Source organism: Anomaloglossus baeobatrachus, chromosome 6 (genome assembly GCF_048569485.1).
Source record: "Anomaloglossus baeobatrachus isolate aAnoBae1 chromosome 6, aAnoBae1.hap1, whole genome shotgun sequence".
Lineage (NCBI taxonomy): Eukaryota > Metazoa > Chordata > Amphibia > Anura > Aromobatidae > Anomaloglossus > Anomaloglossus baeobatrachus.
The window spans coordinates 538,445,850-538,517,938 of NC_134358.1; the positions used below are offsets into that span (position 1 = coordinate 538,445,850).

General features: G+C 46.5%; 1 protein-coding gene across 1 annotated transcript; it reads right to left on the reverse strand.

Annotated features, from left to right (window-relative positions):
- Positions 1 to 34,094: 34,094 nt before the first annotated feature.
- VIM (vimentin) lies at positions 34,095 to 58,565 on the reverse strand. Its single transcript, XM_075315597.1, has 9 exons — positions 57,929 to 58,565; positions 55,951 to 56,011; positions 49,002 to 49,097; positions 47,147 to 47,308; positions 45,843 to 45,968; positions 43,985 to 44,205; positions 43,846 to 43,889; positions 37,546 to 37,631; positions 34,095 to 34,569 (listed from the first exon to the last, which is right to left on the reverse strand). The coding sequence occupies exons 1-9, from the start codon at positions 58,486 to 58,488 to the stop codon at positions 34,525 to 34,527; spliced, it is 1,401 nt and encodes a 466-aa protein (XP_075171712.1). The 5' UTR covers positions 58,489 to 58,565; the 3' UTR covers positions 34,095 to 34,524.
- Between the last annotated feature and the right edge of the window lie 13,524 nt (positions 58,566 to 72,089).

The window sequence follows — 72,089 nt, forward strand, 5'->3', positions numbered from 1 at the left end:
CTACTATTTTGGATTCATTTAAAGGGAATCTGTCAGCAACTTTTTGCTACCTCATCCTAGAGCAGCCTGATGTCAGCAAAGAGATCATGAATCCAACAATGTATCACTTAGATTACTGGCTGCAACCATTCTGACGCAATCTGAAGTTTTAGCTTTCCCCGCCTACACCAGGCTCTCTATAGGGATTGTACATTGACAGTGAAGTGCCAATTAGAGGAGGGGGTGTGCTGGACTGCCCTGCATCTGCCAGCTAGACCTGGCAATGATAATCACCAAGTCATATAGCCTTTAGTTTAAGTAAACAACAGCATGGAGCCTGATAAGAGAAGCACAGTTGATTGTTGTTTTTAAACTCCTACAGCATGCTGGCTTCAGCTTACATAGAAAAAACCCGCTGACAGATACCCTTTAACACTAGAACTACTGGACTCGTGACACCTATATAGAAATACATAGTGCAAAGTAGTCAAAATGACTACCTCAGTAGTTCTAGTGTTAAAGTATATGGATTTTTTTGTTACTTAAACACCTTTATTTTGAACTAAAAAAAATGTTTACTATTGTGTCTCTCTAAAAATGTGTCACCTTTTGGCTTTGTAATTCTTTTATCTGTATTTTTTGTTTAGCTCCTCTTCGATATAATTTATGACCACATCAAAGTTTAACTTTAATAGCTATCTGAAATCTATTTGATTAGCTAAACTTTGATGTGATCTATAGTTATAAATCAGCCAAGAGAAACTAAGAAGGAAGCAGGTTGTGTACATACCACTGGTGCAACCTGTTGCAAAGGTGGTCAGTAGATAAGGGGGTCTCTAACCTTATGCCGGCGTCACACGGGGCAATATCTCGTGCGATCGCATGAGCGATCGCACCTGCCCCCGTCGTTTGTGCATCACGGGCAATGGCGCACAAAGTCGTTAACCCCCGTCACACGTACTTACGTCCCGCATGACTTCGCTGTGGGCGGCGAACATCCTCTTCCTGAAGGGGGAGGCACGTTCGGCGTCACAGCGACGTCACACAGTGGCCGCCCAATAGAAGCGGAGGGGCGGAGATGAGCGGGACGTAACATCCCGCCCACCTCCTTCCTTCCGCATTGCCGCAGGGTAAGCTGTGTTTGTCGACGACGAACTACCGGCGCACAGAAGGAGGACCGACATTTTGAAAATGAACGACGTGTCAACGAGCAACGATAAGGTGAGTATTTTTGCTCGTTCACAGTCGTTCGGAGGTGTCACACGGTACGATATGTCATACGATGCCGGATGTGCGTCACTAACGACGTGACCCCGCCGACATATTGCACGATATATTGTACCGTGTGTCGCCGGCATTAGTAGCTATTTAAAATCTATTAGGCTGCAGGTAAATGTCTGAGCTAATGCATTTTATGGCTAACAATTGTTTGCGAATTGTTAGAGACATAAAGGGTGCTATATACTAAATGCAAAATGACAGGGGCTCCAAGCTGTCTGTGTCCACCTCTGTATGGAAGATTCTCCCAGTCAGAATGAGCTCCCTGATGGATTATCAGTTAATTCCTGCAGACTGGTGAGCAGGTCCTAAGTGCTCTGGTTGCTGATTGCCATGTGCAGCTGTCTCTTCCCTATATTAAGCATGGCTTCCTTCCCGTATATGCCGATGATAGCCTTTGCGTCTGTTTAAGTTGATTTGTGCTGTGTTTCTGAGTGGTGTGAGCATCCCCCTGTTGTGTGTTGCTTCCTCCCCTTTTGCGTTGCCCCCAGTACATATATCGTCTCTCTTGTGTGTTTTGAGTGCTGTGTGTATGAGTTTCTATTCTTCCTTGTCCGTGTCGTTTTGTGGGGTTTTGTTGAGTAAGATCAGGGTCTGGACAAGAGTTAGGGTCACGCTGGGGGCTCGAACCTGGTTACCATCAAGCCTACCTTTGAGATAAGGGACAGCGCAGTGTCACGAGTCTTATGGCCAGTCTACGGGCCCCTGTCCTGTCTCCATATACCCCGTAACACCGTTCAGGCTTTCATCTGTGAAAATGGATGCAGTTTTCTAGTCAGATGTTTTTAAACATTGTGACAATTTTTTATCCAAACTCTATACCACTGCCTCGAGTCAAGAAATTATACTAAGATTATTCTCATGTCTGAAAATCTTCACTCTCTTATTAAAGATTGATATGAAGAAAAGATCTTAGATGTTTTAAAGATATTTTAATGCACTTTTTTTCCCCAAGGCATTTCATTTTAAATTTTTAAAATTGATGTGTGACTGATTTTATATTTGTTTGATGAATTTGTTTTTATTCTTAAAGGAACTTTGTAGTATTTATTCTTTTTTTAAGGCAATTTTGAAAATTTGATCCAATGTTACAGTATATGTCAAATTTATAAAAAGCACACTCCAAAAAGTTTACTTTAAAATTTACTTAAAAATGCCCCTGATCATATATTTTCTTGTTAGTTTTCATATTAGAGAATAAAAATGTTTTAAAGGGAACCTGTCACCACTTTTTTGGCCTATAAGCTGCGGCCACCACCACTGGGCTCTTATATACAGCATTCTAACATGCTGTATATAAGAGCCCAGGCCGCTGTGACAACATAAAAAACACTTTATAATACTCACCTAACGGTTGCGCAGTTGGCCATATGGGAGTTTCCGTTGTCCGGTGCTGGCACTGCCTCTTTCGGCCATCTTCGTCCTCTTTCTGAAGCCTGGGTGCATGACGCGGCTACGTCATACACACTCGCCGGTCCTGTGCAGGCAAACTACAATACTTTGATCTGCCCTGCTCAGGACCTGAATGCCGACGAGTGTGGATGACGTTGGACGCGTCATGCACAGCGGCTTCAGAAGATGGAGGATAAAGATGGCCGAAAGAGGCGGCACCGGACAACGGAGACGCCCATATGGCCAACCGCGCGACTGTTAGGTAAGCATTATAAAGTGTTTTTTATGTTGTCACAGCGGCCTGGGCTCTTATATACAGCATGTCAGATGATGCTGTATATAAGAGCCTGGTGGTGGTGGCTGCAGCTTATAGGGCAAAAAAGTGGTGACAGGTTCCTTTTAATGTTCTCCGGGAACTTTTGAGCGCCTGACAGTAGATTGCAATACTCATCAGCTTCCACTGGGTGGCAGCAGCATTTCACTCATATTTTTGTTTTTCTTAGTACCTTGTGTCAATGGTTATACAGAGTATAGATATTTAGAAACATTAGAAGTCAGATGATGACGGCCGTTCCAAGGGCTACCCGGTGTGTATGGGCATGGCACCATAACTTATGGGAGTTCTAATAAACATGTAATTGTCCTTCTACTGTTTCCCTTCTCTTCTGATGATTTCTGCCACCCTATTTCCTCCGTCCTTGGGATTGTTAATAAGGCACTATAGGATATTGGCATTTGTATACCATATGGCAATACCAACAGACGGTAGCACACCAACCAATCAAAGACCTGCTCTGGTTGGTGCAGTAGTCTCTAAAAAAACAATCCTTTGACAATCTACCATATCTTAAAGACGATGTCCTATTTGGTAATTATTGTTATTGTTATTATTTTAATATTCCCATATTTGTGCAGCACAGACAGATGATGTTGGTGCAGCGGGGCGGTCTTGTTAGAGCAAAGGCAGCTGAACCATAGGAGATGAGTAGTAGTTCACTAAGAAGTTGTACACTTCATGTAGGGAGACTGGTGAGTCAAGAAAGAAACACAGCAGGGTAAGCTTAGCATCCCCTGAGGAATGAGTAAGTATAATAGCAGAGCCCAGTGATGTAGCAGAGCTGGGTGTGGCAGGAAGCTTAAGGGAAAGAAGAGCAGCAGAGTTGAGCAATTTAACAGAGCCAATCAAGGCATCAGAGTTGGGTATGTCAAGTGACTTAGAGAAGGTAGCCTAGTAATATGGTAGATTTAAGTAGGTCAGGAAAGTCAAGGTGGCAATGTAGAAGAGGCCGGCATTGATGTAGTTGAATTGAGAAGATCGGGTGACTCATTGTGGTGGTGTAGCAGATTTTAGTAGTTCAGAAGACTTACTATGTCTATGTAGCAGAACCCAGCATTATAACAGAGTTGATAGACTTACTATGGCTATGTAGCAGAGCCCAGCATTATAACAAAGTTGATAGACTTACTATGGCTATGTAGCAGAGCCCAGCATTAAAATAGAGTTGATAGACTTACTATGGCTAAGTAGCAGAGCCCAGCATTAAAATACAGTTGATAGACTTACTATGGCTAAGTAGCAGAGACCAGCATTAAAATACAGTTGATAGACTTACTATGGCTAAGTAGCAGAGACCAGCATTACAACAGAGTTGATAGTCTTACTATGGCTAAGTAGCAGAGCCCAGCATTAAAATACAGTTGATAGACTTACTATGGCTAAGTAGCAGAGACCAGCATTAAAATACAGTTGATAGACTTACTATGGCTAAGTAGCAGAGACCAGCATTACAACAGAGTTGATAGTCTTACTATGGATCTGTAGCAGAGCCCAGCATTATAACAAAGTTGATAGACTTACTATGGCTAAGTAGCAGAGACCAGCATTACAACAGAGTTGATAGTCTTGCTATGGATCTGTAGCAGAGCCCAGCATTATAATAGAGTTAATAGACTTACTATGGCTATGTAACAGAGCCCAGCATTGTAACATAGTTGATAGGTGACTTACTATGGCTATGTAGCAGAGCCCAGCATTGTAACATAGTTGATAGAAGACTTACTATGGCTATGTAGCAGAGCCTAGCATTGTAACAGAGTTGATAGGAGACTTACTATGGCAAACTAGTAGAGCCTAGCATTGTAACAGAGTTGGGTTGGTAAGGAGACTCACAATGGAAATATAGTAGAGCCAAGTGCTGTCGCCGAGTGGTAGCAGTGCAAAGTAATAGCATAAATGCTAACTACCCGACTATTCATGTAGTAACCAGCTGCCATTAAGGCAAGAGAGCATGATGTCCCCGGAGTGCTCCAAATTACCAGCGTAGATCTGAATGGGACAAATGAGCACAGATAGGGCAGTACCATAAGGAACAAAATGGGGGTCAGGTTGATGGTAGCGCTGTAGAAGTGTGATATGCCATTGCTGCAGCCCTATGAATAGCAGTTTGGCATAGCAGAGATTATCACAATGTGTCAGTTAGGCTCACGGTAAGGCCCGTTTCACACGTCAGTGAAAAACACTGACGTTTTTCACTGCCGTGTAAAACACGCACATGTCCCTCCGTGTGCTGTCTAAGTGCAATCCGGGCTCCGTTCTCTGTGGCCCGTGATTGCACTTAGAGATTAACTCACCTGTGCCCGCTCCCGCTCTCCATGGTGCTGATCGCTCCCGCGGTGCAGCATCCGGCCGGCGGTGACCCCCACAGCAGCTGCTTCCGGGTCGGCTGTGTCGCGCATCATGAATATGCGCGACAATAATGAGCCGGCTTAGAAGCAGCAGGCTGCACGGGCTGCAGAGGACATCGCTGGACCCCGGGTGAGTAAAAATCATTTTTATTTTAGAAGCACGTTTTTTTCTGGCACGTGTTTCACGGATCACACCACTGCATGGTCCGTGGAACATCAGTGATGCCAGAAAAAATGGACATGTCTCCGTGCGGCAATCATGCACACGCGGGTACGCCGCACGGAGACACGTGCAGTGAAAAATCACTGACGTGTGAGCAGACCCATTCATTATAATGCGTCTGCGTATGTCCGTGATTCTGGTACGTTTAAAAAAAAGCACAAACGTACCAGAATCACTGACGTGTGAAAGGGGCCTAAGGGGGAGATCCAGAGAGTCAAAGCAAGATTTTTAATTCACTCCAATGCATTCTGGAGCTGAACTGACGCCTTTCTCCAGGTAAAACAATTTGGTTGTTTTTTTTTTTTACCTTGAAAAAGGAGTCAGTTCACCTCTGAAACACATTGGAATGAATAAAAAAATCTTGCTTTGACTCTGAGGATCTCCTCCATTCCATAAGCATAGCCGGCACATCGTGATAATCTCCACTATGCCAAACTGCCATGTTAACGGGGTATTCCCATCTCCAAGATCCTATCTTAATATGTAGTAGGTGTAATAATAATAATAATAATAATAGTAGCAAATATCTCCAATTAGAAATGTAGTATATAGTTCTCCTGATTCACTGACGCCTTACCTCATGTGCAGGGCATTGCAGGATATTAGGTATCCATGGTTACAACTACTAGCAACTAAACAACTGTCAATGCCCTGCACATGAGGTAAGAGACATGGCTATATCAGGAGAACTATACTACATTTCTAATTGGAGGTATTTGCTATTATTATTATTATTATTATTATTATTATTATTATTACACCTACTACATATTGAGATAGGATCTTGGAGATGGAAATAACCCTTTAAACTCATATGCAAAAGAACCAAGGAAGTTATACATGGCAGGAGGGAGACAAGGAGCCCAATACCGTAGCCGGTAGAGATGAGTAACACTCAGACTACATAGAGGTTTTTTGTTGTCTGTTACCATGGAAACATTTAGAACAATGATTTAACTATGGGGAAGCTGGCGGCGGCTGAGGTCTCAGGTGCTATGAGACATATGGGGCACCATAATAAGGGGGCAGAGGATGAGACAGATTGTTCGATGGGGGAATTAGTTCAATGAGATCTATTTTTGTTGTCTAACCAATTTATATAAAATGTACATGGAGGCCACCAAATCCACAGATCTTAAAGAGTCATTGTGGTTACACCACGGTCCTGGCTGGGAAATGATCAGACGGGTGAAGTTGATCCTTCAACTTAAGAAACTAAATGCAGAGATAAGCAGCAGAGACGTGGCGGAGGGTTCTGGAGGTTTGCCACTTTCTTTTTATCATCCAGTAACAGATGGAGGATGGCAAAGCAATAAATTCTTGGCAAAGCAAATAATAAATAGGGGAAATAGATCTTAGCCTGAACACCCTACTCGCAGCATGAAACCGCTATATGAAAGATGCAGAACATGAAGCTCCTGGGCTTTGGATCCCTATGCAAAATATTTAACAGTGCCCCCCAACCCCCTCCTACCACCGGGTCATTACACACAAAGTGATCTATTCCTATATATTATATAGAGTCATTACACACAGTGATCTATTCCTATATATTATATAGAGTCATTACACACAGTGATCTATTCCTATATATTATATAGAGTCATTACACACAGAGTGATCTATTCCTATATATTATATAGAGTCATTACACACAGAGGGATCTATTCCTATATATTATATGGAGTCATTACACACAAAGTGATCTATTCCTATATATTATATAGAGTCATTACACACAGTGATCTATTCCTATATATTATATAGAGTCATTACACACAGTGATCTATTCCTATATATTATATAGAGTCATTACACACAGAGTGATCTATTTCTATATATTATATAGTCATTACACACAGAGTGATCTATTCCTATATATTATATAGAGTCATTACACACAGTGATCTATTCCTATATATTATATAGAGTCATTACACACAGAGTGATCTATTTCTATATATTATATAGTCATTACACACAGAGTGATCTATTCCTATATATTATATAGAGTCATTACACACAGAGGGATCTATTCATATATTATATAGAGTCATTACACACAAAGTGATCTATTCCTATATATTATATAGAGTCATTACACACAAAGTGATCTATTCCTATATATTATATAGAGTCATTACACACAGAGGGATCTATTCATATATTATATAGAGTCATTACACACAGAGGGGTCTATTCCTATATATTATATAGTCATTACACACAGAGGGATCTATTCCTATATATTATATAGTCATTACACACAGAGGGATCTATTCCTATATATTATTTAGAGTCATTACACACAGAGGAATCTATTCCTATATATTATATAGAGTCATTACGCACAGAGGGATCTATTCCTGTATATTATATAGAGTCATTACACACAGAGGGATCTATTCCTATATATTATATAGAGTCATTACACACAGAGTGATCTATTTCTATATATTATATAGTCATTACACACAGAGTGATCTATTCCTATATATTATATAGAGTCATTACACACAGTGATCTATTCCTATATATTATATAGAGTCATTACACACAGAGTGATCTATTTCTATATATTATATAGTCATTACACACAGAGTGATCTATTCCTATATATTATATAGAGTCATTACACACAGAGGGATCTATTCATATATTATATAGAGTCATTACACACAAAGTGATCTATTCCTATATATTATATAGAGTCATTACACACAAAGTGATCTATTCCTATATATTATATAGAGTCATTACACACAGAGGGATCTATTCATATATTATATAGAGTCATTACACACAGAGGGGTCTATTCCTATATATTATATAGTCATTACACACAGAGGGATCTATTCCTATATATTATATAGTCATTACACACAGAGGGATCTATTCCTATATATTATTTAGAGTCATTACACACAGAGGAATCTATTCCTATATATTATATAGAGTCATTACGCACAGAGGGATCTATTCCTGTATATTATATAGAGTCATTACACACAGAGGGATCTATTCCTATATATTATATAGAGTCATTACACACAGAAGGATCTATTCCTATATATTATATAGAGTCATTACACACAGAGGGATCTATTTCTATATGTTACATAGAGTCATTACACAGAGGGATCTATTTCTATATATTATTTAGTCATTACACACAGAGGGATCTATTCCTATATATTATATAGAGTCATTACACACAGAGGGATCTATTCCTATATATTATATAGAGTCAGTACACACAGAGGGATCTATTCCTATATATTATATAGCATCATTACACACAGAGGGATCTATTCCTATATATTATATAGCGTCATTATACACAGAGGGATCTACTCCTATATATTATATAGAGTCATTACACACAGAGGGATCTATTCCTATATATTATATAGCGTCATTACACACAGAGGGATCTACTCCTATATATTATATAGAGTCATTACACACAGAGGGCTCTATTCCTATATATTATATAGCGTCATTACACACAGAGGGATCTACTCCTATATATTATATAGAGTCATTACACACAGAGGGATCTATTTTTATATATTATATAGCCATTACACACAGAGTGATCTATTCCTATGTATTATATAGTCATTACATACGGAGGGATCTATTCCTATGTATTATATAGAGTCATTACACACAGAGGGATCTATTCATATATATTGTATAGAGTCATTACAGACGTAGGGATCTATTTTAAGTGTTTAGTTATGTTAATGTTGATGATTATGACTTACAGTTAATGAAAACCCAAAGTCAAATCTCAGAAAATTAGAATATTATATAAGACTAAGTGAAAAAATGATTTTAAACTCAGAAATGTTGGCGTCTACTGAAACGTCTGTACAGTAAATGCCTCAATACTTGGTTGCATGTATTACTGCATCAATGCGGCAATGTGGCAGGAGGCGATCAGCCTGTGGCACTGCTGAGGTGTTATGGAAGTCCAGGTTGCTTTGATAGCAGCCTTCAGCTCGTCTGCATTGTTGGCTCTGGTGTCTCTCATAGATTCTCTATGGGGTTTAGGTCAGGGGGGTTTGCTGGCCAATCAAGCACAGTGATACTGTGATTAGTAAACCAGGTATTGGTACTTTTGGCAGTGTGGACAGGGGCCACGTCCTGCTGGAAAATGACATTTCCATCTCCACAAAGCTTGTCGGTAGAGGGAAGCATGAAGTGCTCTACAATTTCCTGGTAGACGGCTGCGCTGACTTTGTTGTTGATAAAACACAGTGGAACTACACCAGCAGATGACATGGCTCCCCAAACCATCACTGATTGTGGAGACTTCACACTAGACCTCAGCAGCTTGGATTGTGGCCTCCACTCTTCCTCCAGACTCTGGGACCGCGATTTCCAAATGAAATGCAAAATTTACTTTAATCTGAAAACAACACCTTGGACCACTGAGAACAGTCCAGGTCTTTTTCTCCTTGGCCCAGGTAAGAGACTTCTGGTGTTGTCTATTGGTCATGAGTGGTGACACAAGGAATGTGACACTTGTAGCCCATGTCCTGGATACATCTGTGTGTGGTGGCTCTTGAAGCACTAACTCCAGCAGCGTCCACTCCTTGTGAATCTCCCCCAAATTTTTGAATGGCCTTTTTTTAACAAACCTATCAAAGCTGTGGTTATCCCAGTTGCTTGTGCTCCTTTTTCTACCACACTTTTTCCTTCCACTCAACGTTCCATTAATATGCTTGGATACAGCACTCTGTGATCAGCCAGCTTCTTTAGCAATGACCTTTTGTGGCTTACCCTCCTTGTGGAGTGTGTCAGTGACTGCCTTCTGGACATCTGTCAAGTCAGCAGTCTTCCCCTGATTGTGTAGCCTACTGAACCAAACTAAGGGACCATTTTAAACACTTAGGAAGCCTTTGCAGGTGTTTTATTGGTAATTATTCTAATTTTCTGAGATGACTTTTTGGTTTAATTGGCTGTAAGCCATAATCATCAGCATTAACAGAAATAAACACTTGAAATAGATCCCTCTGTGTGTAATGACTCTATATAATATATAGGAATAGATCCCTCTGTGTGTAATGACTCTATATAATATATAGGAATAGATCCCTCTGTGTGTAGTTGTCGCGGGCGGGGAGGAGGGTGTCAGCACTGCGCTCACCCCTCTGCTCGGGTCCGGCGGCTGCTGCTCAGTGGTGGCTCGAGCGGTGGGCCGGATCCCCGGGGTTCTCGAGCGGCGCTCCTCGCCCGTGAGTGAAAGGGGATTGTGTTTTGGGATATAGTTTATTGTCCGTGACGCCACCCATGGTTGTGGTGATTTGTTGACACCACCGCTGCTCTGTATGGGGATCCCGGAAGTGATGGCGTGAAGCAGCAAGTTGTTGTGTTGCCCCTCCGTGGGTAGGGGTTGGTGATCCCGGGGCCCAGTGATGAGGTGGGAGATGCAGGGACTGGTGGGCGCAGGGACGCGGGGGCAGCACTGTGCCTTGCGGCACTGTGGTACTCACTCAGCCTGAGACGGTGACACAGTTCTCGGTAAAACACACGGCTGGAAAGACGGTTCCCATGGACGGCTGCACTTGCTTTCCCCAGAAGGTGACGGTGACGGTCCCTCTGTCCTGCACCTATGTTGTTGATGGTTGCGATGGGTTCCCACCGGTAACCCGCTCCCCTGCTTGGATATGGGCCGGAGGAGCCCTACTTTGCCCGCAGGCGCTGGCCCTGAGAAACTGGTGCCTTGGCGGTGGCGGTGTCTCTCTATCACGGTTGGACTGTTGCCTTCAATCGGGACTTGGTTGTTTGGAGACAGACGTCCCCTTCACTGACGGATTTGGCAAATTATGGCGACTCCTAGCCTTGCCGGGGTCCGAGAGGCCCCTGCCCTGGTGCTAACTGTTCTTCGTATACTGCTCCAGACCGCCGGGTCACCACCCATCCGCGGTCCTTCCAGCAACCTCCGAGCAGTCACCCCTGCGGACACTCACTGCCATCTGCTGACCTTGCTGTCACGGTCCGGGCACACAGCCGGACCAACTTCAGGCTTTACAAACTGTCACTTTTCACTTTACTTCAGCTTCACTTCTCAGCTCCTCTACCACTTCACTTCCTTCTACTTTCACTTCCTTCACTTGACTACTTGTTTAGGCTACTTTCACACATCCGGTTTGAGCACTGCGGCTCAATCCGGCTGTGAAAACTATGCAACGGATGCGGCGAAAACACCGCATCCGTTGCATAAGTTTTTACATGCGGCCCGTCCGTTTTTTTCCGGTTGCGGCATGCTACTGAGCATGCGCAGTGGAAAAAAAACGCATGCGGAACCGGATGCGTTTTTTTCCGCATCGCGCCGCATCCGGCCTCCATAGGTATGCATTGAAAAATGCGCCGCAGCGGCCGGATGCGGCGCGATGCGGTGTTTGTTGCCGGAGCAAAAAACGTTGCAGGGAACGTTCGATCCGGCCGCAGCATCGGCTAAATCTGCCGCATGCGGCAAAAAACGGACCGAACGCAAGCCCCTGCGGCACAATACGGCACTAATGTAAGTCTATGCAAAAAAAAAACACAACCGGCGTTACAAAAGCCGGTTGCGGTTTTTCTGCAGAACGCCGTATTGTGCCGCAGAGCAAAAATCCGGATGTGTGAAAGTAGCCTTACTCCTTCACCTCCTAAACTGAACTGAACTGCCTGATTCTTCCCGCCTCCAGAGCTGTGAACTCCTCGGTGGGCGGAGCCAACCGCCTGGCCCACCCCCTGGTGTGAACACCAGCTCCTGGAGGAAGGCAACAAGGATTTTAGGGTTAGCTGATGTGCCTAACTGGGGTGTAGGGTGTGGTGGTGTGATGACCTGTGACCCCTGGCTTGCCCAGGGCGTCACATAATGACTCTATATAATATATAGGAATAGATCCCTCTGTGTGTAATGACTCTATATAATATATGATCCTTCTGTGTGTAATGACTCTGTATAATATATAGGAATAGATCCCTCTGAGTGTAATGACTATATATAATATATAGGAATATATCCTTCTGTGTGTAATGACTATATATAATATATAGGAATAGATCCTTCTGTGTGTAATGACTCTATATAATATATAGGAATAGATCCCTCTGTGTGTAATGACTATATATAATATATAGGAATAGATCCTTCTGTGTGTAATTACTCTATATAATATATAGGAATAGATCCCTCTGTGTGTAATGACTCTATATAATATATAGGAATAGATCCCTCTGTGTGTAATGACTCTATATAATATATAGGAATAGATCACTCTTTGTGTAATGACTCTATATAATATATAGGAATAGATCCCTCTGTGTGTAATGACTCTATATAATATATAGGAATAGATCCTTCTGTGTGTAATGACTCTATATAATATGTGTTTCTCTTTTAGTATTGAATTACTGAAATAAATTAACTTTTTTTATCATATTCTAATTTATTGAGATGCACTTCTATGTAAGATATTTGTGTAAGAGAAGCACCTGATGTTGATATGCTCTCTGTGGCTAGGGCCAAGTACTACTGTTGGAGCCCCAAGCATTCGATGTGTTCCTGTGTGGCGCCCCTGACCTGGTCAGGCACCACTGAGTACTGCACCCATGCTGGGGACAGTACAAAACAGGTAATCCAGAAGGCTGACCGAGGTGTGACTACACAGGCGCATAGTGATCAGGTCTCACACATTTACCTTTGAGAGGACCCCTGGGGATCCCAGGAGGGGGCGAAGCCTCCATCTCCACTCGAGGGGTGTGGTAGAGAGCCTGGTTGCTAGGTGACGTAGGCAAGAACAGGAGAGGAGGGAAGAGTGAGCCGAAAACAGTTGAGTGGTGAAGTTCAGGGAGAGCAGAAGCAGACCCTGTAGCTCTACACAATTCTGACAACGTACGCGCAGTGACTACCGACGGGGGAGATCGGTCACCTGGTAGTGCTGCCCGAAATCCACCCACGACTAAAGAGAGAGCAACGGAGTGGAGAGTAAGGAGACTGTCAGGGAGATACCAGGCCCAAACGGGTAGCAGGTCCCAGTGCAGGGATAGATCCACCTGTCCTTTGCCAAACCTGCATGAGGGGGCACTTTACACCCCCAAGACAACACCACAGAGTCCGCAGCCACGTAGCAAAGTGAGGGCCCATAGCTCACAGGAGGCAAGCAGCCGGAGTGACCTGGTCCAGGCTACAAGCAAACGGGCCAAAAAGAAGGGGAGAGAGGCACCAGCAACTTCCCTGGGCGACCCCAGCAGGGCTTCAAGCAGGGGTTACCCCAAAACACAACGGGCTAAGGAAGGCGAGTTGGTAGTCACCCTCACAAGTCAGCCTGAAGGACACCTGGTTCCAGCCTGGTTCATCCCAGCTACGCCCGGGTTACTCACCCTGCCACCATCAGTGAGTAAAACCCCAGAAAGACATCCTGCTTGTGCGTGTGAGTCATTCTGCGACTTGTAGTTCCACACACCTACACGGGACCCTGGGGCATGCCTCACTCTCAGGAGGCTATTACAACTGACTGCACCCACTATCAGCCCCAGGCACCCCTAACCTGCAGTGGCGGTCTCCACTGACCGCAAGTCTGAGAGTGGCGTCACGACAATCAAAATAGAGGATTTCCTACCTGTGACAAGATCCAGCCGCGTGGAGTCCCTGAAGGTAATGCACAGCTGCACCGACACCGAGCCTCGGGGCCCCACACCTGCATGAGGCTCTCTTTTTAATATGTTGCAGGTAACTGGTTTGAAGGACTTACTGCCACTTCCAGACACAAACAGGACGTGCCTGCAGTTGCGCTGCCCCCTCACATTCTCAGACTGGTACATATAGGCTTACATCCAGGCTCTACCAGGCCACCCAGCCAGTCATTCTAGAGGACTCACTAATTATTTTCCTTCTGACTTCTCTCAACATTTAGCAGGGACAGCACTACACCCACAGGATTCCTCTCCACAAGTGACTGGTCACATCTGTCTCTGGATTCAGAGCTTCTCTACCTCATGAATGTGACTGCTCTCAGCATCTGCTGTTTACAGGTGGTCCTCTGTATTCTCCATCTTTCAATTGTTCTTTTGGTTGCCTCACACATTGGCCCCAAGTCATACTGTTCTGCAGGTGGTGCTTCCTCTGGCATTTCACTTTACAAACACTTCCAATCTCCAAGTGTATTTTCCCTTAACTAGCAGCTGTTTTTTTTTACACCTGGAGAAGCCATGATGTCAACCTCTCCAACAGAGGCTTAACAAAGCTTCCAACAATGGTCATTATCTTGGCGATGATTGACGTCTTCAGGGCGGGGGCCTTCAATGCCCAGCAACCCCTTACATATCCTCTGTAAATGACCCCGAATGGCAAGACGATTCCAACTAAGTGAAGGGTTGGTCAGTGGTTCAGCTAAGGCCAGAGGTCGTAGTCGCGTCCCCGACCGGCTCGCTTCATAAAACAGGGGTTGTGTATATGATGGTTGCTACAGAGTACCAACAGCTTCCAGGAGCACCAGCACTTCCCGCTACAGGTTTGGGCATACTATTCAGCCTGATCCCCACTTCAAGAGTCCCTCAGCACTAGATTCACAGTGGTGGTCCCTAGAACTTGACCCCACGCTTCGCGTCCGTGTCTGTCACGCCAGCCCACTTGCCACAGAGACGCCCTTCTCTTGGTCCAGGAACCGATTTCGCTCCCCCACTCTGTCTGAATAGCCTCCTTCTTTCTCTCCTTCCCCACTACTCCCTCCTAAACTCCTTCTCCTTCTTTTTCTACCCGGGCTTATCTCCCTCCCCTGGACTGAACTAGGGGGTAAAGTGCCATCTTGTAGTGGATGGCAAAACTATGCCACAACCCACGACATTACATATATTCCACTGTATTCTCACCATACCAGAATACAGGTTTTCTGGGAGGTTAGTAGGGCTCCTGCCAACCCCCCTAACTAAATATGCTATCCAGTCTCATGTTCTCTGTCTGCACCAATACCGCACATTATAATAATAATAATAATTTATTAATTTTATATAGCGCTATTAATTACACAGCTCTTTACATACATCAGCAATACTGTCCCCACTGGGGCTCACAATCTAAGGTATTCACATTGATCCCAATAACTCAAGAACTTCGCATGGAGCAATTAACCAGGGATCATGTTGTGGACAAAGTTTGCAGCCAAAAACAATACACATATGACATCTTCCCATGAATAAGCCGCTGTAACCCACGTGAAACGTACGTCGGGTCCTGTACACGGAGATTTATCTCTAACCTGCAAATTTTCCAGCACTGGCACTTTAGTAGGTATTAACCTTTCCTCTGGGTTCTAAATAATACTATAGCCAATTCACCATATGACTCTTTATGGCTTCCAGCATTGGAATGTGTACTTATAATGGATATCCCATTCGAGGTATAGTGTATCTTTAGCGCTGGGTAAGTGCAATATCCCCTGTGCTTTCTCTGCTTGTGTCTCCTCATTTTAAGGCTTTTCACTATTATAATTAATGTGATCTGTAACACTTTTGTACAATTTATGTTGTATTTGTTTTGTTTTTTTGTCTATATCGTCTCATTTTTCATGATAATAAAGGATTAGCCACAAATTGTACCCATTAAAACTCCTTTTACTCTTTCTTGTTAGTACAATTTGAAGTGGGTCGGGGGCCTATGTTTTTTATATCATGCATGGTAGACCCCATTTGATAATAACTGAGCCATAGGTTTTTTTGTCTAACATATGATATAAAGGCATTAGATTAGCACACTAATTATATCGTGAAGACTAAAAGGTGCAAAACGGCCAACAAGGGTTAACACAAACTTGGCGGAACAAAGAAATTCATTTCCATGGTGGGTGAACAGGACCAACATTATGGCAACACATTTGGTAAGAGGGTGATGAGAGTTTGCTTCCATCCTCTCATGGACACCTTTAGGCTTCTAGACAATACAGCCGGATACAGTAACTGAGAAGAACCTTCTTGACGGAGGCAAAGGAAAGACTGAGGAAACAATACAGTCTGTAGTAGTGAAAATGGGTAGAACGTAGTGGCTGCCTAAGTGTAGGAGAACGAGATCTTACACGCAAGGCGGGGGAGACATTCTACTATGGTGTGCCCTGTCTGGCACGAGTCACTCACCAGCCGTGCCGCACAGATTATTCTTCCTGTGCAGATCTCTGATATGCAATAGGAAGTCACATATGAGCAACCGGTGACTAATTGCATTTGTCTTCCCGGCAGTTGGTACAGCGAGCAGAATAGGACCTTGGCATGAGTGAAATATACACTTCATCAAGGACATTTAGCTGTTTGATGTGACACCATGGTTGCTTTTTACGAGTGCACTACGGCTGGGACGTTTACATCAGCAAAATGACTAGAATTATTGTACTCGCACTATGACTGGCACTGAGGGATTATGGCTGACACGAATATACTGCCAGTGTGGCTGAAATTAATACGGTTGGTACTTTTATATTGCCTCAATGACCAGAACATGACTGGTAGCGGCCTTAATCAGCTGTTTTGTGACCGGTCCGGCTAGCATATGCCCTCCTGACCCAGCCCGCCCCCGCTGTAACCCACACGAAACGTACGTCGGGTCCTGATTTATCTCCAACCTGCACCTTTTCCAGCACTGGCACTTTAGTAAGTATTAACCTTTTCCTCTGGGTTCTAAATAATACTATAGCCAATACAGCGTATGAGCCTTCATGGCTTCCAGCTTTGGAATGTATACTTATAATGGATATCCCATTCGAGGTATAGTGTATCTTTAGTGCTGGCTAAGAACAATATCCCCTGTGCTTTCTCTGCTTGTGTCTCCTCGTTTTAAGGCTTTCACCATTATAGTTCTTGCTAGGAATGATGAAAGGGAAAGCGCACACACCGTAGACAGCCGGGGCCGGACACACACACCGTGAGCCCACCCAGCTCACAGGCCCCATAGCAGTGGCATGACCTGCCTCTATTGGCGGTACGCCACTGACTCGTACTACTTAACATACCCCATGGCTTTACTATTGTGTGTGTCACATAGTTGGTGCTATTATATGGATATTATTACTTCTATTATATTATGCTCACTAATGCTACTACTGTTATATCAGGAATGAGAGACGGAAATCAAGATTTCAGTTCTTTTACAGTAACCATCACATCGTCCAGAACTAGAAAGAAGAAGACTGAGTATCAACATTTTCATCATCTTCTGACTTCTAGATCCCGAAAAGTCTGGACACCTCATCTATTAATATATTCAAGCTGGAGCCAAGGCCAGCAAAGTCTTCTTCAACATTCATCTTAATGGGGTTATTCTTATTTCCTTCAAGAGCGAACAGCTCCCCGGATCCTTGACTTCCTGCTTTTTAGAGAGGTGTGTACCGCCCTGAGAGGGGCCCGGCCGCTCCGCGGCTCGGGGCGAGCCGCTCGAGGTCCGGGCTCGGGTTGTCGGTGGCACGAGCGCCTCCGGACCGGGGGCCACGTCGCTCTGTTAAGGGGAGGCAGTGGGGTGGTGGTGTGGGACGAGGTTCGCAGCCCGGGAGTCGCGTTGTCGTCTGACGGGTCGTGACGCCACCCACGGGTCGTGGTAATGGGATGCACCACCGCTGCGGCTGGAGTGAAGGGGGCTCGTCCGGGATCGGTGTTGTGGCCGCAGCCTAGATGTTAGCCCCTCCGTGGGTAGGGGCGGTGTGTCCCGGGGCCCGGTGGGGGCTGGCGACGGTGTTGTTGTCGGAGTGCAGGGTGCCGTGCTGCGGTGCAGTGTCGTGCCCGGATGGCACTGGTGTACTCACGATTAATTCACGCTCAGAGTCACTGGTAAACCAAAGTTTGGGTCTGGTCGGGTCCTGCAGCCAGCTGCTTGTGTCCCTTGTGAGGCTGATGGTGGCCCCTTTCCCTTGCACCTCTTGTTTGACTGTTGGCTCCCCTGCCTGGACAGTGGTAGCCCGCTCCCCGGCGTTTAGCTGCCGGAGGAGCCCTTGGTTGCCCGCAGGCGCTGGCCCATCGGATGTTTGGCCCTTGGTGGTGGCTCTCACCCGGTATCGATGGGCTTTTGTCTTCTTTCGGGACTTTGGGTGAGGAGGAACCCGTGAGGTCCAGACTGCAATCAGTTAATTTGCCTAAACTCAGTGGCTTCTAAGCTAGGATGGGGTCTGAGTACCCGGTTTCTGGTGCTCCGGTCAACGGTTGACTCCCCGGTTCAGGGCCGGCGGACTCCAACCCTGGCCCGGTCTCTACGGTTCCACCGGTTGCTGTACCGGTACTCCTGCAGGCGGCCACCACCGTCTGCCTGCCTGACGTTACGGGGATCCCAGGCTCCAACCCGGGTCCCTGACAGCTCTGCTCCTCTACACCTCCTGTCACTGTCCAAACTCCTGACTAAACTGTTTGTATTTACTGCCTCAGGACAGTAGTCTCCTGGGTGGGCGTGTCTTTCCACCTGACTCCACCCACCTGGTGTGCCCTACTAGCCCTGAGGAAGGCATCAGGTCTGCCTTTCGGGTGACTGATGTGTCCTCACAATGGATGGGGGTGTGTGTGTAATGTGGTAGGTGTTGTTACCTGTGACCCCTGGGGTCCAGGGCGTCACAGGTGCGCTCCTGCTTGATTGACAGTTCGGACCAGAAACATCATCTGGTGGTTGTGAATGAACTGTGAGCTCCTGAGGCTAATATATGATATATAACATCTGAGGAGCACACAGGGTGCTGAATCTGGTGGGATCGGGAGTTTACAGTGTGCTCCAGCAATCCAGCCAGCTTCAGAGCAGCACGTGCAAATTCAACTGAAAAGAGCTTGTAAGCACTGCGCATGATGAAACACTTTTTTTTACCAATTAAAGTGGCCCTTTTACAGGATTTTAAAAAAAATTCAATTGATATTGCTCCATCTTATCTTTTTCATCTTTGCCCCACAATAATAAGGTTTAAATTTTCCCTTCAACAGACCGGGCGTGTACAACGAAATTTCTCTGTGTTTTTATTGGCCAAAATCAGAGGAGAAAAAGTGAACGCCTGCAGGATGTGTGTGCGTCCAATTGGTTGAAAGCAAAATGTGTATCTTTATTCACGGGGGCATCACTTTGGAATGGAGGGACATAGATGGAAAATTAAAACTGAATAGGTGTAGAGATGGCGAGCGGGAGGGACCCACTGGACACGGGCTTACCCTGATGTGGGAGGGGATTAACTAAGTGCCTAACAGGTATTCGCGAGCTTCTGATGGTGAGAATGGGCTTGGCTGCCGGTAGACGTCAGGTACCACTGCCAGGGCAGTTGATCTCCAGGGCAGGAATGAGCTCAGATACGGATGGCAGAGTCACTGGTAGAGACAGGTGCAGACAGGACGGTTGGTGCAGGCAGGTACGGAGACAGGTACGGGTTAGTTGGCACAGGTGAAGGTAATGGAGACATGATACACGTGCACAGGCACCGAGAGCAGGAGGCAGGAGGAGAGCACGTGGCAAGTAGCTTGGAATCAAGGGAGTGCGTGGTCCGGCCGTACAGGTAAGAGAGTTGGCATCCCTGCTAGAGGACAAAGGCATGACCATGCAGGGATGCCAGTGCTACACTGAATTAGCGGAGCAGCGCCAATTGGAGCAGATCATGATATTAAAAAATCCATTGATGGGTCTTTAAAAACTTGAGAATAACCCTTTAATGCTACCTATTCCTAGGCGAAATTACTAAGTCAGCAACTACTCCTCACGGATATCATATCCAACCTCGTGGTGCCGCCATTATGAAACTTGAGAAATGATCCCCTCCCCGCAAAATTGTTACAACTTTTGGAACCCATTAGCGGCTGTACTCGGAATGATGTTTAATAAGATTAGTAGACAGTAAATGTATATATACTGTATATATCTTTTTACCTCCTATGATATAAGGACTGCTCTGCTTTCATTTTAAAGAGCACTATAAGAAATTAAACCCATGTTGTAATTAGTTCCAATGGGCAAGCAAGACATGTTTTCTTTTAGAAAGTTTCATAAATCTCCCGCTTTTTTGTATTTGTCATCATATTTTAGATACAGTAATGACTCCATGTGATATTCACCTACGTTGCAAATAAAAGTTCAGGAACTCTGAAGCACAAGTCTTTACATCTGGGAAATCTGACCACGATAGTAAAAAAAAGTGGCTCCTGTGGACGTTTGAATTTGTTAAGGCAAGAATTCAATACAGTTTTAAGATATTATAAGTTGCCCCTCAATGACCCCAGGTAACAATATCTTCAATGTAGACGTAACCACGTAAGTGGTGGACAATGGCTATCCTACTCCTGAAGACATCATTCGCATCATTGTAGTGTAATGTGAATAATGTCCTGCATCTTTTGTACATGTTGTGTGATGTGAACTGTAATGTATTATAATATAATGTGATGTTTGCTTGTATAAGGTATAGTCAGTAACAGTGTTATAGGTAGAAATGTTAAGTTCACGTAGGATGATTTGGAAGAGAGCTCTTCCCAGCAATAGATCGAAGGGTCAGAAGTAGTTAACTGTTAGGACTAGCCCATCCTGGGAGGGGTCTAGTTAAAGGGAAAGTGACTGTTCATTCTGAAGTAGTTAGTACAGTGAAGAACTTGTGAGCAAATGGGACAGTGGTGTAGTTGGTCAGTCATGAAGGTCGCATACTGTGGGTGGTTTGTGACAGTGACGGAGGGGAGACAGAAGACAAGATAGCGTGAACCTCAAGTGTGAACAGAGATACAAGGGGTTACCAGCATTGAGACTAGAGTCCGATCTTCAAATGGAGTGGCTGCAGATGTTAGGAGCCAGACGGATCTATAACAGACAGGCCCCATAATCATCAAAGTACCAGCTGATCTCTAATTGTGTAGGACTCTACTCCTTAACCAGCAAGGTACCAGATGGACATTAACCAGTGTGTGAACATAGTCAACCAACCAAGCGGTTTCCTGCTAAACATCCGCGAGTGTAAAGCTCTGCTCTTGTCATTATAGGAACCCTAAGGTAACTGGGCGTGGGACCGCAGGAAGGGAGGGTGACTGTCACAGTGTGTGATGTAACGCTAGACTGGGTTGTGCAGAGGACCAGTTAGATCTATAGCAACTCAGAGGGAAGTGGCACTGTGTCTGATAATGTTGTGTAAAACTGTGATGTGTTGGAAGATATGCGCCCGCTATCTGGAACATAAAGTTGTGACAGAGAATTAACCGTACAGTAAAGAGTTCTAGCTTAAAGTTGGTCTCCTTGTGCATCATCATCCGGTCCTGGCCAGCCAACACCATCTGCAGTATGTGGCCTTACTGGGTTTCCAGCCCACACGGCCAAAGTCCCCACACCCAGCCAGGACCAGGTATTTCATGTAGGGTACCAAGGCATCTGGAGCCAATCCTTCACCCACAAGTGCCCTCTGTGCCACTCTACATAGAATAGGTCATTTTAACTCATAGCCACATTCAGAATACAGTACATCACTAAAGGCAGATCAAATCTGTGCCATGTGTGAAGGCGGGACTATCTGACCCATCAGCATGAAGATTCTGGTAATACTGTAGTGCATGTGATTGGCTGTCTCGTAGCGCCTTCCTACAGTACAGTGTGGTACTACATGCCCTTCCTCTGGCATGTACCTGTGCCTGGATGAGTTGCTCCTTTGCCTCCAGGCGGCTACATATTATTTTCCTCGTACGCAGTGTCTGCATAGGAGTGTCGGAGTCATGTTTTTCACATACACAAAATTGAGTTGATGCTGTCGTGGCCTGGATCCGTGTTGAGTTTGATGTATAATGATGTTTATGTTGTAGGAACCGGGCTGGGCCTACGCCCAATGTAACCTGGGGTGCCATTTCGGCAAAGTGAAAGTTGGGCATGTTGTTTGTTGATCATGGTTTATTTTGCAAGCTGATGCCCAATTCTCACTGTGGATATTGTAATCAAGGCAAATACTCTTGGGACTGTCTGGGGGGATTGTGGCACAAAAGCGGGGAGAACCTGGCAGGAGGTCGTATAAGAACTGGAGGGGGGGAGAGAAATCTTTCGCCACCATAACAAGTCATGAATAGTTAGTAAAAGTCAGTGTAGAGGTGAGGACCAAAGATTTTGGAAGAAGAAGAAGAAGGGGGATTATATAGATGTTTTAGTCCATGCTGAAGTACTGATATGGGGAAGGAGAAAGTGTTATATGTAGAAATCTCGGAACCAGGTCAACTGTATGAGAGCCAAAGTCTTGCAGCTGGCAAATAGGCTGTAGGAGACATCCAAGAAGAAGGCATATCATAATGGCACAAGACCGGTTGTAACCTCACCAGGCTGCCCCTCCTTAGAAATGTTCAGGAGCCCGACCTTTACATAGAAAGTGATCTACATCTTCCAGGAGCCATTCCTCACTTTTATATTGGAGGATATGATTTATCTGTATTAGTTATTACACTATTTGTCTTTTATATTACTTGTCACATTTTAGAACCGAATACTTGTTTTCCGTAGTTTGAGGTTACAATGGTTGATCTGGAACCAATTATTATTGTAACTTGAGAGACCCCTGTACTGCATTCTTCAGAAAGTAAACCCGTATTAGCACAATGTAGCTGATTTCTTATGGGAAAATTTCCACAGTGGCTAAATGGACAACTTGTGATGCAGTCATGTGGCCTCCTTAGATATTTATGGTCTTGTCTCCCCTTTAGCTTGTAGCAACACATACCATGTACATAAAGAAGATTGTGTAGGATATCTAACCACATACAGTAAATGGCACCAGTGACATAAAGTCATAGCGCCCGATTCATTATTTGCAAGGGGGGAGGTGACGTTTCTTGTCATTTTGTCGTGTGGTTTTCACTGCTATTTCCTATGCCGAATTCATCAAAGTGAAGCACGCCAGTCATGATTTTTCTGCAAAGTCCAATATTGTCTTTTTTTCTGTCTTTAACTGTTTTTGTGCCTGTGAGGAGCAGGCTGTGGCCTAAAAACTATTGGACCACTGGACGTAGAGCGAAGCCCACAGCTCTAAGGGATTCAGACTTTTTACAGCACGCTGGTTATGTTGATTGCTGGTTATGTCGATCTAATTGTTGTGTTTTATTAGAGATTGCTTGCTCCTCAGTTTAAGGTACACAATTTGAAGGGGGAAGGAGTTCTAAATGTGTGTAGTCTAGGTAGCCTCCATAAACTCTAATGTAATCAGGTCTGCAGTAGGAATCATTGTCCGGCATCTGGTGGGGGATTGTGTGTCTATTGTTGCCCTCTAAACCGGGCTTCCCTAATACGTGATCCTGCAGACTTGCAAGAGACTGCCCTCCTTCATACTTGGAGTTGCAAATCACAAATGTTTAAGGGGGTGGAATGTGATCTCCTCTCCTCATCCAGGAGGCTGATCCCAAAAAAGTTGTAGGAAAGCAAAGAGACACATGTTTGGGTGTAGTTGGTGGTGTGAGGTCGAGGGGTTAAGATCTGTTGCTGCGGCCAGGTCCTGGTGCTCATGGATGAACTATAGAGATTGGAGCTGGATACACATGCTACGGTTGTGATATCTGTCATCTGGATTTGAGGAACTATCCTAAGGATTATTGTTGCTGACTGGAACTGGATACAAGTGTTGTGATATCCGTCATCTGAAGGAGCATACTACAAAAAGCTCCAGCACAGTAATTAGTGCTTTTTGTAGTATTTTCTGGACATTTTTTCTGAGCACCTAATTATATTCATAGTTGAGCTGGGTCTAACTTCTTCTCTATCTGGAGGAGCATAGGCTGTGACTGCAGACCATACCTGGCCCAGTTTGTACTGGGGTATCGCATTGTGGCCATCTACCCGGAGTTGCTGTAAAACCGTGTACGGAAAAATTAAAAATTGTTGCATCGTTAACCTGCCTAGGCGATTAATACAACCCACAACTTCAGATCCTCACAGCGCATTTTTAATGGGAAAAGTTGCATGTTTCGCAAAATATGTGCCAAAATAAACTGCTATACATAAAATCAGTCCAAGGGAAAGATTTGATCAGAGTTGTCCCAAATTTTGCCACTGTTTAAAAAAAAAAGGTCACAATTGATGAAATAGTCGAAAACAATTTTATGTTGACATAAAAATCTAATATATAAAGCTCAGTTTATGCATGTGTGTGTGTGTGTGTGTGTGTGTGTGTGTGTCTGTGTGTGTGTGTCTGTGTGTGTGTGTCTGTGTGTGTGTGTGTGTGTGTGTGTGTATGTGTGTATGTCCGCTAAAGGAATCCGCACCGTCGCATTTACAATCACGAAATTTTGCACAGACGCCTCATGTGACTCAGGGAGTGTCATAGACTATGTTTGGGCGGGAAAATTTAACCCCGTACTTTCCAGTTACTCTACAAAAATCCTGCCTCCATTAATCTGAATGGAGGTGGGAGCTCCTGGCTCTAAATAGCAACTGTCAGTGGTTGCTATAGGAACAAAATAAACTGTTAGTATAAGAAGCTTATGTGTGAGGTAATAAGATGTCGGTAGAGAAAGACAGAGACAGCCCGGCAAAGAGACAGCCCAACAAAGAGACAGCCTGGGAAAGAGACAGCCCGGGAAAGAGACAATCCGGCAAAGAGACAGCCAGGGAAAGAGACAGCCGGGCAAAGAGACAGCCGGGCAAAGAGACAGCCCGGGAAAGAGACAGCCCGGGAAAGAGACAATCCGGCAAAGAGACAGCCAGGCAAAGAGACAGCCCGGCAAAGAGACAGCCCGGCAAAGAGACAGCCCGGGAAAGAGACAGCCGGACAAAGAGACAGCCGGACAAAGAGACAGCCGGACAAAGAGACAGCCGGGCAAAGAGACAGCCCGGGAAAAAGACAGCCGGGCAAAGAGACAGCCGGGCAAAAAGACAGCCGGACAAAGAGACAGACGGGAAAGAGACAGCCCGGGAAAGAGACAGCCCGGGAAAGAGACAGCCCGGGAAAGAGACAGCCCGGCAAAGAGACAGCCCGGGAAAGAGACAGCCGGGCAAAGAGACAGACCAGGAAAGAGACAGACCTAGAAACAGACAGGCGGGCAAAGAGACAGGCGGGCAAAGAGACAGGTGGGCAAAAAGACAGCCGGGCAAAAAGACAGCCAGGCAAAGAGACAGACGGGCAAAGAGACAGACGGGCAAAGAGACAGCCGGACAAAGACAGCCAGACAAAGAGACAGATGGGCAAAGAGACAGACAAATACAGAGATTGAGATAGATAGACTGATGCAAATACAGACAGAGAGATAGAAACAGACAGACAGGGAAAGAGACAGACAATGAGACAGACATCGACACACAGACAGAGACTGGGAGAGAGACAGAGAGACAGTTACTATCCCGGGCAACGCCGGGTACTACAGCTAGTAACTAACTAAAATACAAAATACTATTTGAAATAAAGGCGCAAATTGTTTGGTGCATCTGTCGAAAATACAAAAAAATTCACTATCTAAGAGGTATTCATGCAAAAAAATAGGTGGAAATGCAATGATGAATCGGAGTCATAGGCAAATATTCCAGAAAATATCCCTAAGTGAAGAGACGTCTATGCAGTTACATCACTAAAATAACACAACCTGCCATGGAAAGATCGTGGGAAGGAAAATCTGCCATTGTCACATACAGGGGTGCTGGTTAATATGATGGGACATCACGGTTTCCTGGACAGGATCCAACAGTATCTCATTTTTACATAGACTGAAAAAAAGACGCAGGTCCATCAAATTCCACCTTCTCTTATTCTGTGTACGGTGATGTCCAACTTCAAGGCAGACAGAGAATTGAAGTTTTGCACAGCTATATACTCTCACAGTCTGTATAATATACCCCTATATAACATCTGGTAATACGACTCTGTGTATTCCCAACTGGAACCCATTACCCAGACACATATTTCCATCCTTCCACATGTGCAGCTTGTTTTCATTAGGAAAATGTATAGAAACAGTGGAAAGTGTAGAAAACCATTTTAGCGAAACTACGTATTCAAATTACGGAATATTCTGCTGTGAACTCAACAGTGGAACATGCTGTAATACAAATGGATAATATCACTCCTGTCTCGTTGAACGAGTAAGGCCCCCTTCACACGTCTGTGCATTAAACCCACGTGTGTGACGGTCCGTGGTGCAGGTGCGTATGGCCGTCAGCATGTCACTGTGTGTATGTTTTCTATGTGCTGTTCGTGTGCTATCTGTGTGACATCCGGATAGCACGCAGACAGCATGAACTTGTATACTTACCTGTCTCCGGCGCTGCTGTCACATTTGCTTCCTGGTCTGCAGTCAGTGCAGTGAATATTCATGAGGCATAATGAGTGGGACCTGGAAGCAACAGCAGCGCTTCAGACAGGTAAGAATAATAAATCCATTTAATTTCAGTGAATGGGTGTCCTCTGGTACATGTCACACTGATGTCACACGGATCACATCAGTGTGCGGTCCATGTGACATCCGTGCTGCTTGCCAAAACATGTCACCGTGTGGAGTACACGGACACACGTGTGTCCAGATGGACACACCGTCCATGTCAAAACACGAATTTCTGAGCAAACTGTCATGATTCCGATGTGCAGAACATTCTGTATCGTTCTGCTATGTTCTCCTGCAGAGTCGGTATATTTTGCCTATGGTGCAGAGCGTTTTGCAGGATGAATGCTCTGCTGGTTGTTTCTCACCACTGGGTTTCACGCTGGTCCTGGGAGGTGCTCACACAGATACTTTTCATTCCTGGTGATTGCTCTGCTTCTTTAGGGAGCATGTTAGCTCAGGACGCCACCAGTCATACTTCCTAATTTTCAGTTGTGCTGTCGGCTACCGTGGGGCTCAGTGTTCAGATCTTGGTCTCTTGACTCCAGACTGCTGTTTTCCCATCTCTGCCTGTCCTCTCCTGTTTCTGTTGTGACTTCCCGGCTTCTGACCTTAGACTTCCTCCTGACCACGTCCCTGCCTGCTCCCTGTATCTTGTACATACTCTCCTGGAACCCTAACCTTCGGCTTGTACTTTGATGTCGTTTCTCTGCCCCACCCCCCCCATGTACTGTCGTGCCCTCCTGGTTTATGATCTCAGCCTGTCTGACTACCTCTCCATTTACTGCATACAAGTAGTGTCTAGCACCATCTTGCGACAGTCATCACAGAAACCCATTGATTTTTAATGAGTCCACGTATGTCCACCATGTCTCTGGTACATATGGAAACAGACACCACACTTACCGGAAACAAGAACGTGTGAAGGAGGCCTAAAACTGTTAGGGCTTCATTGTCTCTTTTTCATCGTTTGCCGGATTCAGATGGACATTTTTCAAGGTCTGTGTAAAGACCTTGATCCCCGGACTGAGCTGAGGTTTTTAGCTTGGCTTAAGATACTCGCAGTCGTTCCAAGCATTTCCAGCATTTACAAGGAATTCCGGGGGCTGCATGAGACCGTCTATCGAGAATTCTTCAGAAGACACAGAGCTCAAAAGTTACATCAGAATAATGATAAGTTCTTCAAGGATTTCATCGAGGACACAACGAAGGTGGAGAAAAAAACACCCATTCAATTTTTGTTGTTTGCAATTGTTTTCATGCTTTTGACCACGTGATGTAAATAATGTTATTTTTTTTATAGATTGTTGTGATTATAGCCATACTAAATTTCTATACTATTTTATATATATTATTAATTTTGGACAGTAAAAGAATTTTTTAAAGAACGAATCATCATATTATTTTCTTGGAAGACATCTTTAAAAAAAAAATCCACAAATGGCCAAACCCTTCTTAATCAATTCAGGACCCTAAATTAAATACTTGCTGTGTCCCATTGAGGCTTCAGCCAACGAACAGCCAATCATCAGCTGCACCTTTATTGTTTCATCAGAGCAGAAGAGCTCATTGCCTACAGACGGCATGTGACACAAGTCATGTAAATCTCCGGGATCGACTAAGCTAAGGTTGTCCGGTAATGGACAACCACTTAAAGGAGTGGTCCACTACTAGGACAACCCCTTCTGATACCACATGCTTCCCCCGGTAAAGTAAAAAAGGCTATACTCACCTCTGCAACCGGCGCACCTCCCGCGGTGCCGAGACTCACGTTCATGAGCCTAACATGACATCACTCGAGCCCCTCGCCCAATCAGCGCTGGCTTCTCTCTCCCCGCCGTCAAAGACAGGAACTCTCAACAGGAAATGAGCAGCAGCCACAGCACTCACTTCCTGTTGCTTGCTCCTATGTCTAAAGGTGGGGAGAGAGAAGCCAGCGATGATTGGGCTAGAGGCTTGCGTGATGTCATGTGATCCCCGGGAACGTGAGTCCGCTGAGGTGAGTATAGGTTTTTGTATTTTACCTGGGGGAAACTTTGCGAATCTGAAGGGGTTGTCGTACTAGTGGAAAACCCCTTTAAATTAACAAGGATTTTCAACCTTTAACCTCTTGAATACACGTACACCCATCAGTAGAGATGATAAAACTTATTCAATGGACCTAGGTCCAGCTGCCCGATGGCGTAACACTAATAGACCTCCAGCCCCCCTTGACTTTCAACTGTATCCCTATCCTGGATGCTAATGTACCGCCCCACGGGCTTGGCAGCGACCACCGAGCCGCTCGGATCCGTGCTTGTACGGTGGGTGGTGGCTTGAGCTTCTCACGGACCCGGGGGTCACGTCGCTCTGCAAGGGGGTTGGCGCTACACGCAGTCTGTAGGGGTGTAAGTTCGTGACGCCACCCACGGGTTGTGGTGAATAGATGGACACCACCGCTGCCGTTAACTAGGCCTCCCGGGGACGGTGTTGTGCAGCTTGGTGTTGACCCCTTCGTGGGTAGGGGAGTGATGGTCCCGGGGGCCCGAGGGAGGTGCGGAGGTGTGGAAGCGAGTGCAGGCGTATGCTGGCGCAGTGTGCGGCCCGAAGGCACTGTTGTACTCACTATGACACAATACACTGGAGTCTCTGGTAAACCAAACGGGATGATGAATGGGATCCGCAGCCGGCTGCAGCTTCTCCCTGCACGGGTTGGTGGTTTCCGCCTTTCTCCTGCACCTTTTTATATGAATGTTTGACTCCTGTGCCTAAGCAACGGTAGTCCGCTCCCCGGCTTGCTGGTTGTCGGAAGAGCCCTGTTTGCCCGCAGACGCTGGCCCTTTGGGTCTCTGTGCCTTGGCGGTGGCTTTACCCTGTATGGTTGGGCTGTTGTCTTCTAACGGGTCTTGTGTGGGATAGGTCCTTAAGTCCAGTCCTCAATCAGTTGATTTGACTCTGCCCTCTCGGTTGTACTGGGTCTGAGTACCCCTCCTGATGCTCTGGTTTCCAATCGGTTCCCCGGTTCGGTACCGGCGGGCCACCGTCCGACCCCGGTCCCTACGGTTGCACCGGCTGTAATCCCAGCTCCTGCAGGCGGCCACCACCATCTGCCTCCTTGCCAAAGGTGACTGGGCTCCGACCCAGCCACCTGAATAGACTATTGGCAGGCTTGGTCACAGGTCTGCCCTTGAACGCAACTCTCTCCTTCACTGTCAAGACTACTCTCTCGAACTAGACCTTCTCTGTCTTTTCCCGCCTCCAGGCTTGTGAACTCCTCGGTAGGTGGAGCCAACCGCCTGGCTCCGCCCCCTGGTGTGGACATCAAACCTGGAGAGTGGTGACAAGGGTTTCTTGGTTGGCTGCTGTCACCTTTTCAGGGAGGGGGTGTGTGTGTGCATGGGACTACCTGGGACGACCTGACTAGTCCAGGGCGTCACACTAATACAGTTGAAAGATATGATGGAAAAGGGCCCCTGGACTAGTCAGGTCGTCACAGGGTACTGCACACTCTTTATTTCCCAGTGCAGGACTCAACCCCCCCTGGTTCTGGGTTCCGAACTTGCAGTACTGCCTCCATCAGCATCCACAAATCCCAATCACACTTTGCACCACACCTGTCAGGCACACCAGTGGGCTGCTAAGCTGGAATAGGGCAGCCCACCTTGGGGTCAGGCAGGGAGGTGGGAGGTGACAAGTCAGTTGAATGGTAGCCCTCGAGCAGTAGGGAGCTTGGGGAAGCTGGGAGTTGGAGCTCCCAGGGGAAAAGTAGATTGGGTTGCAGACAGTGGTCTGGACCTGTAGGAGTCGGAGACCCGGTCGCGGATTATTGGGACTGGGTGCCTGGCTGAGTCTAGGAGGGCGGTCGGCAGCTGCAGTACAATAGCCGGTCTGGGACCAAAGGCACGTCGGGATACACGGACCCTAGGTCGGGAAGAGGCTTTAAGCAACCCGGCAAATAACCTGCGGAGGACAGGGCCTTTATGGACTGCCCCCACACAGCTCAGAGATTGGGGGCACTAGCGCAACGAGGGGGATAGGGCTTTCCAACCATAGCAGCCCACTGAAATCCCAAGCGTGAGCTCCTGAGAGCAAGCTCTTTTACTACCCATAGTAGGGAGCAGTGCCTGGAAAGCTCCAAGCTTACGGGTCACTTGGACACTACTAAAATTCTGTGCATAGAGGCAGGATCCGGACCATCAGGCAGTGCTGAAGGGGACGGAACCCAGACGAGCTCCCTTAAGAGGGCAGCGGCACCCAGAGACTTGGTTTACTACGTTGTGAGTGTCTGCTTTCCTTCTGAGTGAGTACCTGATCGCCCCTTGTCCCAGTAAGCCTGCGCTCCCCTGCAATCCATCCCACCATCCAGGGTCCCGGGGCCTTCCCTACCCGTGGGGGGGAAACGTCATCTAGCTGCCCCGTTCCATCAACCCCGGTACTCCCATCGGCAGCGGCAGTACTCCCTATTACCGCACACCACGGCTGGCAATGTGACGCCCTGGGCAAGCCAGGGGTCACAGGTCACAACACCACACGCACCCCACATTCCCTGCAGGTACACCAAAGTCAAAACACAAATCCTTGTTGCCTTCCTCCAGGAGCTGGTGTCCACACCAGGGGGTGGGCCAGGCAGTTGGCTCCACCCACCGAGGAGTTCACAGCTCTGGAGGCGGGAAAACCAGGCAGTTAGCTCAGAGAGAGCTTGAGTGAGGAGCTAAGATTAGGTGTGAAGTTTAAAGTGTGAGGAGTAAACAGTGAAGGAGAAGAAGGAAAGTAAGAGTAGTGAAAAGAGAAAGTGACAGCAAGAAGCCTGAAGTTGGTCCGGGTGTGTGCCCCGGACTGAGACAGCAAGGTTGGCAGACGGCGGTGACCGTCTGCAGGAGAGATTGCTCGGAGGTTGCCGAAAGGACCGTGGGCGGGTGGTGACCCGGCGGTACCGGAGCGGTATACAAAGAACAGTCAGCACCAGGGCAGGGGCCTTTCGGATCCCGGCAAGGCTAGGAGTCGCCATAATTTGCCAAATCCGTCAGTGAAGGGGACCATTAGGTCTCCCAACAACCAAGTCCCGATTGAAGGCAACCGTCCAACCGTTAAGGGGAGACACCGCCACCGCCAAGGCACCAGTTTCCCAGGGCCAGCACCTGCGGGCAAGAGAGGGGCTCCTCCGGCTCATATCCAGGTCGGGGAGCGGGTTACCGGTGGGAATCCATCGCTACCAACAAACAACACATAGGTGCAGGAAAGAGACTATCACCGCTAACTGCAGGGAACATCAGCACCGTGGCCGTCCGAGGGACCCGTCCAACCAGCCGTTTGTTTACCGAGAACTGTGTCGTGTTTACTGGCTGAGTGAGTACCTCCGTGCCGTGCGGCACAGCGCTGCCCCTGCACCTCCACAGGCCCCATAACCCGCCTGTCCACCATACCAACCCCATCACTGGGCCCCGGGAGCACCAAGACCCCTACCCACGGAGGGGCAAATCAATAACTGGCTGCTCAACACCATCACTCCCGGGCTCCCCAAGCAGAGCAGCAGTGGTGTCCCCACAATCACCACAACCGTGGGTGGCGTCACGGACAATAAACAATCCCAACAACCCAACCCCTTTCACTCACGGGCGAGGAGCGCCGCTCGAGTCCCTGGGATCCGGCCCATCGCTCGAGCCACCGAGCAGCAGCAGGCCGAAGCAGCAGCGGCAGCCGGACCCGAGCAGTGGGAGAGCGCAGCGCCCCCTCCTCCACCCGCGACAGCATCACAAGCTATCTAATCCCCTGTAAATAGCCCCCCTTTTACATTTAAGAGTGACCCTGAGCCCCCGGGTCCGGAGACCCTTGAGCCACGAGTAGCGACACCCAGATTCAAGCGGTTCGACCACTGCTGGGGAGGTACACATCCCCATCTCCTTATGAGTAGCCATCCTGGTTAATGTCACATGTGTGAGATGGTAAGATGGTAGGAATCGGTTCACACTGCTCCCTTCCTGTGGTTATGTAAATATCATTGTGATCATTGTACCAGGGTCCTACAGATCAATTCAATAATTTATTCACATCAGCCATAACTTTACAGCAATATGCCTAATATTGTGCAGACACACAAGAGAGAGAGAATTATGGGACACGCGTCAGATACATGTTCACGCAGTGGAAAGGAGAAACATGCACCAGGACCACAGACCACACATGTGCCAAGCCATGCCCCTTACAGTTGATCTTAGTCCTCCTAGTGCACAAAAGACCCTTGTCCCTTCAGAGCCCCTGCACACAGATGGTATATCCGTAGCCTCTCCAATCTCCCGCACAGTGCATGCAAGAAGAGAGCCAACATGACCTACTGATAACTCATAAAGGAATGGCCAACAGATGGGTGTCACGGGTGACAGACAGTCATGTGGTTTCTGGCAGTAGAAGGTCACAGCGTTTGGCTGCGCAGAATGCTCCCTGACTTTCCATTGTTCCTTCTGTCAGTATTCATTGGCATAGGTAGCTTTCCCGCTGAATTCATCTCTCCCCCTTTTGGACCCAGCAGTAGGTCACCTTCCACCCAGCTGCTGATCATCAGCATTATCTTGGTGTTTAAATACCCCTTTATTCCTCGTTATGGACTGGTGCTGGTGATATCTTCAGTTCCTTCAAGCTGAGGTTACAGGCAGGTGACTTGTACTCCTCTGTGGATTCGTGGCTAAAAGCTCTGCTGAACTTCTACCTGTATCATCTGTGGATACGTAGTTCATGCATTTTCCCCTGTGTGTCCCCCTTTCTATAGTGTTTAGTGGGGTTGACAAAGAGCTCATCCCATCCGTTCCCTATTTAAAGCCGAGTACAAAGGATACCTAGGGTCAGGTATCCGGCTTGACGCATAGGTGAGGAACCTATCTGGGATGGTGAGGGACCCCAGGGATCAGCAGTAGGTTTGGTCAGGGGGTCACCATCTCTCCCTAGACACAGGGTTCCCCTTCCCTTTCACCGTGCGCTTGGTACTTTTCCGTACCTAGCGTGACAATGCGGCAGCGATGCACTGGGCTCCGGTGCTAAGACTCATGCAGACAGCCTTGCCAATCAGCGTGAACACAGACCACTAATGCACTGACTAGCTGCAGCTCTCCCGACCGGAGTGTGACAACTTCATACATCTGTAGGACGTGGTCATGCTTGGGTCTGGAGGTCCATGGCCAGTCTATGCATTGCAGTCCGAGATCCACAGACGTCTCCATGAGCCCTTGGGGTCTGGTTCATGCCCAGATAATCCCCTCCAGTCCACTATTTAATTCAGGGATAGACAATACAAGATGAAGAATGGAGATAGGACACAGACCATATTTCTAAAGATTTATTTAAAGCACTGACAGGTCGCCTGGAAGTAAAAAGCTTTTTCTTGGGAATCGTATAAACAGTATTGCAGCACAAAATATTGCTATTAAATTTTTCTTTGTAAACTAGACTGAAGTAAAACCACTGTCATTCACAAGTTAGACGTCACTCTGCAAAACCCCCAAAAAGACTAATCCCCTTCTACAGCAGGCTTAGGCAACCTATAGCTCTCCAGCTGCAAAGGAACTAGACGTCTCAGCATGCCCCAACATAACAGTTGGAGAGCTACACGTTACCAACCTCTGCTTCTGAAGGAAGTCTATCCTCCCGCTTTTGAAGTAACAGCAAAAAGGCACTTGAAAGCTGGTTTTCTTCAAAGTCTGAACACAGGGGACAATATTACTTTGCTGGAATATCAGAAATATGTTCAGGTTTTAATCTTCATAGTCATCGTGGTGCTGGGAACTTTCATTAATGACCTGTTAAAAGAAAGTAAGATTAGTCAGGTTAAGTTCCTTCCCTATTTATACCCTTCACTCTTCACTCTTAGCCACGCCTCCTGACGAAGCCTTCTGGTGAAACGCGCGTTGAGGCCCCGCCCCCACGCCCAGACTGCCCGATTTTCCCTGCCTAGACATGACACAAGGTAATACACCTTAGATTTTTCATGTTGCTTGCCATTGAGGGATCCCTTTATGAGACTTCACAGATATCTTTATTGTATTCCCTATTATCGTTCCCTCTATGGTGGCCAGTGGGCTCTTTTTACCTCTGAGGATTTTCTCATTTATATTATAGCCTACCAGCAGGTGTTACTACCATCTTGTGGTCAGTCCTGGTTTTTGCTGTGGGTTGGTTTTTGTGCAGGTTTTTCCACCTTTGCCTGCTACCACTGTGCACCCTGTATCACCTTGTATCTAATAAAATAATTTTGTATTCCACTCTGATATATCTTGTGGTCCTTTTTCTCTCTGTACCCCCTCTTCACATCTCCATCTTGTAATTGGGGTTACATCATTTTTAGGTTTCATTGTAATTGTACTTCAGAGCTGAATTCCTAATTATGCTGGTTGCTATTAGAGACAGTCAACAAGCTTGTCGACAGACACACCCCTAACAGCTGAGATACGTTCTAGACTGCCGTGGAAGGTTATTTTTTCCTAGATTGGACAGCTACCAAAATTAAAATACCTTACTTAGATCTGTGAACACTTTAAGGCAACAACGAATGCTGGGAGATGTCAGCTCTGAAGCCAGCAGAATTGTGATTTCAGATCCAGATTATAGTACAAGCTATGAATCGGATCAGATATTATAATACTGGCACCTGTAACTTGTAATAAGTAGTGATGAGTGAGCATGTTTGGGAGAGCTCGATACTCGATCAAGCATCAGGCTGCTCGAGACGCTCGGTACTCGATCGAGTATCTTGCGAGTGCTCGACATGCGTAACTCCCGAAGAGAGTTGACTTCCATTATGCTCGGTACTCAAGTCGAGCCCATGGGAGCGTCTGAGCTGCTCGATTCGAGTACCGAGTATTTTAGTGCTTGCTCAACATTAGCAATAAGTAGTGATGAGTAAGCACTAAAATGCTTGAGTCCTCAATATTCGAATCTAGCAGGTCGGACCCTCGGACAGGCTCGACTTAAGTACCAAGCATAATGGAAGTCAGTGGGAAACTCAAGCAATTTTCTGGAAAACCCAAGAAGGAGGATTGGGGACAAGATCTCTCTATCTCTCTTGCTCTCTTTGACCCTGTTTTGTGTGCATACAGTTAGGTCCAGAAATATTTGGACAGTGACACAATTTTCGCGAGTTGGGCTCTGCATGCCACCACATTGGATTTGAAATGAAATCTCTACAACAGAATTCAAGTGCAGATTGTAACGCTTAATTTGAAGGTTTGAACAAAAATATCTGATAGAAATTGTAGGAATTGTCACATTTCTTTACAAACACTCCACATTTTAGGAGGTCAAAAGTAATTGGACAAATAAACCAAACCCAAACAAAATATTTTTATTTTCAATATTTTGTAGCAAATCCTTTGGAGGCAATCACTGCCTTAAGTCTGGAACCCATGGACATCACCAAACGCTGGGTTTCCTCCTTCTTAATGCTTTGCCAGGCCTTTACAGCCACAGCCTTCAGGTCTTGCTTGTTTGTGGGTCTTTCCGTCTTAAGTCTGGATTTGAGCAAGTGAAATGCATGCTCAATTGGGTTAAGATCTGGTGATTGACTTGGCCATTGCAGAATGTTCCACTTTTTTGCACTCATGAACTCCAGGGTAGCTTTGGCTGTATGTTTGGGGTCATTGTCCATCTGTACTATGAAGCGCCGTCCGATCAACTTTGCGGCATTTGGCTGAATCTGGGCTGAAAGTATATCCCGGTACACTTCAGAATTCATCTGGCTACTCTTGTCTGCTGTTATGTCATCAATAAACACAAGTGACCCAGTGCCATTGAAAGCCATGCATGCCCATGCCATCACGTTGCCTCCACCATGTTTTACAGAGGATGTGGTGTGCCTTGGATCATGTGCCGTTCCCTTTCTTCTCCAAACTTTTTTCTTCCCATCATTCTGGTACAGGTTGATCTTGGTCTCATCTATCCATAGAATACTTTTCCAGAACTGAGCTGGCTTCATGAGGTGTTTTTCAACAAATTTAACTCTGATGAATGGTTTGCATCTAGATGTGAACCCTTTGTATTTACTTTCATGGAGTCTTCTCTTTACTGTTGACTTAGAGACAGATACACCTACTTCACTGAGAGTGTTCTGGACTTCAGTTGATGTTGTGAACGGGTTCTTCTTCACCAAAAAAAGTATGCGGCGATCATCCACCACTGTTGTCATCCGTGGACGCCCAGGCCTTTTTGAGTTCCCAAGCTCACCAGTCAATTCCTTTTTTCTCAGAATGTACCCGACTGTTGATTTTGCTACTCCAAGCATGTCTGCTATCTCTCTGATGGATTTTTTCTTTTTTTTAAGCCTCGGGATGTTCTGCTTCACCTCAATTGAGAGTTCCTTAGACCGCATGTTGTCTGGTCACAGCAACAGCGTCCAAATGCAAAACCACACACCTGTAATCAACCCCAGACCTTTTAACTACTTCATTGATTACAGGTTAACGAGGGAGACGCCTTCAGAGTTAATTGCAGCCCTTAGAGTCCCTTGTCCAATTACTTTTGGTCCCTTGAAAAAGAGGAGGCTATGCATTACAGAGCTATGATTCCTAAACCCTTTCTCCGATTTGGATGTGAAAACTCTCATATTGCAGCTGGGAGTGTGCACTTTCAGCCCATATTATATATAGAATTGTATTTCTGAACATGTTTTTGTAAACAGCTAAAATAACAAAACTTGTGTCACTGTCCAAATATTTCTGGACCTAACTGTACATCTATAATAATATATAAGGGCATATATAATATATACAGTATACACCTACCTGGCCATCTCTAGTCTCCACAGTTTTGATCAAAAGTGTTCTTTTAGAGTGGGATTCTGACACTGGGTGGGAGTCCAGGTTACTTTCTGTAAAATAATGTCACGAAAAAGGTTACAATAAGGCTATGTTCACACATTGTACTTTTGTTGTGTTTTGTTGCAGCGTTTTTTTCATGGGTTTTATGCAAATTAAAAACTGCTTTTTATGGTACCAGCAAAAAATATGATATTTCAGAAATCCCATGCACACAATTGCTTTTTTTCCTGGCTGAAATCAAAAATGCTGTTTTTTGAAAGAAAAAGAATTTCAATTCTTTCAGCATTTTTGCAGTGCTTTTTCCCATTAGAAAGCAATAAGTGCAAAAATCTGGCAAAAATGCTGTCATCAGTTTTTGCAATGTTTTTGGTGAAGATGGGGAGGTAGAGTACAGGACTGCGGGGAGGTAAGAGTACAGGCTGCGCGGAGGTAAGAGTACAGGACTGCAGGGAGGTATGAGTACAGGACTGCGCAGAGGTAAGAGTACAAGACTGCGGGGAGGTAAGAGTACAGGACTGCGGGGATGTAACAGTACAGGACTACGGAGAGGTAAGAGTACAGGACTGCGGGGAGGTAAGAGTACAGGACTGCGGGGAGGTAAGAGTACAGGACTGCGGAGAGGTAAGAGTACAGGACTGCGGGGAGGTAAGAGTAGTGGACTGCGGAGAGGTAAGAGTACAGGACTGCGGAGAGGTAAGAGTACAGGACTGCGGAGAGGTAAGAGTACTGGACTGCGGAGAGGTAAGAGTACAGGACTGCGGAGAGGTAAGAGTACAGGACTGCGGAGAGGTAAGAGTACAGGACTGCGGAGAGGTAAGAGTACAGGACTGCGGAGAGGTAAGAGTACAGGACTGCGGAGAGGTAAGAGTACAGGACTGCGGAGAGGTAAGAGTACAGGACTGCGGGGAGGTAAGAGTACAGAACTGCGGGGAGGTAAGAGTACAGAACTGCGGAGAGGTAAGAGTACAGGACTGCGGGGAGGTAAGAGTACAGGCTGCGCGGAGGTAAGAGTACAGGACTGCAGGGAGGTATGAGTACAGGACTGCGCAGAGGTAAGAGTATAGGACTGCGGGGAGGTAAGAGTAGTGGACTGCGGAGAGGTAAGAGTACAGGACTGCGGAGAGGTAAGAGTACAGGACTGCGGAGAGGTTAGAGTACTGGACTGCGGAGAGGTAAGAGTACAGGACTGCGGAGAGGTAAGAGTACAGGACTGCGGAGAGGTAAGAGTACAGGACTGCGGAGAGGTAAGAGTACAGGACTGCGGAGAGGTAAGAGTACAGGACTGCGGAGAGGTAAGAGTACAGGACTGCGGGGAGGTAAGAGTACAGAACTGCGGAGAGGTAAGAGTACAGGACTGCGGAGAGGTAAGAGTACAGGACTGCGGAGAGGTAAGAGTACAGGACTGCGGAGAGGTAAGAGTACAGGACTGCGGGGAGGTAAGAGTACAGAACTGCGGGGAGGTAAGAGTACAGGACTGCGGAGAGGTAAGAGTACAGAACTGCGGGGAGGTAAGAGTACAGAACTGCGGAGAGGTAAGAGTACAGGACTGCGGAGAGGTAAGAGTACAGGACTGCGGAGAGGTAAGAGTACAGGACTGCGGAGAGGTAAGAGTACAGGACTGCGGGGAGGTAAGAGTACAGGCTGCGCGGAGGTAAGAGTACAGGACTGCAGGGAGGTATGAGTACAGGACTGCACAGAGGTAAGAGTACAGGACTGCGGGGAGGTAAGAGTACAGGACTGCGGGGATGTAACAGTACAGGACTACGGAGAGGTAAGAGTACAGGACTGCGGGGAGGTAAGAGTACAGGACTGCGGGGAGGTAAGAGTACAGGACTGCGGAGAGGTAAGAGTACAGGACTGCGGGGAGGTAAGAGTAGTGGACTGCGGAGAGGTAAGAGTACAGGACTGCGGAGAGGTAAGAGTACAGGACTGTGGAGAGGTAAGAGTACTGGACTGCGGAGAGGTAAGAGTACAGGACTGCGGAGAGGTAAGAGTACAGGACTGCGGAGAGGTAAGAGTACAGGACTGCGGGGAGGTAAGAGTACAGGCTGCGCGGAGGTAAGAGTATAGGACTGCGGGGAGGTAAGAGTACAGAACTGCGGGGAGGTAAGAGTACAGAACTGCGGAGAGGTAAGAGTACAGGACTGCGGAGAGGTAAGAGTACAGGACTGCGGAGAGGTAAGAGTACAGGACTGCGGAGAGGTAAGAGTACAGGACTGCGGAGAAGTAAGAGTACAGGACTGCGGGGAGGTAAGAGTACAGAACTGCGGGGAGGTAAGAGTACAGGACTGCGGAGAGGTAAGAGTACAGGACTATGGGGAAGTAGAGTACAGGACTGCGGGGAGGTAGAGTACAGTGCTGCGGGGAGGTAAGAGTAGTGGACTGCGGAGAGGTAAGAGTACAGGACTGCGGAGAGGTAAGAGTACAGGACTGCGGAGAGGTAAGAGTACAGGACTGCGGAGAGGTAAGAGTACAGGACTGCGGAGAGGTAAGAGTACAGGACTGCGGAGAGGTAAGAGTACAGGACTGCGGAGAGGTAAGAGTACAGAACTGCGGGGAGGTAAGAGTACAGAACTGCGGAGAGGTAAGAGTACAGGACTGCGGAGAGGTAAGAGTACAGGACTGCGGAGAGGTAAGAGTACAGGACTGCGGAGAGGTAAGAGTACAGGACTGCGGAGAGGTAAGAGTACAGGACTATGGGGAAGTAGAGTACAGGACTGCGGGGAGGTAGAGTACAGGACTGCGGAGAGGTAAGAGTACAGGACTGCGGAGAGGTAAGAGTACAGGACTGCGGAGAGGTAAGAGTACAGGCTGCGCAGAGGTAAGAGTACAAGACTGCGGAGAGGTAGAATACAGGACTGCGGGGAAGTAGAGTACAGGACTGCGGGGAGGTAGAGTACAGGACTGCGGGGAGGTAGAGTACAGGACTGCGGGGAGGTAGAATACAGGACTGCGGGGAGGTAGAATACAGGACTGCGGAGAGGTAGAATACAGGACTGCAGGGAGGTAGAATACAGGACTGCGGGGAGGTAGAATACAGGACTGCGGGGAGGTAGAATACAGGACTGCGGGGAGGTAGAATACAGGACTGCGGAGAGGTAGAATACAGGACTGCAGGGAGGTAGTATACAAGACTGCGGGGAGGTAGAATACAGGACTGCGGGGAGGTAGAATACAGGACTGCGGGGATGTAGAATACAGGACTGCGGGGAGGTAGAATACAGGACTGCGGGGAGGTAGAATACAGGACTGCGGGGAGGTAGAATACAGGACTGCGGGGAGGTAGAGTACAGGACTGCGGGGAGGTAGAGTACAGGACTGCGGGGAGGTAGAGTACAGGACTGCGGGGAGGTAGAATACAGGACTGCGGGGAGGTAGAGTACAGGACTGCGGGGAGGTAGAATACAGGACTGCGGGGAGGTAGAATACAGGACTGCGGGGAGGTAGAGTACAGGACTGCGGGGAGGTAGAATACAGGACTGCGGGGAGGTAGAGTACAGGACTGCGGGGAGGTAGAGTACAGGACTGCGGGGAGGTAGAATACAGGACTGCGGAGAGGTAAGAGTACAGGACTGCGGGGAGGTAGAGTACAGGACTGCGGGGAGGTAGAGTACAGGACTGCGGGGAGGTAGAGTACAGGACTGCGGGGAGGTAGAGTACAGGACTGCGGGGAGGTAGAGTACAGGACTGCGGGGAGGTAGAGTACAGGACTGCGGGGAGGTAGAGTACAGGACTGTGGGGAGGTAGAGTACAGGACTGCGGGGAGGTAGAGTACAGGACTGCGGGGAGGTAGAATACAGGACTGCGGGGAGGTAGAGTACAGGACTGCGGGGAGGTAGAGTACAGGACTGCGGGGAGGTAGAATACAGGACTGCGGAGAGGTAAGAGTACAGGACTGCGGGGAGGTAGAATACAGGACTGCGGGGAGGTAGAGTACAGGACTGCGGAGAGGTAAGAGTACAGGACTGCGGGGAGGTAAGAGTACTGGACTGCGGAGAGGTAAGAGTACAGGACTGCGGGGAGGTAAGAGTACAGGCTGCGCGGAGGTAAGAGTACAGGACTGCAGGGAGGTATGAGTACAGGACTGCGCAGAGGTAAGAGTACAGGACTGCGGGATGGTAAGAGTAGTGGACTGCGGAGAGGTAAGAGTACAGGACTGCGGAGAGGTAAGAGTACAGGACTGCGGAGAGGTAAGAGTACTGGACTGCGGAGAGGTAAGAGTACAAGACTGCGGAGAGGTAAGAGTACAGGACTGCGGAGAGGTAAGAGTACAGGACTGCAGAGAGGTAAGAGTACAGGACTGCGGAGAGGTAAGAGTACAGGACTGCGGAGAGGTAAGAGTACAGGACTGCGGAGAGGTAAGAGTACAGGACTGCGGAGAGGTAAGAGTACAGGACTGCGGGGAGGTAAGAGTACAGGACTGCGGGGAGGTAAGAGTACAGAACTGCGGAGAGGTAAGAGTACAGGACTGCGGAGAGGTAAGAGTACAGGACTGCGGAGAGGTAAGAGTACAGGACTGCGGAGAGGTAAGAGTACAGGACTGCGGGGAGGTAAGAGTACAGAACTGCGGGGAGGTAAGAGTACAGGACTGCGGAGAGGTAAGAGTACAGAACTGCTGGGAGGTAAGAGTACAGAACTGCGGAGAGGTAAGAGTACAGGACTGCGGAGAGGTAAGAGTACAGGACTGCGGAGAGGTAAGAGTACCGGACTGCGGAGAGGTAAGAGTACAGGACTGCGGGGAGGTAAGAGTACAGGCTGCGCGGAGGTAAGAGTACAGAACTGCGGAGAGGTAAGAGTACAGGACTGCGGGGAGGTAAGAGTACTGGACTGCGGAGAGGTAAGAGTACAGGACTGCGGGGAGGTAAGAGTACAGGCTGCGCGGAGGTAAGAGTACAGGACTGCAGGGAGGTATGAGTACAGGACTGCGCAGAGGTAAGAGTACAGGACTGCGGGATGGTAAGAGTAGTGGACTGCGGAGAGGTAAGAGTACAGGACTGCGGAGAGGTAAGAGTACAGGACTGCGGAGAGGTAAGAGTACTGGACTGCGGAGAGGTAAGAGTACAAGACTGCGGAGAGGTAAGAGTACAGGACTGCGGAGAGGTAAGAGTACAGGACTGCAGAGAGGTAAGAGTACAGGACTGCGGAGAGGTAAGAGTACAGGACTGCGGAGAGGTAAGAGTACAGGACTGCGGAGAGGTAAGAGTACAGGACTGCGGGGAGGTAAGAGTACAGAACTGCGGGGAGGTAAGAGTACAGAACTGCGGAGAGGTAAGAGTACAGGACTGCGGAGAGGTAAGAGTACAGGACTGCGGAGAGGTAAGAGTACAGGACTGCGGAGAGGTAAGAGTACAGGACTGCGGAGAGGTAAGAGTACAGGACTGCGGGGAGGTAAGAGTACAGAACTGCGGGGAGGTAAGAGTACAGGACTGCGGAGAGGTAAGAGTACAGGACTGCGGGGAGGTAAGAGTACAGAACTGCGGGGAGGTAGAGTACAGGACTGCGGGGAGGTAGAGTACAGGACTGCGGAGAGGTAGAGTACAGGACTGCGGGGAGGTAGAGTACAGGACTGCGGGGAGGTAGAGTACAGGACTGCGGGGAGGTAGAGTACAGGACTGCGGGGAGGTAGAGTACAGGACTGCGGGGAGGTAGAATACAGGACTGCGGGGAGGTAGAGTACAGGACTGCGGGGAGGTAGAGTACAGGACTGCGGGGAGGTAGAATACAGGACTGCGGAGAGGTAAGAGTACAGGACTGCGGGGAGGTAGAGTACAGGACTGCGGGGAGGTAGAGTACAGGACTGCGGGGAGGTAGAGTACAGGACTGCGGGGAGGTAGAGTACAGGACTGCGGGGAGGTAGAATACAGGACTGCGGGGAGGTAGAGTACAGGACTGCGGGGAGGTAGAATACAGGACTGCGGAGAGGTAGAGTACAGGACTGCGGGGAGGTAGAGTACAGGACTGCGGGGAGGTAGAATACAGGACTGCGGGGAGGTAGAATACAGGACTGCGGGGAGGTAGAGTACAGGACTGCGGGGAGGTAGAATACAGGACTGCGGAGAGGTAAGAGTACAGGACTGCAGGGAGGTAGAATACAGGACTGCGGGGAGGTAGAATACAGGACTGCGGGGAGGTAGAATACAGGACTGCGGGGAGGTAGAATACAGGACTGAGGAGATACTGTATGCTGGTATGAATCTTAAAGTTGACATAGGCTCTTGCAAAATGCATTATTGCCTTTGAAGTTATACAGAAAATAATATTTACCTCTCAAGCTCATGCTGGAGAAAGAATGAACTGGAATAGTAATTCTGAAAAAAAGAAAATCAAATAAATGAATAAATCCAATTTGTATAGAGCATAATACATGTATGTGTGATCCAGAGGCCACTGGCTTTCCTGTTACCTGCTCTCCTCTCCTTCCAGCAGTTTTCTGTAAGTGGCAATTTCAATATCAAGTTGCATCTTAACATTCAGCAGTTCCTGGTACTCGCGTAGGTGGCGAGCCATCTCCTCCTTCATGTTCTGGATCTCCTCCTGGAGACGGTTAATGTTGTCCTGGTAGTTAGCAGCTTCAAGGGCGAAGTTCTCTTCCATTTCACGCATTTGGCGATCGTAGGACTCGTTCTGGAATACAACGACAATTATTTGGATGATTTTCAGAATTGTACCCTTTCACATTAAAAAGCTAAAATTCGGGCAGAGATGAATAACAATATTTCAATATTTCCGCAAAATCAGTGCTTTGTTTGTAGTCTGTTACCACGGAGATACAGGTGTGTGCAAAGAAACTGTAAACAGAAAACAGTAGGAGATTTTTAATTAACCCTTTAAAGACCATGGAATTTTTAATTTTTGCGCTTTCATCTTTTTTTTTTCATCCAAATAGCCTTTGTTTTTTTGCGGGATGAGTTGTAGTTTTGAATGGCACCATTCATTTTACCATATAATGTGCTGAAAAATGGCAAAATAAAAGTGGTGAAAGAAATATAATTGTGCCATTTTTTGGGTGAAGTTTGTTTTTATGGCCTTCCTTGTGTAGATTCATTGATAGTCTTCTGGTAATGTGTTTATTGTCTGTACATGTCCTCGCTGAATCGTAATGTGCTACGGAATATGTTAGCGTTATAGAAATAATAATAATATGAAAACAATATTAATATTATTATTATTGTAAACATAACATGGAAAAATTATTGTCCATGTCTGTCTGATTACGACGATTCCAAACAAGTATTTTTTTTTCGATTTAAATTATGAAAAAAATTCAGAATATTGTAAAAAAAAAATTAAAAAAAAAGATTTTTGCCGTATGTCGCTATTTTCCAAGACCGTTAATATTTAGATTTTTTTACTGATGTGACTTATTATTTGTGCAGTGAACTGATGTTTTTACTAATACAAGGTACGATACTTTGATTGCTTATTATTACAAGTGAACAAAATAACGCAATCCTGGCATCTGATTTTTTTTTCCTCTTTACGGCATTTACTGATCGGTTAATTAAGTCCATATTTTAATAAATTTGATATTTACGAATGCAGTTGTAGGTTTTTTTGGGTTTTTTTCCTTTCTTTGGGGGAAAAAGGGGGTTAATTGAACTGTTATATATTTTTATATTTTTTTTTAATTTTTTTAAAACATTTTTTAAACTTTTTAGGAGATTTTAGCTTGCGATCGTTAGATCACTCATACAATTTTAGTACAATTGAGTTTATAGTGAAAAAACTTTGTCTCATATTGTGATCAGCCCACAGTAAGACCAAGGTGATAATAACAGGGGTCTTCCGTAGACCCTCGGCTGCACTGGCGAACACAGACAGAAAAGGGCCCCTGTGCAAGAACAGTATACGGGCCCTTTTCAGTCCAATAACTCATCAAAATTCACAATTCCACCTGTTTTGTGGTAGAAATGGGCGTCCCAACCTCTTGGGCCCCTGGGCGGCTGCACAGGTTGCACCAATGATATGTCCGCCCCTGCCCAGCTGTTGTAGTAACCCATTGGTCCCTGACTGATCCAACTGGATCAGTCAGTGAACACATAATAATTTCAACTCCTGGAGATATTTTTGGAAACTTTAAAACAGTGAACCCTTTGGTCCCCCGTGGTCGCGTCGTGGAGTCAGGTGGGAGCCGATGGGCGCAAGCGCTTATTCCATTTATAGTCAACATTATTTTCAAAGTTATTTCTTTCAGCAGAAATGGAGTAAAAATTGGTTGTACCCAAAGGATGTTACACATTACGGTATATTATATTACTTACGGATCCTTTCATTGCATCGATCTCACAGGTAAGGGCCTGGATCTGTCTGCGGTAGTCATTAGTCTCCTGCTTGGCTTGACGTAAGGCGTCATTGTTGCGGTTAGCAGCTTCAGACAGGTCAGCGAACTGCGGAAATATAAATGTCATAGTTGATTATAGCCCAGCGGTCATTCCAGGTGACTGTTCAGAATAATTGGTTGGGTGTGGACACTATTTATGGCCATTATATGACTTGTTCTCTCCTCTGCAGGATCCATGTTTAATATTCATTTGTCTCTGAGCTATTGGAGGGTAACTAGCTACTATAATGTCTCCCACACAGACCTACTCACCGCCTCAGCTGGGTAGCATACTCCCCCACACTGCACTGGCGGTCCACATGTGCTCCTGCCTCCTTCGCCACCTAAGGCATGCAGCCCAGGTCTGCCAGGAGTGTGCTTAGGGCATGTGCACACACACACTGGCCCTCCTCTTAAAGGGAAGGCGCCCTATATCAAGGAAATGCCTATGGCTGAGAGGCATTATGTATTTAAGGCACCCTCCCATTAGGGGAAGTGCCTACGCAATGCCTTTAGTTAGTCAGTCAGTTTCCAGTCTGCTAGCTAGTTGTCAGGTTCCTATGCTCCTGTCCTCTTATCCTTGTGTCCGTCACCTGTACTTGCCTTCTCATACCTATCTGTCCCTGCTGTGCCCACCATATCTTTCCATACCAGCCTGCCTATCTGCCCCAACCATCCCATCTGTATCTGTGTCTATACCTGAGTCCATCTCCTGTCCATCTCCTGTCCTAGGGGTCAGATCCCACAGTCCCGGTCACTGCCCTGGGAGTGGTACCTGGAGTCTGCCTCACAGTAGGTGCTTAGTTAAGCTCCTCCCAATAAAGGGTAAGCTGAGGTCCCCCCTGTAGTCCAGTGGGTCCACTAACCCAGCTCGCCGCCCCTATACTGGCCGCGAGCGTTACAATAATGCTCACTTAAAAGTAGTATACAGAAGTATTGAACAGCGTAGCTGTGAGTCCAGCTCTTGGGTGAAATGAACACTTTACTTTAAGGGATTGTCCAGTCTAAAATGACAAGTTTTCAGTCTAGTTATGTGACTGTAGGATTATGAATCCACAAAATGGACACATGGTGCACTGTGATGATTCTCCAGTGTCAGAGTAGGGAGCGGTCTACTCCCGGCCAGAATCTCACTAGATCGGCCCGGCCTCGCTCAACACACCTACAAAAGCCCCTAATAAAGTTCTTGGACTTTTCATATCATATATTACATAGGAAATCTCACACTTTAGTTTCCCCTCTTACCTTGGACTTGTACCATTCTTCTGCATCTTGCAGATTCTTAGCAGCAACATTCTCGTACTGCTGGCGGACATCGCGCAGAGCGGATGTGAGATCTGGTTTGGCAACATCCATGTCGATCTGGACATGTTGTTCCTGAAGTTGAGCTTGGAGTTCACGGATTTCCTGAGAAAAACAATTAAGAAGCGTTACAGATTTAATATCTATGTCTTAAGGCGGGCTTTGCACACTACGACATCGCAGGCCGATGCTGCGATGCCGAGTGCGATAGTGCCCGCCCCCGTCGCAGCAGCGATATGTGGTGATAGCTGGCGTAGCGAAAGTTATCGCTACGCCAGCTTCACACACACACTCACCTGCCGTGCGACGTCCCTGTGGCCGGCGACCCGCCTCCTTGTTAAGGGGGCGGGTCGTGCGGCGTCACTGCGACGTCACACGGCAGGCGGCCAATCAGAGCGGAGGGGCGGAGATGAGCAGGATGTAAACATCCTGCCCACCTCCTTCCTTCCGCATATCCTACGGAAGCCGCAGTGAGGCCGGTAGGAGACGTTCCTCGCTCCTGCGACTTCACACACAGCGATGTGTGCTGCCGCAGGAGCGAGGAACGACATCGGACTGTCACGTCAGCGTAATTATGAATTACGCCGACGCTGTACCGATGATACGATTACGACGCTTTTGCGCTCGTTAATCGTATCATCCAGCCTTTACACACTGCGATGTCGCATGCGATGCCGGAAGTGCGTCATTTTCAATTTGACCCCACCGACATCGCACCTGCGATGTCGCAGTGTGCAAAGTGCCCCTAAGAATAATATCAGACCTTCAAGAAAAACAACTTAAGCTTTCCGCAAAGCACCACGAAGAAGGGTAAGCAAGATGGAAGTGATCCGTGAGCGATACTGATACCATGGGTGGTTGACATAGCCCTGGGTTTCCTTGATGGAACTATTGATGTCACCATATGAAAGATGACATCATTTAGTTTCTTCATCAAGTTTACTGGTACTTTTCATTAGTTGGTAGAGTTGAGCAAAAATATTAACAGGACCCTGGTCCGGCAGCCACATTAGTAGTTTATGGCCCCCAGATCAATGCCCTGTGAACCTCCTCCTATTTTTCATCTCTCTTGGTTCTTATTCTGATTAGTAAGCCCAGCGTGATGTCATTCATACATCATGCCGCAATGATGACATCACACCGGGCTTAATAATCAGAAGAGGCACCAAGGAAGAAGTCCGGTAGGAGAAGATTTTCTAGGCTTTGGTCTGGTGGCCACTTTTTGCTTAACTCCTGAAATCAGAAGGTCCAACATGGAAAAATCCAAAACCCCAATCTGTCTTTTACCAAACACCAACATCAAGGGACGGTTGGGACAACACCCATTCCCGTTAGATGACTTGTTGGTTTAGCCAAAACTGGTATTCATCAATGGTATGGTCAAATTAGCTCTGAGATTTGGAGGTCTTAATAATCCGAAAGACCTGGAATCTTAGTTATGATCATTTAGTTGATCTACACAAATCTATCTCCACAAAATAAAGACCATGAGACAGAAAAGACTGCAGGTCAGTGCCCCAGGGAAAAACTGAGTGGAAGATAAGGAAACAACAGCTAGGGATGTGCAGAAACCAGTAAAAGGGGCAGAAATCTTTCTAGAAGACGATTCCAGACCAAAGAGTTTTGGCTCCTTGGTAGGAGAACACATTTTGATACCTTTTGTATTCTTGGTAGAGATGTTTTTGTTTTTCTTTTTAACTTTGGTTGTTCCAGTGTATCACAGTTTACATCACATTTATCCTGCAGTTGCCTAATGTAAAGTAAGGTCCACTTGTCTTGAAAGTCACTTTGGACTTACCTCATCGTGTAACTTCTTCAGGAAAATAATTTCTTCTTGCAGAGATTCCAGTTTGCGCTCCAAGTCGATACGAGCCAGAGAGGCATTGTCTACGTCCTACGGGGAAGAAACAAAAAGTTGTTTTTACTGTTCAGTCTGTTTTTTTAGGTGTTTATAGGTTTAATTTAGGTTTTACACCTCAAGATACAACTCTAGGAGGAAGACTCCACCCTGGGTAATCACTAGAAGTCAGTCTGGTATATCTCCATTTTGGTAAGATACATTGAGGCAACGGCAGAGTGCACCAATTGTATGAAATGCTGAAGCCCAGAAAGTTTGAAAAGTATGGGCAACCGTTATGATTCCTGTATAGCAATCAGGGAGACTGGAGGATGACCCCTTTAAAGTTCAGGCTTCTTCAGAGGAAAGCGCTCATATAAATGGACGCCCAACCAAAAAGGGTCTAATGGTCTATGGCAGGTGAAAGCAACCTCTGACACTCCAGCCATAGTGACACTTCAACTTCTAGCATGCTGGTAGTTGTAGGTTCTCAACAGATGGAGGGCCGCAGATTGTTGTGACCCCCAGATCATAGGGAAGGTTTCGCCCAAAGCTCCTCCAAATTGGTGGTAACTTAATCAAGAACATTAACCGTTCTCCTTCTGATAAGGAGACATTGCTGCTGTCTGAAGAATACTATACAAATATTCTGTAAATGTGACCAGTATTTACATCTTCAAATGGTTTTTGTGCCGGGCATTAAGCTTTACATACTCATTTCAGCCATTAACTTTTGAGCATAAATATAGAGGATTGGCTTTAAAGCATTCTGCACATTGATAGACATAATAGTCACTATGAGACCCCCACCCAATACATTACTGATTCAACTCATGTCCATGAGACGTTATGAAAGACTGCAACTCAAAGACCCCTTGTGTGTGGATAACGGCTATGGGTACCCAATGTGTCACTGACTATACTGCCATTGTATCACTGACTGCTCCTCAAATAATGGAGCTTTGTGCCACGGATGTAGATGTTATCACTGGATGGATGAATAGACCGACAGACAGAATGTTTCCCCAAAAATAAGCCCTAGCAGGAATTTTCACCCTTTTTGGAGTATGCTTCAAATATAAGTCCCACTGCAAAAATAAGCCCTAGTTTTGATTCAATAAGGAAGTGTCCAGGCAGCTAAAAAAGTTACAGAATACAGCAGGACTCTTCATTTAAGAATGCAGGCATCACCAAAAGAGAAGGGACCACCAAAAAAAGCAGTCCAACCCCCCCCCCCCCCAAAAAAAAATAAAAAAAAATGCTCTGCTCTCACCAGACCCAGAACAACTGCAGATGGCAAGTGGCAATGGTGAATGGGCTCTCACACAGAGATCTGTGTCTGTCATGTCCCTCGCTGTTCTGCTCACACACCCATTGTGTATCGGTATCACTCTACTCTCTCTAACTGTGCATTAGTGATACTGCTTCAGGTCAGCAGGGGGAGCGACCAGTGAGGATGGCAGGGGAACGACCGCTGCACAACCCAGGGGGAGCGACTGCTGCAGACTTTACGGGGAGCGACCGCTGCAGAACGCAGGGGGAGCAACCGCTACACAACCCAGGGGGAGCAACTGCTGCAGACTTCACGGGGAGCGACCGCTGCAGAACGCAGGGGGAGCGACCGCTACACAACCCAGGGGGAGCGACCGCTGCACAACCCAGGGGGAGCGACCGCTGCGCAAGCCAGGGGGAGCGACCGCTGCACAAGCCAGGGGGAGCGACCGCTGCACAAGCCAGGGGGAGCGACCGCTGCACAAGCCAGGGGGAGCGACTGCTGCAGACTTCACGGGGAGCGACCGCTGCAGAACGCAGGGGGAGCGACCGCTGCACAACCCAGGGGGAGCGACCGCTGCACAACCCAGGGGGAGCGACCGCTGCACAACCCAGGGGGAGCGACCGCTGCACAACCCAGGGGGAGCGACCGCTGCACAACCCAGGGGGAGCGACCGCTGCACAAGCCAGGGGGAGCGACCGCTGCACAAGCCAGGGGGAGCGACCGCTGCACAAGCCAGGGGGAGCGACTGCTGCAGACTTTACGGGGAGCGACCGCTGCAGAACGCAGGGGGAGCAACCGCTACACAACCCAGGGGGAGCGACTGCTGCAGACTTCACGGGGAGCGACCGCTGCAGAACGCAGGGGGAGCGACCGCTACACAACCCAGGGGGAGCGACCGCTGCACAAGCCAGGGGGAGCAACTGCTGCACAAGCCAGGGGGAGCGACTGCTGCAGAACGCAGGGGGAGCGACCGCTGCACAACCCAGGGGGAGCGACCGCTGCACAACCCAGGGGGAGCGACCGCTGCACAACCCAGGGGGAGCGACCGCTGCACAAGCCAGGTGGAGCGACCGCTGCACAAGCCAGGTGGAGCAACTGCTGCACAAGCCAGGGGGAGCGACCGCTGCAGAACGCAGGGGGAGCGACCGCTACACAACCCAGGGGGAGCGACCACTGCACAACCCAGGGGGAGCGACCACTGCACAACCCAGGGGGAGCGACCGCTGCACAAGCCAGGTGGAGCGACCGCTGCACAAGCCAGGGGGAGCAACTGCTGCACAAGCCAGGGGGAGCGACCGCTGCAGAACGCAGGGGGAGCGACCGCTACATAACCCAGGGGGAGCGACCGCTGCACAAGCCAGGTGGAGCGACCGCTGCACAACCCAGGGGGAGCGACCGCTGCACAACCCAGGGGGAGCGACCGCTGCACAACCCAGGGGGAGCGACCGCTGCACAACCCAGGGGGAGCGACCGCTACACAACCCAGGGGGAGCTACCGCTACACAACCCAGGGGGAGCTACCGCTACACAACCCAGGGGGAGCGACCGCTGCACAACCCAGGGGGAGCGACCGCTACACAACCCAGGGGGAGCGACCGCTGCACAACCCAGGGGGAGCGACCGCTGCACAACTCAGGGGGAGCGACCGCTACAGAACCCAGGGGGAGCGACCGCTACACAACCCAGGGGGAGCGACCACTACACAACGCAGGGGGAGCGATCGCTGCACAATCCAGGGGGAGCGACCGCTGCACAACCCAGGGGAAGCGACCGCTGCACAACCCAGGGGGAGCGACCACTGCACAACCCATGGGGAGCGACCACTGCACAACCCATGGGGAGCGACCGCTGCACAACCCAGGGGGAGCGACCGCTGCACAACCCAGGGGGAGCGACCGCTGCACAACCCAGGGGGAGCGACTGCTACACAACCCAGGGGGAGCGACCGCTGCACAACCCAGGGGGAGCGACCGCTGCACAACCCAGGGGGAGCGACTGCTGCAGACTTCACGGGGAGCGACCGCTGCAGAACGCAGGGGGAGAAACTGCTGTGAAATGCAGGGGGAGCGTCCGCTGTGGAATGGAAGGGGACTGACCGCTGTGGAACGCAGGGAGAGAGCGACCGCTGAAAAAGGCAGGGACAGAGCAACCACTCTGGAATGCAGGGACAGCGCGACCGCTGTGGAACGGATGGGGACCGACGCTGTGGACCTGACAGCGATGCAGACCTGTATTTGAGAGCCCATAGGGGGTAAACTTAGTAGTACATAGGGAATAGCCATGTTTTCCCAAAAATAAGACCTACCCCAAAAATAAGCCCTAGTGCATTTTTTTGAGAGAAAAAAATATTATAAGATAGATAGATAGATAGATAGATAGATAGATAGATAGATAGAGGGATAGATAGAGAGGGAGAGATAGAGGGATAGAGAGATAGATAGAAGGATAGATAGATAGATAGATAGATAGAGGGATAGATAGATAGAAGGATAGATAGAGGGATAGATAGATAGATAGATAGATAGATAGATAGATAGATAGATAGATAGATAGATAGATAGATAGATAGATAGATAGATAGATAGATAGATAGATAGATAGATAGAGGGATAGATAGATAGATAGATAGATAGAGGGATCGATAGAAAGATAGAGGGATAGATAGATAGATAGAGGGATAGATAGATAGATAGAGGGATAGATAGATAGATAGATAGATAGATAGATAGATAGATAGATAGATAGATAGATAGATAGATAGATAGAAGGATAGATAGAGGGATAGACAGATAGATAGACAGATAGATAGATAGATAGATAGATAGATAGATAGATAGATAGATAGATAGATAGATAGATAGATAGATAGATAGATAGATAGAGGGATCGATAGAAAGATAGAGGGATAGATAGATAGATAGATAGATAGAGGGATAGATAGATAGATAGATAGAGGGATAGATAGATAGATAGATAGATAGATAGATAGATAGAGGGATAGATAGAGGGATAGAGGGATAGATAGAGGGATAGATAGATAGATAGAGGGATAGATAGATAGATAGATAGATAGATAGATAGATAGATAGATAGAGGGATAGATAGAGAGATAGAGAGATAGATAGATAGATAGATAGATAGATAGATAGATAGATAGATAGATAGATAGATAGATAGATAGATAGAGAGAGATAGATAGATAGATAGATAGATAGATAGATAGATAGATAGATAGAGAGATAGATAGATGATAGATAGATAGATAGATAGAGGGATAGATGGATAGAGGGATAGATAGATAGATAGATAGATAGATAGATAGATAGATAGATAGATAGCTACAAGTATTATTTGTGAGATCTCATTTCTACTCCAGTTTTACATCAAAAGGATTTTTTTTACCGCTATATTAGAAGCTTTGATCTGCCTCTGTCCAGAACACAGCGGACCTTTAACTCTCTGCCTATGTTTAAGACAAAAGGGAAATGTCAGCTCCTTCTTTACACCTCGAGGATGCGCATTGCTTTCTGGGATGCTGGGAGTTGTAGTGCCACATTGTGTCATTACTGGGAGTGTAAGTAAATGAATACTTTTGCAGGGGGTTGAGCGTGGCTGTGGAGGGCACTCGTTGGCGTTATCTCCGGATTGCACAACTTATTTTTTGTTATCCGCGTGACCGTTAGCGCCTCAACAGGAAGGTTACGTAATGCACAAGGTCTGCTGCCTGCAGGACATCATATATATGGTATATAGATATATGTGTAGAATATATATTTGAATAGTTATAGTCACAGCCGTGTAATTAGATGAATGCAAAATGTAATTTCCGGTGGGTCCCACACATAATAAAATGCTGCGAGCAACAAAAGCCTGGGATCGGCCACAGAGGAGCTTTTCTTCCCGGTATTGGTCGTGTTCCTGCATTCCATAGAGAAGGCGTGAGAAAGCAGCAGCGCCTGTCAGGAAAGGAAACAGATGGAGGGGCGCTTCTTTGTGTAAGGGAATGGGTGATGGAAGCTAAGACACAGGCGGGGACCCTTTAAGGATCACACAAGTGGAGGTTATTGTGTGCAATCCTCTATGCACTAAATGCTTAGGGGGTCGTATATCTGGCGACAGGATTTATTTTTAGTGTTTGTCTTTAGTCTTGAGACCATGGAGAACCCTCAAAGGCTAAACTAGACTTGTTAGAATATCTTATAGCATTATGAGCCTTGGAATTAATGGATCCCATAGACTGGAGACTTGGCACGCCTTCTATAGGAGGCCGAGCTGCTCAATGTTACTGGACCACGTGTAACCGACTCATCCTTATATTACATGGAAAGGATTACAAGGTTGCAAATTTAGAAGCCAGATCCACAGTAATCACTCCAATGGCAGGATGGTTTTATTCATAAAAAGTGTTTTCGTGGTGAAACAGGTACTTTGTCATAAATAGGTAGCTTTGTATCCAGTGTAAAAGCCGCTGTTCTCCTGAATCCGGCGTTGTTTTTCTTGTGTTCCTACTCCCCTCTGTTCTTGAGATATGGCCCTCTCTTCTCTGTATACAAATATAGTCTTGTTAGCCAAGTGGGAGTGGTCTTCTATGGGTGTCTTCTTGAGGGCCACACCCACTTAGATATCAAATCTAGTTTTATATGCATGCAAAAGGTGGCCATATCTTAGGAACAGAGAGGAGCCAGAACAAAAGAAAAGCAGTGCCGAATTGACTAGAACAATGGAAATTACACCAGGTCAAAAAGTGATGCTTATAGCAAGTGACAGGTTCTCTTCAATAAGAAGCATCATAGGAAAATCCAACAAAGAGCCTGAAGAGGTGGAGCATGACAAGCATTCTCTCACTGGTGTGCACTGAATCTTTGGGTCATGCCCCGTCCACAAAAAGCCCTACATTAACATGGTATTTAATACACCAGGTAAAAAAAAAGTGATGCTTATAGCAAGTGATTGGTCCTATTCAATGAGTATCGCAGGAAAATCCCAAAAAGAGCCTAACAAGGCAGAGCATGACAAGCATTCTCTCTTTGGAGTGCAGTAAAACTTTGTGTCATTGTGTCATGCCCCGGCCATTCAAGCCCTGCACTAAGCACAACATGGCATTTAATATTACATGACATATATGTGTGTGTGTGTGTGTGTGTGCAATGTGTTAATATGCTGCCGTACTGATACAAAATTGCTATTTTATTATGCATCATTCTATGCCAAAAAATTAGGAAAAATATACGCCGACTATATGGTATAGCGATCTTCAGAATTGTTTCCAATTTTAATTGCGACATAAAACTTATTAAATAATCTACAAGAATTTTTTTTTTACCAAAGAGTTGAGTGCAAGCTATTGTTGTCTGTTATCATTTGCTCCAGGAATTCTTCTAAAAAGAGCACAAAAAAAAATACCTTTTCCCCTTTTTCTTTAAACTGCATATGCCTAGTGTTAAGAATTACAGGAAATTATATAACAGTGTATCATTTTGTATAATTGGCGGTCCCCTTTTAATTTAATTTATACAGTCCGCCACTAGGGGGGCTCAAGATAAGAAAAACCTCCTCCTACAGACAGGAAAGAAGGGGTGTCAGTGAGCATTTCCTGAGGGTGTTTTTGAGTATCACATCTGCAAAGCCACAAACCTGCCGGAATGATTGCAGATTGCTCTCGGCTTCTTCTTTCTGAATCATTTCATCTTGCAGCCTAGAAGCAAAAAAAATAAAAAATAAATTAAAAAAAATGATTATTTTAATCCTATAAAAATGAAAAAAAAAAAAAAGGACCACCCATGAAAAAAGAAAATTGCATAACATAAAAAGTCACTTCCAAATGTAATAATTTTTATAATCCCTGCAGATGTAGCAGAGCTGATCGAGTCAATGTAGAAATGCTGAGTTTGTCATTGTGGGAGGAGTTTTACAACTACATTTTGATTAAACTAATATATTTCCAAAACATCCCACCTAATGAAAGCTATTAATTATTTGATATGATATTAAATAAGAATTGTGTTGCCCCATATATATATATATATATATATATATATATATATATATATATATATATATATATATATATATATATATATAAAATTATTTTTTTATTTTTTAATTATTATTATTATTATTTATTATTATAGCGCCATTTATTCAATGGCGCTTTGCAAGTGAAAGAGGGTATATGTACAGTATATATAACTTTTCCAGCTCACACTATCACTCTGCAAGCTAGGCCTGAATCCTATGCCCTGCCACACCCATGGACCAGGCAGTTTTGCAGCCAAGATCTTTTTTTTTTGCCTAGGGCAACCACTAGGATCCCAGCCCTAATATTATCCTGCATGGCTGGAGTTTTTCATCTTTTCTGCTGGACCAGCAATCTGAACACTGATGGATAAAGTGCCCCTTGTTCCAAGCCAAAAAAACAACATTAACCCTAACGGTCAACACTGGACTTGACCTAGATATTTCAACAACTTCTCTTGGCAAGAAACTTTTCCTCTTTTTTTTTTTCTTTTTGGCCACAAGGTTTAATAAAATGAGTCATTCTGAGAACTCAATGTTGCAATTTGAAAAGAAAAAAAAAAACCCTCAAGGCTTTCAACATTCTGGAGAAAGTAACCATTTAGTGGTCCAAAAAGAGAAACTTTGTATCTAAAGAAGTAAATAATGACCCAGTAGAATGGGGAAAGTTAATGTAAATATTTACACAAAATATTGGTGAAAGTTGATGGAAATATTTACCCAACAGAATGGGGGAGAATTAATGCAAAAATTTGCCCAAAATATTGGGGAACGTTGATGTAAATATTTACACAAAAGATTGAGGAAATTATTGTAAATATTTGCACAAAAAAGTTAGGAAAATTATTGTAAATATTCCCAGAAAATATTGGAGAAAATTATTCAAATATTCACAGAAAATATTGGAGAAAATTATTGTAAATATTTACACAAAATATTAGGGGAAATTATTGTAAATATTTTCACAAAAAACTGGTGGAAAATTATTCACATATATTGTAGAAAATTATTGTAAATATTTATACAAAATATTGGGGGAAATTATTGTAAATATTTACACGAAATATTGGAGAAAATTATTGCAAATATTCACAGAAAATATTGGGTGAAAATTATTGTAAATATTCACAGAAAAGATTGTAGAAAATTATTGTAAATATTCACAGAAAATATTGGGGAAATTATTGTAAATATTTACACAAAAGATTGGAGAAAATTATTGTAAATATTTACACAAAAGATTGGGGAAAATTATTGTAAATATTTACACGAAATATTGGAGAAAATTATTGTAAATATTCACAGAAAATATTGGAGAAAATAATTTAAAATATTGGGGGAAATTATTGCAAATATTTACACAAAAGATTGGAGAAAATTATTGTAAATATTTACACAAAATATTTAGGAAAATTATTGTAAATATTTACACAAAAGATTAGAGAAAATTATTGTAAATATTGGGGATATATTTACATAACAGATTGGAGAAAAGTTGATGTAAATATTTTCCCAACAGGTTGGGGAAAGGTTTCACCTTCAAGAAACTTTAGACAGAGGATGTGCAACATTGTATCAATGAAAGGCAAGAACTTACTTTTCTCTGAGTCTTTGCAGGTCATCTCCCAGGTTGTCCCTCTCCACCTCCACCCTGGCTTTCTCATTGGTCAGAAGGTCCACTTGCCTCCTGAGATCCCTCATTTCTTCTTCATACAGGTCCCCCACCCTGGAGGTCCCCTTTCCTTTCAGCTGCTCTAATTCAGCCAGAAGTATCTTGTTCTGTTGTTCCAGGAACCGAACTTTGTCAATGAAGTTGGCAAACCTGTCATTGAGCTCCTGCATCTCAGCCTTCTCATTGGTCCTGTTGGCTTTGAACTCCAAGTTGATGGCATCTGCCAGGGAGAAGTCTACACTATCTGCCAGTCTGGCTGGAGGGAGGCTGCTCCTCAGCCTGACAGAGGAAGATTTGGCGATAGCTGGGGAAGAAGAGGTTGTGTAGACCACCCTGCTGGTGAGACCACCACCACCACTGCTGTATCCAGGGCGGTAGGCACTGCCCAGGGTGTACCTGCTGCTGGAGGTGGCATAGCGGCTGCCAGAAGAGCTGGATCTGGGGTTCCCCCCAAAGAGCCTCTTGTATGAAGACTTGGTACTCATGGTGGGCTGCTATTCCTTTGTGTGAGGTGGTCCCCTGTGCAGACCAGTCAGTGCTTCAGCAGGAGACAGAGGAGGCAGCCACACGGGTATATATACTGCAGATAACGGCACAGGGGTGAGGAGGGATGCCACAGCGGCCAATCAGAGGACCTTACCTAATCCTCAGCCAATGGCAGCGCACGGGGCTGCAGCATCGCGATTTGTCTCCTCAGTCACAAACTTTTTTTTTTTAACTTCCAAAAGTTTTCAAAAGTTTCTCCAAACGTCTTAATTCTATAAAGAAAACTGAAGAAAGCCTTACAAAGCCAGATCCTCCCAAAATCTATATTTGATTGCAATGCCAGACACAACAAATGGGCATGCTGGGATTTGTAGTGCTGAAAGTATTTTCTCAACCCTTTTTCTAACAGGGGGGGGATCACTTTGGACTAAAGTAGTTCCAGGATATTATGTGCCGGCAATACATGTGGCAGCTCCACCACAATTGATACATTCATACTAATGTGTGCATGCTGGGATTTGTAGTTCCACAGCATTAAACCAGATTAGCAATACAAATAACTGTTTCTAGAATGATATAGCAGCTTATATATCTGAATTTCATCTTGCTTGGCATGCTGGGATTTGTAGTTCCACATGTTGGCAGCTACGGATGCACCATAATTGATACATTCATACTAATGTTGGCATGCTGGGATTTGTAGTTCCACATGTTTCCAGCTACAGATCCACCATAATTGATAAACTCATACTAATGCTGGCATGCTGGGATTTGTAGTTCCACATGTTTCCAGCTACAGATCCACCATAATTGATAAACTCATACTAATGCTGGCATGCTGGGATTTGTAGTTCCACATGTTTCCAGCTACAGATCCACCATATTTGATAAATTCATACTAATGCTGGCATGCTGGGATTTGTAGTTCCATATGTTTCCAGCTACAGATCCACCATAATTGATACATTCATACTAATGCTGGCATTTGTAGTTCCACAGCATTAAACCAGATTATGTTTCTAGAATGGTATAGCAGTTTATTTATCTGAATTTCAACTTGCTTGGCATGCTGGGATTTGTAGTTCCACAGGAATAACTATAGCAATATAAGTAACTGTTTCTAGAATAGTATAGCAGTTTATCTGAACTATAACTTGTTGGCATGCTGGGATTTGTAGTTCCACATGTTTCCAGCTACAGATCCACCATAATTGATACATTCATACTAATGCTGGGATTTGTAGTTCCTCAGCATTAAACCATATTATGTTTATAGAATGGTGTAGCAGTTTATTTATCTGAACTTCATCTTGCTTTGCATGCTGGGATTTGTAGTTCCACAACATTAAACCAGATTAGCAAGACAAATACCGTAACTGTTTCTAGAATGGGTAGCATTTTATCTGAATTTCAACTTCCTTGGTATGCTGGCATTTGTAGTTGTACAGCATTAAGCCAGATTAGCAATATTAGTAACTGTTTTCAGAATGATGTACCAGTTTATTTATCTGAATTTCAACTTGCTCGGCATGCTGGCATTTGTAGTTCCACTGCTGGTAAACAGGCTGCTTGCCTCACCTCATTGTAAAATGGTGATGTCATATATCCAGTCCCCCAAATGTGTTCCTCACCATAGCAACCCAGTATAACATGACAAAATGCTGGGATTTGTAGTTCTACATGTTGCCAGCTGCAGAGCCACCACAATTCATACATTCATACTAATATTTGCATGCTGGGATTTGTAGTTCCACAGCATTAAACCAGATTAGCAACATAAGTAACGGTTTCTAGAATGGTATAACAGTTTATCTGAAATTTAACATGCTTGGCATGCTATGCTGGGATTTGTAGTTCCACTGCATTAAACCAGATTATGTTTGTAGAATGGAATAACAGTTTATTTTTCTGAATTTCAACGTGCTCGGCATGCTGGGATTTGTAGTTCCACAGCATTAAACCAGATTAGCAATACAAATAACTGTTTCTAGAATGGTGTAGCATTTTATCTGAATTTCAACTTCCTTGGCATGCTGGCATTTGTAGTTCCACAGCATTAAGCCAGATTATGTTTATGGAATGGTATAGCAGTTTATTTATCTGAATATCAACTTCCTTGGCATGCTGGCATTTGTAGTTCCACAGCATTAAACCAGATTAGCAAAAGAAGTAACTGTTTCTAGAATGGTGTATCAGTTTATCTGAATTTCAACTTAGTCGGCATGCTGGCATTTGTAGTTCCACTGCAGCTGGTAAGAAGGCTACTTTCCTACGCTTGCCTCACCCCATTGTAAAATGGTGATGTCATATATCCAGTCCCAAATGTGTTCCTCACCATAGCAACCCAGTATAACATGACAAAAAGTTTCCTCTTTTCGGATAGTTCCACCCCTCACACTGGGGTTCTGTGCTATTAATGGGTTTTATCAGTCATCACTAATGCATGGTATATGTCAGTAACTTACTGAGAGATGGCTTCATTTTTTATTTTTTGCAGAATGTGAAATTTAGGAACAAAAGCAAATTCTGCTCTGTAGACAAAGGATCCCAGGGAGAGCCCAGTGTGGGGAGGTGGGAGCGGGGGGTGCGGGTCCTGCCCCTGTCTGCACTCCATGTCTGCACCCCATCCACTGCCCATCCTCCTCACACATGAGGATTTCATTATAGCCGCATCCAGATGTAGCAGAGCTCACTGTTATTTAACTCCTTCGGAGATGCAGGGGTTTTTAAGCAACAAGAATTGAATTCTGCACTAATTCTGTTACATACATGTCCATGGTGGTCATCTAATTGGCATGCTGGGATTTGTAGTTCCACAGCATTAAACCATATTGTGTTTATAGAATGGTATAGCATTTTTATTTATCCAAAAACATACTGATGGGGAATTTAGATTGTGAGCCCCAATGGGGACAGCATTGCCGATGTATGTAAAGCGCAGTGGAATTAATAGCGCTATATAAATGAATAAATATTATTATTATTATTATTAACTTTGCCATGCTTGGCTTGCTGGGATTTGTAGTTCCACAGCATTAAACCAGATTATGTTTATAGAATGGTATAGCGGTTTATTTATCTGAACTTTACCATGCTTGGCATGCTGGGATTTGTAGTTCCACAGCATTAATCCATATTATGTTTATAGAATGATATAGCAGTTTATTTATCTGAACTATAACTTGTTGACATGCTGGGATTTGTAGTTCCACAGCATTAAACCATATTATGGTTATAGAAATAGTATAGCAGTTTATTTATCTGAACTATAACTTCCTTGGCATGCTGGGATTTGTAGTTCCACAGCATGAAACCTTTTTACCTGTATAGACTGGTATAGCAGTTTATTTATCTGAATTTCAACTTCCTTGGCATACTGGGATTTGTAGTTCCACATCATTAAACCATATTATGTTTATAGAAATGGTATAGCAGTTTATTTATCTAAACTTTACCATGCTTGACATGCTGGGATTTGTAGTTCCACAGCATTAAACCATATTATGTTTATAGAATAGTATAGCAGTTTATTTATTTGAACTATAACTTCCTTGGCATGCTGGGATTTGTAGTTCTACAGCATTAAACCATATTATGTTTATAGAATAGTATAGCAGTTTATTTATTTGAACTATAACTTCCTTGGCATGCTGGGATTTGTAGTTCCACAGCATGAAACCTTTTTACCTGTATAGACTGGTATAGCAGTTTATTTATCTGAATTTCAACTTCCTTGGCATGCTGGGATTTGTAGTTCCACAGTATTAAAACATATTATGTTTATAGAATGGTATAGCAGTTTATTGACCTGCCGTCAATTTCTCTGAGTTTTCTGTGCAGATTTTCTCCATAGACTTGCATTAGATGCTTAAAATCCATATTAAAAAAAAACTACACGTGTTTTTAGGGCGTTTCCGTGGCTGAAAAGCATCAAAAACGCATGTCCAAAAACATTATTCCATCACCAAGGTGCAAAGACAAACTCCGCTCTGCTCCACCTTTAGTGAGTATTTTTATATTTCAGAAATAGCAGATTTCTTGGTAAAACCACTCCAGAGCCTGGCGCGCGCTCTCAATGGTTAAGCCGGACGTTTCTGCATCTGGGTGACGAGGCGTGGCAGCCTTGTCTTGTGGGGACAGCCCATCATCTCAGCCATTTCCTTCCTCCACCGTAGCGCGGGAAATATTGGGAGGATTTCCAAAAAAAGAAGAAAAGAAAAAAAAACGACTTCTGAAATGTGCATCCAATACTCGCAGAGATGACTCTTTCCTCCCACAAGATTTCATGGTTCCAGTCTGAGTCTAGAAATTTCCATGACTAATGAGGAGTAACCGCAGCCATGAGAGGGACGTAGAGGAGGGGAAAGAATCCGAATTTTGCATTTAATAGCTGACCTTTAGTGAAAGCAAATCGAGTCAATTCACGCCGAGCCGAGGCGGTGATCAGTACTGAGGTGGTGAGAGTGAAATCACTGCACCATCAGGCTGCGCACAAAGTCAACTTCAGAAGGATCCTGCCCGAAAAAGTGCAGCAAATGTGCCCCATAAAATGACCAAAAAGCACAGCAATGTCAGAACCATCTTAATTTACCATCTTATGTCACCCCATTTAGCCATTTGGGGGTCGGGAAAAACTGAAGCAGTTAAAAGAAGCCACAACTGCCGGTGCTCTCCTGAAGCCGCTTCACCTGGCGAAACCCAGCATCTAAAAGTCGCTAACTTTAGAGATGATTGAGAACGGCATTGCACCTTGGCTATGGAAGTAGCACTTTGATTCACTCTGGCCTTCGTGTCAGATGTGAATCAAAGGCTCCAGTCACATAGGTGCTGCTTATAAACTCCCATTCACATCAATAGAAGCTAAGCTTTAGTATCCGAAAACAGTGAGAGAAGCCACGACTCCCGGTGTTCTCCTGAAGATGCTTCACCTGGGAAAACCCGGCATCTAAAAATCGATAACTTTAGAGATGATGGAGAACGGCAGGGCACCTATGGGCATAGCTATGGAAGTAGCACTTGATCTCTGGCTTTGGTGCCAGATGGGAACCAAAGGCTCCGGTCACATAGGTGCTGCATATCGACTCCCATTCACATCAATAGGAGCTTAGCTTTAATATCCAAGAACAGCCACTACCCAGTGGACTGAGCTGTGCTGTTCCGGTTCTATACACTGTATATACTTTGTGACTCTGGGGTGCTGTGTGTCGGACCCCTGGAAATCAGATATGGATGACTTATCCTAAGGGATCGCACTCCTCTACAAGTTTTGTCCTATTGGGGCACATACCGTGTTTCCCCCCAAATAAGCCCTACCACCAAAATAAGTGTGGTGCACCTGGGCTTCAGGGGCTACAGGGTATTACATGACTTTTCAGGGGTAATATCTATCCCGGGTCAGGAGGGGTTAACCTGCCGGTGCCTTCACAAAACACAAATACACAACAGCAGGTGCTTACTCACAGGAGGTTGGACTAGGGCAGACAGGATAGTTAGCCATCACAAAGCAGTCACTAGGACAACCACTGGGGCCGGGCACCACATGGGGTAGACGTAGGCGCAACCAACACACGAGAGAACTTTCAGAACCTTCCTGGGCACAGCTTGGGACAAGACCTAGCACTGACAACTGGAGTTAGTGTTCCTCTCTGTACGTGGGCCCGTGGCTTGGAGCAGGAGGCTCAGCCCGGGATACTTCACTAACAGACTTTCATGGGCATCGGCGGGGACTGCCAACGGCTCCCTGGATCGGCTGGAGCCCATCGTGGCTGAGAACGGTATTCTGGGGCAGCGACTGAGCAACCTGTGAGTAAAAAGACTTGGAACCGCAGCCCCTGTCTCTATCTCTCCTTTAACTGGCACCGATGCCCAGCACTGAGGCGCCAACGGGGACTACAGGGACCTTCACCACCTCCATCCCCCATCATCCCGCCTGTGGGGAGCGACACCATCCCGGCTGCACCTCAACATCTGCCCTGGCGAGAAAGACCCTAAAGCGGCGGCCGCGTACCTGACCGTGTACCACAGGTGGCATCACGATCATCCTAAAAAGACTTTCCTAACCTCCAACTACCAACCTCATCCTCCCTCCTTCCTGCCTCCCATCCACCACCATCCTTCCCTTCCTGTACGCCTCGGGGCAACGGAATCGGGCAAAGCAACCCCATGACGACGCAGAGGATCTGCACCCCTGGCCCGGCTACAAGTAGATTAAAACACCTGCCCCTTGGAGCGCTGCATGAGCCCTAGCAGAAATTGTCAACATTTTCAGGGTAAGGCTTAAATATATGTGCCGCCCCCGTGCCAGCAGCCGGCCTCCATGCCCGGCTCGAAGATAAACCCCATCCCTTTTGAGGGTTAAAGTGCCGGACTTGGCCTTGGTAGACCGGGCCCCGCACCCGGAAGGTTGCGATCCGCAGGTTGTCTTTCTCGTTATAGGTCCGGGGCAGGACCTCCGCCTTCCGCTTCTCCCTGGCGGCAATTTGTTTACCCAGCTGCCGCCCCTGCCGCTCCCAGTACGGAGCTTCTATTGGATGCTCCGGGTCAACTTGTGCGGGGGAGGGGCCCAGCCGGAGTCCCTCCGTGCCGGCCACGACCGGAACCTTCTGCAATGGGGGACCCCGCTGTGACGTGGCCTGCTTTGCCGCTTGGCAGATACATCCCCGCCGTGCCTCAGACGAGGCCAGGTACCTGGGAGCGGTCAGCGTGACCTGTGGGACTGGCTTCCGGTCTGCCTCCGCCGTGGCCGGGCCGACTGCCGGGGCCGTGGTCATCTTAGGCGTGGCTCCTTCCGGGACCGGGATCGCTGTCGGGTCTACGGCTGGACGGGGCACCTTTCGGGCGCTGGACTTGCGTGGAGCCGGTGTTGGTGTCGGGGCAGTGACGGGCTGGCTGCCGGCGGCTTCTTCTGGTCGGTCCTCGCGGGCCGGTGGGATGGGTACCGCTGCTGGTGGTGGTGGCAGCGGACCGAGTTGGGCATCAGCTACAGGTGCGGGCAGTGAGGGAGGCAGCGTGGCGGGCAGGGGCAGGCCGGGCCCCTCAGCCTGGTCGGCCTGTCCCTGAGGGACATAGGGGCATGGGTTGCTTACCCGCTCCTCCAAGGTTGCCTCCACTTCACGAGCCCGAACGGCTGCAGTCAATTCCACCATCTCGGCCGTCCATCGCTCCAGGATAAAGCGTGCCTGTGCCTGGATTCGGCGGCACATGCGCTCCGTCTGGGCTTCTACCCAGGCCGCCGTTCCAGTTGCAGGTCCTTGCTGGGCTTGCCAGATGGGTCGGCCATGCTGCTCTCTCGGTGGTTTCCAGGAACGGAAAGGGTGGCAGGGTCCTGGAGTCCCTGCCTTTTATCCACTCGGTCACATGGTGTACAATCTTCACTCGCCCCCCCTTGGTCTTTTGCTGGCACTCCTCTTTTAGGCCGGCTAGTTTCGTTTTTCGACTTCCGGCCTCGCTTTTCAACCGCGTTCCCAGGGTGAGGGGCTTCGGCTTTCGCGCCCTTTTTGCGGGAAAGAAGAGCGCTGGACTGTAGTTTTCACGCCAAAATGGCGACCAAAATGGCGACTTCTGAAAATTTTGCAATAGATCACCGCTGACTGTCCAATACAAGGCACACTTCCACAAGGTAAGTGAATGGGTAAGTATCCTGTTCGTGACGCCAAGTTTTGGGGTGTGCCGCCCCCGTGCCAGCAGCCGGCGCTGCTCGGGTCCGGGCCTTCTGGGGTGGTGGCTCGAGGGTCTCCAGACCCGGGGGTCTCGCGGACACGCCGAATAAATGGGGGGACGTAGATGTACGGGCTAGGCCGTAACAAGTTCGTGACGCCACCCACGGTGTGTGGTGAAGTGGGACACCACCGCTGTTGTTACGGGGCACCCGGGGGAGATGTTGTGCAGCAAGTTGTTAACCCCTCCGTGGGCAGGGATGGTGGCCCCGGGACCCGGTGACTCGATGCAGGGGATGGCGACCGCCTCTTTAAGTAAGATGGACGTTCCTAGTGTGAAACTCAGGAGTCCGCTCCCGGCTGGATGTGGCCTAAGGAGCCGTGCCCGCAGACGCTGGCCCGTGGGATCTCTGGGCCTTGGCGGTGACCTCTTATCCCTAATCGGTGGGCTGTTGTCTTCTATGAGGGACTTTGGGTGGGACAGGACCTCTAGTCCTGGCCTCAATCGGTTAATTAAGCAGTTCCTGTAGGTTCTGGTGCTGGCTTCATTGTCCAAGTACCCCCCTTTGTCCACGGTTTCCGGTCGGGTCCCCGATGTAGGTACCGGCGGGCTACAACCCTGTCCCGGTCTACCTCGGTTCTGCTGAGCCGTCTTCCCGCCTCCTGCTGACGGAGACCACCGTCTGCCTCCTAGCCAGTGGCACCAGGGCTCCTACCCTGGTACCGTTCAACTTGAACTTCACTGCTGGAGCTACACCTAGCTCCAGCCCACACTCCTCTCCAAACTGAACTACAAACTAAACTGTCTTTTTTCCCGCCCTGGGCTGTCTAGACCCCTGGGTGGGCGTGTTCCAACCGCACGGTCCCGCCCACTGGTGTGTCTATCTGTCCCTAAGGGGGGGTGACTAGGGTTTCTGGTCAGCTGTGTGTTTCCTAGTGAGGGAAGGTGTTATGCAGGGGCCTATCTGTGACTACCTGGTTTTGCCAGGGCGTCACATATAAGCCCTACCCCGAGAATTAGCCCTAGTCGCGCTTCAATAATGAAGTGTCCATGCAGCTGAAAAAAGTTAAAAATTACAGCAAAACACTTCATTTTAGAAAGCAGACACCCCCAAAAGAGAAAAGAAGATAGAAGACCGCACGATCATACTCACCAGACGCTGAACGGGAGAACCTTCGGTGGAACGCACACCCACACACATCAGATGGCACACAGAATCACACATCGGATCGCAGACACACACTCACCAGATCCGGCGATATCGATTGCTTCTGTCCGGCAGGGGAACCAGGGATGCAGTTCAGTGGAGTGCAAGAACCTGCAGTGGAACGCATAGAAGACCTGCGGTGGAACGCATAGAGAACCTGCGATGGAACGTATAGACGACCTGCAGTGGAACGCATAGAGAACCTGCGGTGGAACGCATAGAGGACCTGTGATGGAACGCATAGAGGACCTGCGGTGGAACGCATAGAGAACCTGCAGTGGAACGCATAGAGGACCTGCGGTGGAACGCATAGAGAACCTGCGGGAGAACGCATAGAGGACCTGCGGTGGAAAACATAGAGGACCTGCGGTGGAACGCATCAATTGTGTTCTACTGCAGGTCCTCGCACTCCACTTCACAGCGTCCCAGGTTCCCCTGCCGGCCGAAAAGAATTGCTATCGCCGTATGTGGTGTGTGTGCGTGCGATCTGTATGGGAGTGTGCCAGCTGGAAGCAGGGGAGGACCATGTGGAGCATACCTTCTGGGAGCGCCCACCGAAGATCGCAGGAGGACCTGGGAGCAACACAGACGTCCAGCTTCTGGTAGGTATGATTCTCCTGGGAAGGGGAGGAATATGTTTTTTTGGGGGGTAAACTTCCCCCAACCATGTTTCCCCGAGAATAAACCCTACCCTAAAAATAAGCCCTAGTGCATTTATCAGGCCACATATAAGACATTGTCTTATTTTCGGGGAAAATAGTATGCATTATAGAGGGGGGAGGGTAAGTCTTGCTGTACAGGACCTGGCCAGTTCATCTATTGCATGATCATGGGAATATATTGCATCCAGTGAAATTTTAGGCCAGTCCCAGTTTCCAAAGCCAGAGCCATAATGAGCTATTGTCTTAATTAGTGTTAGGCTTCGCTGGTGGATGACACGTTGCGATGGTCTTTTTTCTGTTGTAGCAGTGGTCTCATATTATAATTCTTGCTTTTCGGAGATGATAAGAGATAAAATATCTGGAGCTTTATCTCAGCCCCAGCATGTCCTCAGTGATGGTGACAATACTGTTCCTTGTTCTCCACCCAACTGTCACAAGGAACTCATTAGTTCCTGCTGGGGAGCTGACCTCTTTTCTTGGAGCACTTGCTAATAGATGAAGATCTAGATTTGTTTTTCTACTGTCATCCAAAAAAAAGGAAGAAAATGTTTGTGAACATTGACAGGGATGGGACATGGTCCTGCTGGGGAGATACGAGAATTCTTGGCTCCCATGCGGGTGTACAAGGCTCCGATGAGGCAGGAAGTAAGGGATGGTTTCATGCTACCTGCCATTTGCAATTTGTCTTAAGGATACAGATATAATTGAGTACATGCTTCAGAAAGCCACCCAAAGCGCCTTATTTGAGGCCCATGCAACATGGTAATGTCATTGTGCCAGCTGTGTCACTCAGCAGGATCCCGGCCAGAAGAGGCCTACGGCGCTCACAGAAGGTCTGACCAGATGGAAAAGAAAGTAAAAGACTCAAATCAGATGACCGGTAACTCACCTGAAGTGAATATTCATTTGGCATTTGTACTGTATGGTCTGCAGAGAAATGATGGGAGCAATAGTCCTGTGTATAAATCAACCTTCACGATGTAAAACAGCATCTATAGTTACATAGAAGCATCTATTTTTACAGAGTGCTTTCTTGTTATGGATAGCACCTTCCCTTATTTAATAGTGTCCTCCCTTATTATGTATAATGTCTGCCATTATTACATAGTGTCCTCCCTTATTATGTATAGTGTCATCCTTTATTACATAGCGTCCTATCTTATTATGTATAGTGTCATCCATTATTACATAGTGTCCTCCCTTATTATGTATAATGTCTGCCATTAATATAGTGTTCTCCCTCATTATGTATAGTGTCATTCATTATTACATAGTGTCCTCCCTTATTATGTAGTGTCATCCATTATTATATACCTTTCTTCCTTATTATATATAGTGTCCTCCCTTATTATCTATAATGTCATCCATTATTACATAGTGTCCTCCCTTATTATGTATAGTGTCATCCATTACTACATAGTGTCCTCGCTTATTATGTATAGTGTCCTCCATTATTACATAGTGTCCTCCCTTATTATGTATAATGTCTGCCATTATTATAGTGTTCTCCCATATTATGTTGTGTCATCCATTATTATATACTGTTCTTCCTTATTATGTATTGTGTCCTCCCTTATTATCTATGTCGTCCCTTATTACATAGTGTCCTCCCTTATTATGTATAGTGTCATCCATTATTACATAGTGTCCTCCCTTATTATTTATAGTGTCATCCATTATTACATAGTGTCCCCCCTTATTATGTATAATATCTTCCATTATTATAGTGTTCTCCCTTATTATGTATAGTGTCATCCATTATTATATACTGCTCTTCCTTATTATGTATAGTGTCCTCCCTTATTATGTATAGTGTCATCCATTATTACATAGTGTCCTCCCTTATTATTTATAGTGTCATCCATTATTACATAGTGTCCCCCCTTATTATGTATAATATCTTCCATTATTATAGTGTTCTCCCTTATTATGTATAGTGTCATCCATTATTATATACTGCTCTTCCTTATTATGTATAGTGTCCTCCCTTATTATGTATAGTGTCATCCATTATTACATGTGTAATAGCTGTACACAGGAGATGCCATCACAGTCTGACAATGGTGGACCTACTAAAAGAAAAAATGGGCAAAGATTACCAATTCTAGGTGTGCCATGCTGATAGATTCCTACCCAAAAAAAAGACTGAATGCTGTCAGAAATTCAAAGGGCATTTCAACATTTTCTTTTACCACCTGAAAAGATTTGTTTTGTTTTGTTTTTTCAATTGAATTGTACAGATTATGGGTGGCATTAAATTGCCAATCCAGCATCTTGTTTTTCAGCATTCTCTGTACTTACTGTCTGGCGTTTTCAACCTTTTTCGTGGCCATCTTGTGGCAATAACGTCTGACTGGCCACTTACATCACTAGCTCCCAATGTAAGTCTCGCTAATGTAATGTAGTAACTTGGAACAGGGGCTCCTAAACTGGCCCTCAGGCTAGGGAGCCCTAACTGTCCCTTATCTCAGAAGTACTTTTGAAGGTGAAGAGGTCTGGACCGCCAGCGTAGCCCTGACTTTTGATCAGTCCTAGGTCACCCCTAAATCACAAGAGGGCCGAGACTGGAGTGGAAAATCTCACACAGAAAGACAGACAGGAGAAACCCCAAACTGAATCACTCACAGAGGTATAGACAAAACGTCCTCAGAAAGAAAAGGAAGGAAATAATCAAAGGACAAGAGTATTTCCACAACACACCAGACTTGCATACAGCAGTTCACCAGAAACTGGAAAACCATGCACATAGACTGGATTCCCATAAAGCTATTATGGGCATGGAGGAGCAGATTACACCTTCTTTTAAAGTGTGGAGGTGGCCGTGATAGATCTCCAGAAACCCAGGACCCTAGCAGCAATTAACAAGCCAGCAGAAATGAACCCCTCCTAGACCGATCACTAGTAAGAACACAATGGGTCAATGCCCAACACTAAGGGTACCGTCTCACTAAATGACGTACCAACGATTCCGACCACGATACAACCTGGTCAGGATCGATGGTGCGTCGCTACATGGTCACTGGTGAGCTGTCAATCAGGCAGATCTCACCAGCAACCACCCACCAGCCACCAGCGACTCTGTGCTTGGTAACCAGGGTAAATATCGAGTAACTAAGCAAAGCGCTTTGCTTGGTTACCCGATATTTACCCTGGTTACGTGTGCAGGGAGCCAGCGCTGAGTGGTGTACGCTGGTAACCAAGGTAAATATCGGGTAACCAAGCAAAGCGCTTTGCTTAGTTACCCAATATTTACCCTGGCTACGTGTGCAGGGAGCCAGCGCTAAGCGGTGTACGCTGGTAACCAGGGTAAATATCGGGTAACTAAGCAAAGCACTTTGCTTGATTACCCAATATTCACCTTGGTTACCAGCGTACATCGCTTAGCGCTGGCTCCCTGCACACATAGCCAGGGTAAATATTGGGTAACTAAGCAAAGCGCTTTGCTTAGTAACCCGATGTGTACCCTGGTTACGTGTGCAGGGAGCCAGCGCTAAGCGGTATACGCTGGTAACCAAGGTAAATATCGGGTAACCAAGCAAAGCACTTTGCTTAGTTACCCAATATTTACCCTGGCTGCCTGTGCAGGGAGCCAGTGCTAAGCTGTGTACGCTGGTAACCAGGGTAAATATCGGGTAACCAAGCAAAGCGCTTTGCTTAGTTACCTGATACTTACCAGGTTACCAGCGTACGCTGCTTACACAGAGTCGGTGCTCGTTGGTCTCCCGCCGTCAAACATGCTGATGTGTGCTGCCCTGCGGGAGACCAACGAGCAAAAAGTGAACCAGAACAGTGTGTAACGATCAGCGATTTCACAGCAGGGGCCAGGTCGCTGCTTAGTGTCACACACAGCGAGATCGCTGATGAGGTCACTGGTATGTCACAAAACCTGTGACTCAGCAGCGATCTCGCTATGTGATCTCGCTATGTGAGAAGTACCCCTAAGTGAGCAACTCAAAAACACCAGGTAGTGTGTCAGACTCTGAACTGTGAACAGGGTCAGAAGGTGCCATGACACCTGGTGAGTTTAGAGCTGAACACCTTGTGAGAGCAAGTCTATGAGAGCCCGAACAAGGTC

What these genes read in the sequence shown, in the direction of transcription:
- VIM (XM_075315597.1), bottom strand. Translation starts at nt 58,488, where the DNA reads ATGAGTACCAAGTCTTCATACAAGAGGCTCTTTGGGGGGAACCCCAGA. An exon ending in TCGATGCAATGAAAGGATCC is followed by an intron (nt 44,206 to 45,842) that starts GTAAGTAATATA and finishes GTTGTATTCCAG; the next exon opens with AACGAGTCCTACGATCGCCA. An exon ending in TGGAGACTAGAGATGGCCAG is followed by an intron (nt 34,570 to 37,545) that starts GTAGGTGTATAC and finishes TTCTTTTAACAG; the next exon opens with GTCATTAATGAAAGTTCCCA.